Genomic DNA, 72,089 nt, shown 5'->3' with positions numbered 1-72,089 from the left:
TATTAATGCAAAATGTTCGATCAAATCCTTAAAAGAACCATGGAAGGGGCATTTTGCATTGTTAGCCTTCGCTAACAATTCAAAACGCTCGATCAAATTGTACAAAGAATTAAACTACGGGCATTTTGTGTAAATACCCGCCAAGAAAGGTGACCATTTACATACAATACACTTTATTTCAAAACAAGACAACAGCACAATACCATGAGACCCAAAACCATGGGAATATATGTACACTAGGGGCATTTTGTGTAGATACCCACCTAGAACGTCGACCCTTACCACTTGCCACACAGGTTCCACGCTGCCGTCACATCACTAGGCCATGAGACCCAAAACCTCCATCTAGAAAAGGGAATCTACCACTCCATTTCAAAGGCAATGCGCAACTGCCCATTCTTACCCAGGTGCGCACACCTGACACCCCTCTCGGATACCCGAGAGCCACTCCTTAGTGTTCAGATCTCATTATGTTACCTCGTCTGACTTGAGTACCAAACGGTTTCCCTGGAGTTCCGACTTTGAGCATTCATGAAGTTTGTCAATGAGAATATATCACAATTGGAAGATTGAGCTGAATGTATTTAACACAGTTTCTCCTAGTTTTACTCAGACATCTGAACCTATGAGAAATGTATACAAGTTAAAGAAAACAAACCTCTTTTTCAACACTGTTATCGGATATTTGAATTCAGATAAAAACAGCACTAAATACCTTTCTTATCTCTCCTAATAAGGTGATTGTGATCCAAAACATGGACTGATTCTTGGTCTCTTGGTAAATGAAAACAGTATTCATAGAGAACAATTTTCAGAACAGAGAAAATATTCATATTGAACAGAAGTAAGCAAGGTAGTCATGGCTGGAGGCAACTGATAGATGGAGAGACGTGTTATTGCAGCGAAAGGCAAACATAATATGTTAACAACTTAATATTAGTGCAAACAAGATTAATATCTGTATTGAACTTGAGAAGTTTGATCAACGTCAAGGTTGGTTGTTCAGCCAAGTAGAAGAAAACACAATCTTGTAGAAACTGTAGATTTGGATAAAAAAATTGTAAGCGGGCTTGGTTCAAAAACTGTAGATCATAAGAATTTCGATCTTTATAAAGAAATGAAAAAAGATAAGAAAAAGAGATGGAGTTAGCCCTGTCATAACCCATGACAGCCCAACACTGTATGCAGAATCTTTGTAAGGATAGGAAATGCATGGGAGAATGAAGAAAGTAGCATGAAAATTAGGAGTTGCACAAGCTACGGATATGCAGAAGCCATAATCAGAACCCAATAAAAATTTATACTAGCAACAAAAATATATTAAAAATAAAATAAGATCCGAAAGAAATCAACATTCCTTAACCCATCAAGTGAAAAAGGAAAAACCCAACATCAAAATTCATCCAAATACTTCCACAAACAGGCAACACCAGATCACGATAAAGAATAAAAAATCCAACACGGACCAAGAAAGCCAAACTACACCAATAATCCCAAACTTTTTAATGACACCTCACAATCAGTATAACAACACCTCCTGTCATCAGCTGTCATTCTCTCTCTCTCCTCTGTACAAATTCTGTTAGATCAAAGCTGTTAGGATTTATTCTTTCTGTTCAGATTCTTCTGTAACAGAGGCACATCTCTATCTGTAGCCGTATCTTCTACCAATATATATTCAATACAGTGATCTGTGAGAATACAGAGAAAACACCTTTTACAATTCCTTTGTTATGGTATCAGAGCCTTCTCGATCCTCAAAATTTTAAATACTTTCAAAACCTTCAAAACCTTCAAAACAGCTCAAAAATGGCGAATCTGTCTTCCCCATTCCCAATTACAAACCTCTCAAATCTAGTTGCATTGAAACTTGATGGCAATAATTACCTATTGTGGAAGGAGCAATTGGAATCAATTTTCATCAGCTCAGATCTAATAGATCATGTTGATGGCACCTCTCAAGCTCCTCCCACCACCATTATCGAGTCTTCAACCTCGGTTCTACCAACCATGACTATCGAAATACCCAACCCAGAATTTCTCAAATGGAGGAAAACCGATCATTTTGTTCGTGCTTGCATCAATGCCACCTTGCACGAATCACTCTCCTCCTACATACTGGGTCTCAAAACCGCCAGAGAGGTTTGGGATGCTCTTGCTTCCCAGTTTCAACAACAATCAACAGCCAGACGCTCCTATCTTAGGAATGAGCTGCACAACACTATCAAAGGGGATCTTTCTATCAGTGACTTTGTCCAGAAATTGAAATTTATTGCAGACTCTCTTGCTGCCATTGATGACAAGGTCAATGATTCAGATCTTGTAAACCATGTCCTGAATGGTCTTGGATCTGAATATGGCCCTTTCATCACCACTATTGAGAATGTTTCCCCTCCCATTTCCTTTGCTGATTTGCGTGCCAAACTCCTCACCCACGAACAGCGCCTTCATCGGGGTTATGGTGGCAATCAGGCCATCTCTTCTCTTCAGTCACAAACAGCCTTGCTGACCCTGGATTCCAACAATCGCAGGCCTCAGTTCAACAACAATCGTGGCAGAGGAAATGATCACTACAGGCAGCATCAACCATACAACAACCCCAAACAGTTCAGCCAACAATCTTCTCCATACAAATCTGCAAAATGCCAGATCTGTGCAAAGATTGGCCACACTGCAAACAAATGTTTCTTCCGCTACTCTGACAGCAGGAACAACTCATCCTCATCCTCCCCTACCTTTGCTGGTCTTCACACCAATACCTCTCCTCAAAATCAATCTCAGCCTCCCAACACTGACAATCAGTGGGTTGCTGATTCAGGAACAACTGCTCATATCACTTTTGATCCTTCTGTGCTTCAACAGTCCAACTCTTACACTGGACCAGATCAAGTCTTTGTAGGCGATGGTAAGAGTCTCTCAATCTCTAAAATTGGTTCGTCTACTCTGCCCACTACCAAATTAGATCTAAATCTTAGAAATGTGTTAGTTGTTCCACATATTGCTCGAAACTTATTATCTATTTCCAAGTTAACCCGTGATAATAACTGTTTTGTGTCATTTTTTCCATGGGGTTTCACCATTAAGGATCTGCAAACAGGGGTGACTCTGCTCACAGGACCCCTTCAAAATGATCTATACACTCTTCCTGTCTTCAAAGCCTCGCTCCAGCCTGCATTCACAGCATTTTTAGGTGTAAAAGCTTCTGCTGAAGTATGGCATAACCGATTGGGCCATCCATCTTTGAAGACCCTTCAACTTCTCAACTCCAGGGGTTATCTAGACCTTTCCAGTTTTCTTAAAATTTAGCAATTATGTGAATCATGCCAATTAGGCAAACATCACAAATTTCCATTTCCTGTTTCATCTAGTCAATCCAATGTACCTTTGACAATAATACATTGTGATTTGTGGGGTCCTGTACTTGTCTCATCTATTTGTGGATTTCATTCCTACATACTGTTTGTTGATGACTTTAGCAGATTTTCATGGCTTTATCCAATACGTCAAAAATCAGAGGCACTCCAGTGTTTCAAGCATTTCAAATTAAAGGCAGAAAACATTTTTTCTCAAACCATCAAATTTTTTCAAAGTGATGTTGCTCTTGAGCTCACCAAAGGGAATTTTAAAACCTTTCTAGATGACTGTGGCATTGTATCTAGAATTTCCTGCCCCCATACACCTGAACAAAATGGAATAGCCGAAAGAAAACATAGACACATATCTGATATGGGCTTATCTCTTCTTTTTCATGCCAAAATGCCAAAACAATATTGGCTTGAAGCCTTCAATGCTGCCATATATCTCATTAACAGGTTGCCCACACCAGTTTTGAACAATTTTTCACCCCATGAGCTTCTCTTTAACACCAAACCAGATTACTCAACTCTTAGAGTTTTTGGATGCCAATGTTTCCCCTGTCTCAGGCCATACCGAATTGATAAACTGTCACCAAAATCAAAGGCATGTGTGTTTCTTGGTTACAGTCAATATCATAAAGGTTACAGGTGTCTTGATCAAACAACTGGCCGAATATATATTTCAAGACATGTTTCATTTAGTGAAAATGTCTTCCCATTTGCTCATATACAACCATCTCAGCTACATACAAATACATGCCCCTCCACAATTTCCTTACCTCTCCCACTTCTCATTCCTGCACCACCTCCCCCTACTGCAGTCACAACACCACAAAACCATCAACCTCACTCTCCTACCATCTCATCCAACTCTGCCACACCACCACCACCACCACCACCACCTCCACCTCCACCTCCACCCCTACCTTCTCTCCATCACATGGTTACTAGACTTCGAGTTGGAACAAGAAAACCAAGAGTCCCACTCTCCCTGCTCACAACAAGGCACCCTATTCCTACTGCCCTATTGGCCTCCATCCACTCTCCCCCACCAGAGCCGCAAACATACAAACAGGCCATCAAAGATCCCAAGTGGATAACAGCGATGCAGGAAGAATTCTTAGCTCTCTTATCAAATAAGACCTGGTCTTTGGTTCCTACCATTAATGACATGAATATTGTGGGCTGCAAATGGGTCTATAGGATCAAAACAAGGAGTGATGGTACCATTCAAAGATACAAAGCAAGGCTGGTTGCTAAGGGCTTTCACCAACAGCCTGGCATTGACTTCAATGAAACCTTTAGCCCTGTTGTAAAGCCTGCAACAATCCGACTTGTCTTGACAGTAGCCATCTCACAACATTCGAGCATCAAGCAACTTGATGTCAAAAATGCCTTTCTACATGGCTCACTATAAGAAGAAGTTTACATGCAACAACCAGTTGGCTTCACTGATGCAGCTCTTCCAAATTATGTTTGCAAGCTTCACAAGGCCATTTATGGTCTCAAACAGGCACCAAGGGCCTGGTTTTACAGATTCAGCAATTTTCTTCTCAAAAATGGGTTCTCTCAAAGCTTGGCAGAGAGCTCTTTGTTCACCAGATTCACCAACCAAGGCACCATCTTTCTACTTCTCTATGTGGATGATATCATCCTCACTGGTAACAATGATGCTCTCCTCACTTTGTTTATACAACATCTTGGCACTGAATTTGCAATGACAGACCTTGGGATGCTTCATTATTTCTTGGGAATTGAAGTCTCTCACACTTCCACTGGTTTGAAACTTACTCAATCCAAATATGCTCTTGATCTCATTCAAAAGACTGGGATGGCTGGCTGCAAACCGTGTATAACTCCTGCTGCCTCTGGTTCAAAGCTTTGTTCATCCAGTGGTACATTCCTCACTGATCCCCATGAATATAGACAAATTGTTGGAGCATTACAATACCTAACTATCACCAGACCAGATCTTTCCTACTCTGTTAATCAAGTTTGTCAATTCATGCAATCACCCACCACAGAGCATCTTCAGGCAGTCAAACACATCCTAAGATACCTCAAGACTACTCTCACTGCTGGTATTGAACTCAAACCAGGTCCCCTCTCTCTTGTTGTTGCCTATACAGATGCTGATTGGGCTGGCTGTCCTGACACAAGGAGATCAACCACTGGTTTTTGCACATTCCTTGGACATTCTCTTCTTTCGTGGGGATCAAAGAAGCAACCAACAGTCTCAAGATCCAGCTCTGAAGCTGAATATAAAGCTCTAGCAATCACTGCCTCTGAGATGCTTTGGCTGTCATACCTACTCAAGGACCTTCATATTGCAATAAATCTTCCACTGCTTCTCAAATGTGACAACATCTCAGCAACACATATGGCTTCAAATCCTGTCCTCCATGCGCGTACAAAACACATAGAGGTGGATTATCACTTTGTCAGAGACTTGGTCATCAACAACAAACTCTTGGTCAAATTTGTCAGCTCATCTCAGCAAGTTGCAGACATCTTCACTAAGGCTCTCCCATCGCCTCTCTTCTTGGCTCACCGTTCCAAACTTCTGGTTGTTCCACCCATCGGTTTGAAGGGGGATAATGACACCTCACAATCAGTATAACAACACCTTCTGTCATCAGCTGTCATTCTCTCTCTCTCTCCTCTGTACAAATTCTGTTAGATCAAAGCTGTTAGGATTTATTCTTTCTGTTCAGATTCTTCTGTAACAGAGGCACATCTCTATCTGTAACCGTATCTTCTACCAATATATATTCAATACAGTGATCTGTGAGAATACAGAGAAAACACCTTTTACAATTCCTCTGTTACTTTTACATGAACAACCTCACGCTACTATTTTAGAGAAAAATAACCAGAAAATATGAATTGTAATAGTAACCCTAGCTAAGTTATTGGAGATGAAGTTTCAAAGAAAAACCCTAAAATGCTCTATCTCCATTGCATTCTCATGGGGGATCTTCAATCAAAAATTAAAACACAAAAATGATAAAATACATACATGTAGGAGGCATTCGCATGGAGTGCTCTTCAATAGATAAATAAATATAAATAGGTAGAAGGCATTGTGTGAGAGGAGGGTGGGGAATTTGTTGGTTATCTCCTATCAGGTGATAGAGCTTTCTTGCAAATAAAATGGTGCGGTGATTCGTTTCCTCAAGTGTTTGAAAAGTTATATGCAAAAAACCCCACTTCAAGCCAAGTAACCAATCCAACGGCTAAGATAAATGGAGAGAATAGTAATGAGAGAGATGAGAGAGAATCGCGTCATACATGGCCACACTAGTCATTCCACTTCCCCACCTGGGAAATGATATTTACGCCCCTTTATCACCAGGGACACCCATTTGCAAGTGCACTTCGCAATCAAAGCCACTGGATTTTTCTGCCATAAAGTACATTAGCTCACTTTTTGCCATTGATACATTGACGCTGGGAGTCCGATATTTACGCCCCTTTATCACCACAGACACCCATTTGCAACTGTACTTCGCAATCAAAGCCACTGGATTTTTCTGACATAAAGTACATTAGCTCACTTTTTGCCATTGATACATTGACGCTGGGAGTCCCTGGTGATCAAAGGAGGCGTAAATATCACTTCTCCACCTAAAACCCGAGATCTCCTTGGTGTTCATAGATGAAGAGAGGTGGTCCGTCCATTGACATTGATGGATGGATGGAGAAAAACTCATTTGATTCAAATGAAAATTGGAAAAGAAAGGGTTTTTGTTATGTTATAGATCGTGTACATACAACAAACATGAAGGATATTTTCGAACTTTGGAAATATCAATTTGGAACTTGAAGACTTTTTTGGACTATTTCACTTTTGTCATGATTCTATTCATTTTGGGGAGACCCCAACTCAACCCAAAACGCTGCCAAAAGGTGTAATATCTGGAGGTATAACTTTTACTGCAGGATTTATTATTTGCCAGTAAAGATTAGATTTTACCTACAGTCAAAACAACCACTATATATAATTAAAACTGCCGCTGTATCAATTTTTAATTTTTTTTAAAAGAAAGGTCTATACCTGTTGAGAAAATCCGCCGGGCAATCCGATCCGATCGTGCACAAATTAAACGAAAGATAAAATAAACACAAGAAAGCCACAAGATGAACACCAAGATTTACGTGGTTCGGCCAAGCCTACTCCACGGGCGAGAAACACAATCTTCCACTATGAGAAAAAACAATATACAAGGATTACAATGGATTTAAACCAAAATCCGCAATCCTTTCCTTGCTTCTCAAACCCAAGACCGTACATCGAGAGAAACCCGAGAAAGAACCCAAGAGAAAACCCCGAGAAGAAAAACCTCTTCTCCCTTTCTCTTCCTCCCTTTCTCTCTCTTTTTCTCACTCTCCCTCTCTTTTTTTCTTTCTCACTTCCATGATGCAGCCGACACACCCCTAAGAAAAAATCCACTTAGGTTTTCCAAAACCCAAAATAGAAAGACTTTCTATTTTTCCTTTTGCCTTTCCCACCACACCACACAACGGTGGTGGGAAATAAGGCAACTTTTCCAACAATCCCCACCTTCGCTTATTTCCCAGCCACCTGAAGATTTTCCGTTGACGTCGTCACCGGCCCACTGTCGTTGTGAACCACCATTGGCCTTCTGAAGTACCAGCTACACACTCTCGAATCATCCTGGTTCTGACTCGTTTTGATTCGATCAACACGGTCAATGCACATGTGTAGCTGCCAACCCGTTGACTCACCTAGTCAACCTTGGAGAGGAACCTCGATCCATCCTCCCCAACACAGGTACTGTCACCTTCTCACCATCGTCTGTAACCTGAAAACTCGTCTCTGCACAAACTGCAAAAGAGACGTTACGTGTGTGCACATCATTACCCTGTTTCCATCTAGCCATCGAGATCTTAGGAACACTAGTTACCTTGTCCCTAACCAGATGATACAATCCGCCACACTTCTCACCTTTCATCAGAACCATACAACCGCGTGTGACTTTCATGGCTCCACCTGCAGCTGAAAAACTGCAACCCCTGGAGTCCAACCGGCTAAGAGATATTAGATTCTTCCGTATCTTTGGGACATACGCAACACCACCCAAAGTACGAACACTCCATCAAACATTTTGATCTTCACCGTCTCAACTCCTGTGACGTCACAAGTAGACCGGTCACCCAAGGACACTACACTTGCCCTTGTATCCTGGAACGTATCAAAATATTCTCTCCTGGAGCATACACGAACAGAGCACCCTGAATCTAAAATCCACTCATCATAAGGAGAAGTGTGATTACCTGTGGAGACTGTGAGAACGTCTCCAAACTCTTCGTTCTATTCATCCGTTACCGCCACAACAGTATTCGTAGCACCATTGTCCACCTGGTCAGCTCGTTTTGGACAATCATGCTTGATGTACCCATATTCCTTGCAACGGTAACATTGCACACCCTTTCCGCCGACCCTGGATCTTGACCTACCTTTTCCTGATCCCATCTCAGATGACATTCCTCATTGATTCTCACCACGAACAACCAACCCTTGTTCTTCACTTACACCAAAAACAGGTTTCTTCCGCATTTCATTCGATAAGAGCGATGTCGTGACTTCCTCCAACTTTATCGTATCCTTGCCATACAGTAAAGTCATTACCAGGTTGTCATACGAATCAGGAAGTGAAGCAAGAAGTAGTAAGGCCTTGTCTTCTTCCTTCAACTTTTCATCAACCATGTGGAGCTGATCCACAAGCCCGTTGAACACCGTGATGGGTTCCAGAAGATCACCGTCTTCCTGCATCTTCAGCCCATACAATTGCCTCTTCAGATACAACCGGTTGGCCAAGCTTTTTGACATATAAAGCTTTTCCAACTTCTCCCATAATTTAGGCGCATCTTCTTCTTCCACAACGTTGAACATAACGCTATCTGCCAGACATAGTAGAATCGTGCTGACCGCCTTCGACTGTATGTCTTCCCACTCGGCACCCGTCATCTTCCCCGGCTTCCATTCCTTTCCCTTCAACGCCTTAGCCAAGCCCTATTGAACTAGGATGTCCTTCACCCTCATCTGCCATAGGGTAAAACTGTATTTTCCGTCACATCTGTCGATGTTGAATTGGGTAGAACTCGATTTAACTGCCATCTCAGATTACTTCGCACTTCTCGGTGTATCGCTCCACATTGAACAAGAATTTTCTTTGGCAATCTTTCTACTGAAAAAAAAATCGCTCTAACCGCGATCCTACCACAGCACCCACGATCACTCCACCAGGCCTCGACGATTGCTCCACCTGAGCTCTAATACCACTTGTTGAGAAAATCCGTCAGGCAATCAGATCCGATCGTGCACAAATTAAACGAAAGGTAAAATTAACACAAGCAAGCCACAAGATCAACACTAAGATTTACGTGGTTCGGCCAAGCCTACTCCACGGGCGAGAGACACGATCTTCCACTATAAGAAAAAACAATATACAAGAATTGTTGAAGTTCCACGCAAAAGCAAATAGTCCCACATCGGTAAAGTGGATTGGATGGGGATGGGTTATAAGGGAATGGGCACCTCCCTCTAACAGCTAGCTTTTAGGTGTGAGATCTACCCGGTTGAATTCCCTACAATACCGACAGTCATGGCCGCCGGAAAAGACCTTTTTTGAAAACAAAAGGAATAGGGTTTTAGCCATTTAAAGAACATTTGGCTACCATGAATTTTTTTCAAGATAAATCGGTGTCTCCAAGTGTAGATGAGGGTGATGTCGCTAAAAATCAAGAAATAAAATCCAAGAAGCTAGTGTCTTCGGAGAAGATATGTGGCTAAAAATCATGAAACAAAAAACTCTACCCAAAATTGGCTCGACATTTTCCCGATTTTTAGCCACATCTCATCACCGGAGTCACTAGTTTCTTGGAGTTTGTTTCGTGATTTTTAGCGACTTCACCGTCATCTCCACTTGGAGATACCGATTTATCACGAAAAACATTCCTGGCAGCAGCCAGACATGGCCTTAGATTTGGATCCTTTAGATCCAGCAATTGTCGTCCAAATCCGTTGACAACCTTAATAGTAGAGATCTCTAAAGAATATAAAAAATACTAAACATACCAGGGGGTATTATGGTATTCGTAATAGCCATTTTTGAGCAGCACATGTCACAAGTCGACTTTAAGAACAAGAGAAAGCCTACATCCATTGTAAAGGGAAAAAGAAAATCCGCTATAAGAACAAGAGATTACAAGAGAATATCAGTATTTGAGCCCTCAACCCTCTTCAAAGACAAGAATGCAAAAGCAAGCCCTAAAACCCCTTTATATATGAAGCGGGCCAAACTAATCCAAATCGGGTCGAAATCAGTTAAAAATGGGCCAGGCCACATCTGGGTCGCGCACAATATTTCATATCCCAACCGGTTTGAACCAACTCAAGATATTTTTTTCAAGAAAATAGAACCAGGGATTGATTTAGTTCATCTTTCGATTGTGATATCCTTCTACAAGAGACCAAGACCATCCCACTGGCCTTGAGATGGTTTATTATATAAACTCTGTCGCTTTGACCTGTATGTCCCCATATGAGACCCAAAATTATGGGTAAGATGGGATTCAACCTACGACCTCAAGGTTAACATACAAAGTCTCAACCAATTGAGCTACAGGCACAATCCTTTGTTGGGCTCTTTCATAATGGCCACTTTGTTGGCGTCCCCATGTGATTGGATCATGAGGCCACTTTGATTGGATTATCCTTGCCTCTTAAACCATGAAGCCCATTGAGAGTTCTATCCAGTAAATCTAAATCTTGATTTTTATACTCCTATGGATGGGATGCTGGATAACCGTTGATCTTGTAGACCATCATAAATGGGATGTACATTTGGCATTAGACCATGACTATGTAATAAATAAACTCACATAACCTATGATTTCAAATTCCAAATTTCCAATTTCCCTATTTCATGAAACTTCATAACGGTTCTGTTTCTAGTATTGGAAATTTGAAATTTGAAATCATAGGTTATGTGAGTTTATTTTTTACTTAACTATTTCAAAAGATGTGTTATGTGATTTTCCTCATAATAGTCTACAAGATCAACGGACTTGGTTTCACAAGCCATTGACTAGGAAGACGACAGCCCATCCAGTCGTACTCTTTGGAAATATATTTTTGTTTTTTTTACAATCAATGGCTGATCAACGGTGGATTACCTGATCAATGGCTTCGATATGATCTACCTGGACGTTGGCCCCATAAAATATACAATATTTAATAAATAATTACTAAGTTTGGAAACTATCGATTAATATGGAAACTATATTGAAGAGCAGATCTCTTGAAGATTATATATCCCATATATGGAAATTATATTAAAGAGAAAATCTCCCCTGACATGGAAAATATCTAAAAGACAGCAATGGTGCATTGTATCAAAGCTTTTGGTTTTTTAATAAATAGGTAATCCATTATGGTACCATTTCTCAACCCAAAACAATGGCAGCCATCTTTCGTTCCTTGCTTGTTTTTCCTCTCCTCCTAGCCCTCTTCTTCCATCAAATCTCGGCTTCTTATGTAACAGAGACGGGAACTGATTTGATAAGCACGACGTGCAACCAAACGTATTTTTACGACCTTTGTGTATCTTGTCTGGAATCAGATCCTCGGAGCTCCACCGGAAATCTCAATGTCTTTGCTGAGATCATTACCGAGCTTGCTTTATCCAACATGACCGACATTACAGCTTACATCTCCGAATTATACAACAAGACTACAGAGCCCGTAATGAAAGAGCGCCTTCACATATGTTTGGACCTGTATCAAGATGGAGTTCCCACCCTCAAAAAGGGGCTTACTAGTCTGAAGGATAAGAATTATAAGGATGCACTTGGTGCTGTTGCGTCAGGGGAAGGTGATGCCTATGATTGTGGAAATCAATTCAGCGATCCGAGGAATGAAAAATTGGATCAACTATGTCGCATTGCAATCACGATGATACAGAATCTCGGCCATATTGAGAAGTTTACAATTACATCTAGCCCCTAGTTATTTTCTCCCAATGAATCTCCTTATCATTGAAACACCGCTAAGGATATGTAGCTGATAATAAAAAAAGGGCGCTGACGTTAGGATTTAACTTATATGTCACTTCCCCACCATTTGACCGGTCTCCCCCCCCCTCCCCTTCTCTCTCTCTCTCTCTCTCTCTCTCTCTCTCCACACACCGCCCATACCACACCATAGGATAATCCAAACCGTCCATTTGATGGGCCATAAACGTAAATAGGTTGCGTCCCAAAATTTCATTTCCATAGGCTGATCCTAGCCCTCGGATCTAAATGGAAACTACATCTTATGCGACCTCTATAGACTGTAAGGTTGTGATCATCCTATGGAAATGATTTTTGGGGCACAACCTATTCACATTATGGCCCATCAAATGAATGGTTTAATTTGGATCATTCTATGGAGTTGGTCGTAAAGTAACATTACGTCCCGTCCACAACATAGGACAATCCAAGCCGTCCATGGTTTGGATAATCCTATGGAGTTGGTCGTACAGTAACATTAAGGCCCAATCGTAGGCCCCACCGATATTTTTTCAAATTGAAGCGTACCGTCCATAACATAGGATGACCCAACCCGTCCATGGTTTGGATCATCCTATGGTGTGGTTCGTACAGTAACATTAAGGCCCAATTTAGGCCCCACCCATATTTTTGAAAATGAAGTGTACCCATTTGATGGGCCACAATGTAAATAGGTTGAGCCCCAAAAATCATTTCCGTAGGATGATCACAACCCTACAATCTATAGAGGTTGCATAAGATGTAGTTTCTATTTAGATCGGAGGGCCAGGATCAGCCTATGAAAATAATATTTTGGGAGGCAACCTATTTACGTTTATGGCCCATCAAATGGACGGTTTGGATTATCCTATGTTGTGGTATGGGCGGGGCCTACGTTGTTCAAAGATGGGCCCACCATTCCACCAACGGTTTCTGTTGGGCCCACCAACTGTTCCTGTTGTGTGTGTGTGGAGAGAGAGAGAGACCGGTCAAATGGTGGGAAAACGTTAGCCAGTTTTTCTTTCACATATTCAAATTATATTATATATATATATATATATAATACTGACTGCTTTGGTAGACATCAAATTGTTATAAGTGCAATCAACCAGTTCTTAATTACTGACTGTTTCTGTTGTGTGTGTGTGGAGAGAGAGAGAGACCGGTCGTAAAGTTAATTTCATAAATGGCGAACAAAGTTGATGAAGTCAAGGAACTTTAATTACTTGAATTACAGTCAAATAAGATTACACTCAACTTAATTTTGTAATCAACCATTTTGTAATGACCCAAATCTACCTCGAAGCAATTGTTGGTACCTCGGATTTGGGTTGGTTGTGTAGCGGGTCTCTATAAGTGTGTGGCCCACACGGGTGCCCATTGGAATCCAAGGTCAAACAGAATCAACATACATTTATTGACTGCCATAAAGATTGGGTTTCACCAACATGTATTTTTACTGTTATTTACTTATTTTTACCTGCAGCTTAGACCGTCACAAACATTTTATACCGGCGGTTGGTGAAGACCTAGACTATGCCACTGGCCTTGAGATGGTTTATTATGATCTGTATGTCCCCATATGAGACCCAAAATTGCAGGCAAGATGGGATGAACCTACGACCTCAAGGTTAAGATACAAAGCCTCAACCAATTGAGCTACAGGCACAATCCTTCGTTGGGCTCTTTCATAATGGCCACTTTGTTGGCGTCCCATGTGATTGGATCATTAGGCCACTTTGATTGGATTGTCCTTGCCTCTTAATCCATGAAGCCCATTCAGAGTTCTACCCAGTAATTCTAAATTTTGATTTTTATACTCCTATGGATGGGATGCTGGATGACCGTTGATCTTGTAGACGATCATAAATGGGATGTACATTTGGCATTAGACGATGACTATGCTGATAGCCTCATAATAGTCTACAAGATCGACTGACTTGGTTTCACAAATTGATAGAAGCCATTTGACTAGGAAGACGACAGCCCATCCAATCGTACTCTTTGGAAATATATTGTTGTTTTCTTACAATCAATGGCTTCGATATGATCTACCTGGACGTTGGCCCCATAAAATATACACTATTTAATAAATAATTACCAAGTTTGGAAACTATCGATTAATATGGAAACTATATTGAAGAGCAAATCTCTTGAAGATTACACATCCCATATATGGAAATTATATTAAAGAGAAAATCTCCCCTGACATGGAAAATATCTAAAAGACAGCAATGGTGCATTGTATCAAGGCTTTTGTTTTTTTAATAAATAGGTAATCCATTATGGTCCCATTTCTCAACCCAAAACAATGGCAGCCATCTTTCGTTCCTTGCTTGTTTTACCTCTCCTACTCGCTCTCTTCTTCCATCAAATCTCGGCTTCTTATGTAACAGAGACGGGAACTGATTTGATACGCACGACGTGCAACCAAACGTATTTTTACGACCTTTGTGTATCTTGTCTGGAATCAGATCCTCGGAGCTCCACCGGAAATATCAATGTCTTTGCTGAGATCATTACCGAGCTTGCTTTATCCAACATGACCGATATTACAACTTACATCTCCGAATTATGGCTGATGTGGAATAATATGATTGATATAAATATAATATCTTCGTCTCAGCAAGCTCTATCAGTGAAAGCCCGCCATCGGGATTCGGCAAAGTCTATTTTCATGACATTAGTATACGCAAGTTGCTCAGTAGTCGAAAGAAGACTTCTTTGGAGCTACCTGTTTGACTGCAGTCAATACTTTACTGATGCGTGGATGGTGGGTGGGGATTTCAATGCCGTATTAAGTGCGGAAGAAAAACTGGGATTACATCCTCCTAACTGCCGATCTACATCTGACTTCCAAGATGCAGTAGAAGGAGCAGGATTGATTGATGTGGGATACTCGGGAAATAGGTTCACAAGATGTAATAATCAGATGAATGAAGGGTGCGTATGGGCTAGATTGGATAGGGTTCTTGTTAATGCATTGTGGATGACAGAATTCTTAGCATTAAAAGTTACTCACCTATCTCGAACCAATTCAGACCATTGTCCACTACTTGTGAGCTTCAGGTCCAATGCCAATCCTCCTGTGGGGTCGTTCAAATTCCAAAGAATGTGGTGCAGGCATGAGAACTTTCAGGAGGTGGTCAGAGGAGCTTGGAGTGTGCCGGTAGATGGGAACGCCCTTGAGATCTTGTCCATAAAGCTAAAGAACACAAAAAGAAACCTAAGAGCTTGGAACTCGCAGCATTTTGGTAATGTTTATCAGAATGTTAAAGATGCGGAAGACTCTGTAATAAAAGCGGAAAGTATTCATCTGGAACTTCCAAACCAAGTAAACACTGCAAGCCTTGATGGGGCTAGGGCAAAGATGAACGAGGCCATTCTCCAGGAAGAAATCTTCCTAAGACAGAAATGCAAAGATAAGTGGCTTAAAGAGGGGGATCGAAACACAAAATTCTTCCATGCCTCAATTCAAATGCAAAGGAAATACTGTGGAATGAGGAGGATTATGGAAGATAACTCTTGGGAGGAGGACCCTCAGAAAATACGTGAGTTGGCTGCTAAATTCTTCCTCAAAGTCTTTCAAGATGAGGGAGTTTCAGAAGATGAAGAAATGCTCGAAGCTATTCCTTGTCTTGTATCTGAAGAGGACAATGTCTCGCTGATTCAAGCTCCCTCAGAAGAAGAAGTCAAGGAAGCCGTGTTTGGCTGCCCAGAGGAGAGTGCTCCTGGCCCAGATGGTCTTAATGGGACTTTCTTCACAGCTTGCTGGGAGGTAATTAAAGATGAAGTGGTGGAAGCAGCAAAAGCCTTCTTTGCCGGAGGTAAGTTATCGAGACACTATACCTCCACTCTAATTTCGTTAATTCCGAAAGTGGAAGAACCAAAGGACTTTTCTGAATATAGACCAATCAGTTTGTGTAACTTCTGTTATAAAATCTTTGCCAAGATTATTGTAACAAGACTTGCCAAAGTTTTGCCTAACCTGATTTCTCCAGAACAGGGAGCATTTGTTAAAGGAAGATGCATTTCAGACAATATATCAATTGCCCAGGAAATGATGGTGGGAGTAGGTAGGAAAGTACGAGGAGGTAATGTAATGCTCAAAATTGATATGGCCAAGGCGTATGATAGATTAAATTGGGATTTCATGCAAAAAGTGTTGGCGCGATTTGGATTCTCGGAGTCCTGGCGAAAGCTCATCGAAGAAGCAACCCAGAAGTGCTGGTTCTCAGTGGTTTTGAACGGGGAACCAAATGGATTTTTTAAATCATCGAGGGGTCTCAGACAAGGCGATCCTTTGTCTCCTTGTCTCTTTATTATTGCCGAAGAAGTCCTAAGCAGAGGAATATCTAAACTGTTCCGTGAGGGTAAGGCTAAGTATTTCTTGAGAAGTAAAGATAGCACCCCAATATCTCATTGTTTGTTTGCAGATGACACCGTGATTTTTTCAAATGGAGGGAAAGCAAGCTTGAACCAGATTATGAGATTCCTAAAGCGGTATGAAGCTATGTCAGGCCAGCTAGTTAACGCTAACAAAAGCAGCTTTACCACATCAGACAAGATGACGCTCAGTAGGCAAAGAGCTATTGGCAAAAGTACAGGGTACATGCAAAAGAAGTCCCCTATAATGTATCTAGGAGCTCCCCTATTCACGGGTCGTCTTAAAGCGTGTTTCTTTGATGGGCTAATAGATAAATTTCGGAAAAAGATTGAAGGATGGAAAGGGAAAATGTTATCCTCTAGAGGAAAACTTATATTAATCAACCATGTTCTATCAAGCCTTCCCATCTTCATCCTGTCAACATTAACCCCTCCAAAAAAGGTTCTCCGGCGCATTGACAGTATAATGGCCAACTTTTGGTGGGGGATTTCAGACTTTGGGGCTAGAAACCATTGGGTTGCTTGGAAGAAAATTTGCAAGCCAACAGACGAAGGGGGATTAGGCATAAAAGCTATGGAGGACCTATGTATTGCATTTCGAATGAAGGCTCTTCATAGGCTTCACCAATCCCATGGGCTATGGGCCTCATTCTTGAAATCTACCTACAGCAGGGGTAAACACTTAAATTTAGTGGAGCCAAATGCAGTCTCATCAAAACACTGGAAAAATATTATTGCTACAAAACCCTTGTGGCAAGAAAATGCGAGGTGGACTGTTGGAAAAGGAGAGGTGTTTTTCTGGACAGATATTTGGATAGGGAATAAGCCATTGGTGGAATATACAACAGGATTCCAAGGAATCGATCTTAAGGGAAAAATCAAAGACATGATCAATGAGAATGGAGAGTGGAAGAAGAGTCAGATATTGCCTTTTCTTCCTGGTGGTTGGGATGCAATTATGGACAAGGTTAAGATCGTCATCAACCGATCGCCTGACAAGCTCATTTGGGAAAAAACATCGTCAGGTAATTTCAGCTCTAAATCGGCTTGGGAAGTATGTAGAAGGAGTGTCCCTAAAGTGAGTTGGGCGCAAGGTATTTGGGATTCCATCCCACCTAAGATGGGTTGTTTCTCTTGGAAACTTTTCCTCAATGCCATTCCAGTGGACAGCAGAATCAAAGATCTCAAAATCCAGATGGCATCCAAATGTGAATGTTGTAAGCTCAGTAAAGAAGAATCAGTTGATCATCTGTTAGGTAACAGTGGCCTAGCAAGGGGAATCTGGGAGTTCTTCGCAGACCTCTGGGCCATGAAACTTCTTCCATTGCAACCAGTAAGGAGCAGGATGCTTGCTTGGATATCATATGGCAGGAAAAGGAGCACCCAAGCTGGATTTCTCCTTGGCATGTCAGCTTTGATTATCCCTTGGGAAATCTGGAAGGAACGTTGTAATAGAAGAATGGAAAGTAAAGAGAGAAGTACAAATTGGGTGATTCAGCAAATATTGAATAAGTTAAAAACTGTGAGCTCTAGCCAAAAATTCACCAAAGAAAACAATATGGTGGAGTGTTTAGCTTTGGAGCAAATCCAGATTGAACCGCAGAGGCAAAAGATCAGCAGGGATAATTGGATTTGGTGGGAACGTCCGATGATTGGTTCGCTCAAATTGAACATTGATGGAGCAGCCAAGGGAAACCCAGGAGAGTCGGGAGGCGGTGGAGTTATGCGAGATGCCAAAGCAAAAGTTATATTTGCTTTTGCGTTCTTCTACGGGACATCTACCAACATGGTGGCTGAAGCGAGAGCTCTATTGGACGGCCTTAGGCTATGGAAAGCCTTTGGGTTCAAGAATTTCGTAGTAGAGTCAGACAGCAAAGTTCTCATGGATTTCATCTCTAAGAAAGGAAGCCACCCCTGGTCCATCTCTTTCTTCTGGCCCGAAATCATAGACCTCATGGACTTCACGGGCCCTCATCATCAGCACCAGTTTAGAGAAGGTAACCAAGTGGCAGATGCTCTTGCAAATGAAGCTTGCAAATCTAGATCTCATCAAATTTTCCATGGATGGTCAGAAATGCCTCGCATAGCCCGGGGGGCTGCAAGATGCGACGCTAATGGTTTTCCAAATATTCGCCCAAGCAAATGATCAAAGCAGGTGGTGTTGTGTAGGGTCTTTGGTACCCCTTTGTTTGTCGCGGTCTAGAGGGCTGGTTGTTTGCCCTCCTCTTGTATTGTGCCTTCAATAAATAATATGCAGAGGCCCGCCCCGTGGTCGCATTCCTTTCCGGGTTAAAAAAAAAAAAAAAAAAACTGACATCTCCGAATTATACAACAAGACTACAGAGCCCGTAATGAAAGAGCACCTTCACTTCTGTTTGGACCTGTATCAAGATGGAGTTCCCCAACTCAAAAGGGGGCTTAGCAGTCTGAAGGATAAGAGTTATAAGCTTGCCGATGATGCCGTTTCGTCAGCAGAGAGAGATGCCTATAATTGTGCAAATGAATTCAGCGATCCAAAATCACTGCTCAAGCAGAGGAATGATTTATTGGAACATATATGTCGCATTGCTCTCGTGATGATTGAGAATCTAGGCCATATTGAGAAGTTTACAATTACACCTAGCCCCTAATTATTTTCTCCCAATCATTATCGTTGAAGCTCATTATCATTGAAACATATTCAAATTATATTATATTATATAATACTGGCTTCTTTGGTAGACATCAAATGGTTATAAGTGCAATCACCCAGTTCTTAAAGTTAATTTCATCAATGGCGAACAAAGTTGATCAATTCAAGGAACTTTACTTGAATTACAATCAAATAAGATTACACTCCAACTTAATTTTGCAATCAACCATATTGTAATGACCCCAAATATTCCTTGAAGCAATTGTTGGGTACCCCGGATTTGGGTTGGGTGCGTAGTGGGTCACTATAAGTGTGTGGCCCGCACGGATGCCCATTGGATAATCCAGAATGGCAATTTCCAGTTATTTTGCCGCACCATAACAAAAATTGGGTTTAATCAACATACATTTATTGACTGCCAGAAAGATTGGGTTTTATCAACATGTATTTTTACTGTTACAGCTTAGACCGTCACGAACATTTTATACTGGCGGTTGCTGAAGACCATCTGTAAAATTTCCAAGTATAAAAAAAATTATACATGGTGGAAACTTTTTTCCCAATTTCGCTCGCAAGAAGAAATAGTAAGCGTCGAAAGAACAATTTTAAGGAAACCCATATGAAAACTGTCTGGAAAAAATGGTAGAAAGATCATGATGAAGATGTCCTTGCCTTATTTCTCTTCTTCCCTCTATTGCATCGGAAGTCACAAGAAACCCATAACGGAAATGGTAAGAAGATGATTAAGGGTGATTTTCTACCCATTTTCTCTCTATTGCATTAAAACCTAGACATAATTTGTAAGGAAAATTGTACAAAGATGCATTGGGTTGCTAGAAACCTGTATTTCTCCTCACTCCACAACAGACGGTGATGGGGACCGACTTCCTCTCTCTTTCTGCCGTGGATTGCAAAGAGAAGGATGTAGAAATTGTTGTGTGCAAGTAGGGACCGGATGAGAGAATAAATAGACATTTATGGGAAGAAACACAACTCCTCATCACGCTGGTTCCCTCCCCAAAAGTCTCTTACATTTACACCCCTTCTTTTATGGCTTTTCACTTAATGCCTTTTCACAAAACCAACTAAAAAAATGATCTAGGCCGTTGATCTTGCACATGCCACATCCACCGTTAAGATAATTTCCTAACATTCTCCCACTTGGCCAGCAAGATCTTTGAGCCAAACATAAGGATCATATCTTTAACTTAGTTAGATAATAAACACAATATTCCGTTCAGCAAAAACTACTAACAATAAACCATGTAACCATTGGGTCACCAACTCTACCCAATAGCCTACCACACGATTATATCATTAGTAATACTTACTAACATGAATGTAAACGCATACATGCATAAGATGTAAATATGGTCCAAAATAGTCTACAGACATTCTACCTCTTACTCACAATCCATTTACGTAATGTGCACAAAATGGAGCGGTAGAAAATAATATATATCAGAATCATAAAATAAAATGTGATCACAACAGTGTATCTCAATACCTAATACAGACTCCCACTGTCATAGGCTATCAAAAGTGTCAACCAACCTTATGCGCGCTACATGCTCTCTGACGAGCTTTAGTGACAAGCTCTCAGTCAAAGGATCCGTCATTTTCTCGCCGGAACCGTGGCTCTGATACCACATGTAAGTGTTCATCATAAAAGGAACACGGGCAACTGATCTTTGGCAGTCCAACTTTGAGAAAATCACAATTAACCATATGGATTGAAATTGAAACAGTAAAGGGAACATACCGAAAGCCGAATATCGTTTTGCTATCACTGGAAGGATTCCATTCCGGTATTTCTCCTCACTCCACAACAGACGGTGATGGGGACCGACTTCCTCTCTCTTTTTACCGTGGATTGCAAAGAGAATGATGTAGAAATTGTTGTGTGCAAGTAGGGACCGGATGAGAGAATAAATAGACATTTATCGGAAGAAACACAACTCCTCATCACGCTGGTTCCATCCCCAAAAGTCTCTTACATTTACACCCCTTCTTTTATGGCTTTTCACTTAATGCCTTTTCACAAAACCAACTAAAAAAATGATCTAGGCCGTTGATCTTGCACATGCCACATCCACCGTTAGGATAATTTCCTAACACAAATTGCTTAAGTAAGCCCATCACATACATAGAGTGAAGGTCCTCATGACCACAGAGACCTTTATGGAGTGATGAGGCACCCAGTAAATGTCATCCAAGAAGCAGAACACTACCAAGAAGCCTATCAAGGCAATTAAACTGGAAGCATCAGAACCACCAGGCTGACATTTACCATAGCAGAGATATCATGTTGATTCGCCCTGATCTGAGCCATCAAATGAAGTTGTCAACCTTATTGCAACTAATGCTAGCCATCAGTATAGATATCTCTGTTATTTCATTATATGATTACTTTCATCTTAAATCATATCCTTTTAATGGTTAGATCCAACTTCGATTAGCCCCTAAATAAATGTTCAACAGCATTGTGTTCTAACTACCGAAAGATTGCTACCTCACATCTTCACCCCTCACCCAACAAAAATCCCAGATCATACATAAATACCCCTCAGCCTTCTTCATTCTAATGGTCCATTCCCAACATTCTCTAGTACACCATTATTGATGAGAATCTCTTAAAATCCCTAAGAAGTCCTAAGCTCTAGAAATGATCTCCATCCCTAATTGATTGGGCCAAAGAGGTAGGGCCAACCTTTTGCAAGCATCAAATGTATGAAGACTATAGAATGAAAATCTCATAGAAATCCCTACAAATTCCTAAGCTCTACAAATGCTTTCCATCCATAATTGATGGAGCCAAAGGGGTAGGACCATCCTTTTGCAAGTATGGAGACTAGAGAACCACCCTTTAATGTTGGGATTTTTTGGAAACTTCTCAAGATATTTGCAAGGAATCATTAGCAAGCATGGGGCTCTAACGAGTGTATTAGAACGAAAGAATAGAAAATTATTATAGATGGAAATAGGATTTGGAGGGTAGAGTTGGATCCATATGATGAGATAAGAGAAACCCTAGGCTAATCCAAGCCCCTGGGTCAAATCCATCAAAGCCTAGTATTTGTGTTGGAAACAATCATGTGGTGAGAAGTTGTTGCAAGGCACATCTTGTTCCCAAATAGATCAAACCACCACCACCACCACCACCACCACCCTCCTCTGTGTCCTCTCCTGAATCTCTAGAGTTGAATACTGATGGGTTGATTGGGTCCAACGCGAGTTGGTGGCCTACTAAGTGACTGAGAGTGACACGACAAAGGGCTTTTTTGTTGCTATAGGTATGAAAGACCCCAAGAGACGGAGGTTCAGGCACTGTTTAGCAAGATTCTTATTGTTGACATATCTATATTGGATGTGGTGATTGTTGAGGGTGGTTCGCTTAACGTGTTTCGGTGGGTTAGAGATGGGTCCAGCTACCCTTTGAAATTCATTGATGCCATTTTGGAGTTTCTAAGGATATGTTTCAGAGTTAGGTTAGTTCTTAGATCAAGGGTTGAGATTTAATTAGGGTTTTCAGGTAGTTATGGAGGTACATATATGTTCTTGACTTCTTGTTAATATTTTTTAAGATTTTCTTTTGCTGGAATTTAGTTGGTTTTTTACTAGAATTTTCATGGTTTTGGTGATTTAGATTTTAAAGTGCTAATGCAAAATATTATAATTCTAATCATATTCTACACTGATCGCGATCTATTTTATATTACTTTCTGTCACTTTCTATCAGTTTTCCTAGTGATCTTGTGGTTTTCTACATCATCTATTCTAATATAGCTGGGTGGGGGTTTCACAGTTCACGCTAATGTGGACAGCCCCATCCAGCGTTCAATCCTAAGTGGCAGCATAAATATAACACAAATATCTTTTGTACCCCAAAATGGAAATTCCCTAAAAATCTAGGATGGTGGTTTCACTGTTCACGCTGACATGGACAGCCCCCATCCCGCGTTCAATCCTACGTGGCAGCATAAATAAATCGTAAATATCTTTTGTACCCCAAAACGGAAATTCCCTAAAAATCTGCTTAAAATCACATATTCCATAATTTCCCTAAAAACCTGTTTAAAATCGCAGACTTTCCCAAAACACATACAACTTCGTTCCCAAATATATACGACTTTCTAACCTTGGCACGCAGATCTTTAATATCCTGTCTATCTATCTCTGTAGATCTCTCTTTTCCTGATTCAGGGTCAGTTCTAATCTCTTCCAAGGTAAATATGTTTTTTAGATATATATGTTTTCATTCTCAATTTGATTGCTTAGTTTTCAGAGATTTATTGTTTCTCTTTTCTTTAAATTCTTAAATTCTTGAAACCTTAAATCTTTCCCTTTTCCTAATATTTCTCTTCTTCACATTCACAAACACCCAAACCCTTAATAAGTTTGGTTGTCTACAGATGTTTTGGAATTTCATGGGCATGAAGATAGGCTTCTCATCTTTTTGGGTCAGATTTGGTGCTAATGTTATCACAGGGTCAAATTCTCTGGATTTATTACCATCAAAATAATGATTTCTTTTGTATTGAATTGATTGTTTGCTATACTTGCATATGAACTGCTGTGTGTGATCTACTGTACCATAATCTCTAACAACTCTATGGACTGTTTGCTTTGCCTGGAATGTGAGTAGAAGTGTCACTATTTTCTCTTGATTAACTCCTACGTTTTGTATTATGAAGATGTGATTAAATTCTGTTACTATTTCCCTGTATTTGCATTGCCCAATTAATGATGGCTTTATTTTTTTGTTAAAATTCATTTTTCATTCAATCTTTCTTCCAAATTCATAATTTACCTATTTCCCTGTTAGAGAGATGAGAGAGAGAAGAGTTTTAAATGGGAAAAGAGGGTGCCACGTCTGCCAAACGCACTCCCCACGGCATATTAATCCAAACTCTCATTTCACACTTGAAAAGGTTAAAAACTATGATTGTGGTATCGAGAGATAACATGATTACTTCCCCTGTTATTCGACTTTTTGCGTGGCATCGAGAGATACCATGATTGTGGCAAAAAAGCACGGCACAAAATACATACTGATGTATCCGTTAGGATTGTCCCATCTTTATGATTTCCTCCATATGATATGATGGCCTAATCCTCAGTGGGGCCCAACTGTTGGGCGTAAAATCGGTGCCTACGGTTGCTGGGCGACATGTTAGTAGGGGAAAGATTTCCTCCGATCTTCCTCTGTCCCTTAGAATTAGCATCGTCTCCAAAAGAGAAACCGTCCCCAAGCAAGAAACCCTGGGAGAGATGGAGACCTTCTGTGTTGGGCTGATCTCCTTTAAGGAAACCGACTTATTAAGGAAAATTAATATAATACCTATCGAGCAAAGATAGAAACTTATCTCCGGGGAAAGTTGACCAATTGAGTTAGACTCCCAAAACAGTACGTCTCCTATAACGTTCTGGACTCCTCTCTATAAAAAAGGGACCCGCGCTCATAACAGGCACATTCACATTCACATTCATTGGTAAGGCATCTTAGCCTCATCTCTTTTCTTTCACCTTAACTGTGTTTCCGATCTCTGACTTGAATATCGAAGTAGCCGCCCGGAGCCACAACTCCAGGCTTGGTGAAACTTTTTCTGTAAGTGCAGTATCCCCGCAGGGACATCTTTACCACTGCTAGATCGTGTGAGCAGATTTTGATATCATCACCAACCAAACGAATGACTTGAATAGAGTGACAGGACTTTGCAGGCATTGTTCTCTCTTTAGATAATTTGCTTGACGAGGAAGGAGACAAAAGTTTCAGCGAAAAAAATTTCGGTGTGGTCAAATTCTGCAACGAACTAAAATAAAAGTTCCTTAAGGGGTGCACATCTTTTTTAGGAGCTAGCAAGATAACAAATGGGGCCTAATCGTTCAATGATCCCAACCATTTATCTATTAGGCATTCCGTGGATGGACAATGCATCGAAATCCACTCCCATCTGATAATCCTGACCCTTCAATTTCTAGCTAGACCTTCCATTTGTAGGCAATTGAGACCATTAATCTTAGAAGACACCACGAGATGACCGAAATAGTCTTGATCCCTTCTCGAACAGACATCCCGTGCATGAGATAACGGACTACAAAAATCAACGGTTTTAGCTTTTCCCAAAGGAACCTAAATAAGGAATTGATCAAGGGCTGAGGATGTTCTCAGGGTGGTCTGTAGAGTGTATCTGAAAAATACGAGATTATAAGGGCTTACACAGTATAAAATTGAAATCATTTTGGTTATTACGGTCACCCGTGGGTCCACCTAGCCCGGCCCAGTTTTGACTAGACCTGGCAAAAGCTACCCGTGCCCGCGGGTCGACCCGACCCACCCGCAAATTTGCGGGCACGGGTCTAAGTTTTAGTGACCCTTGAAAATCTAACCCGCGGGTGACCCAACCCGCAAAAACATGGGTCAGGTCGGGTCAACCCGCGGGCACCCGCATTTTTAATCCTTTTTTTTAGAATCTCATCATCACTCAGCAGCAATGTTTTTTAGAGGGAACTCTCACTTTATAAAAAGTACGGTATGGAAGTACGGTATGGCCCGCAACATAGGATTATCCAAACCGTCCATTATATGGCCCATAGCCTAAATAGGTTATGCCCCAAAATTATTTCCATTGGTTGATTCTAACCCTCCGATCTATAGAGGGTTAGGATCAACCCTCTAACATTCATATTGGAGGGTTAGGATCATACTATGGAAATGATTTTTGGAGCATAACCTATTTAGGCTATGGCCCATCTAATGGACGGTTTGGATCATCCTATGGTGTGGGCCATACCATACTTTTAATAAAGTGAGAGTGCGGTCATAAGAAAACAGAGTGTTGATAACATTTCCTTATGTTTTTTATTTTATAACAATTTGCTACCAAACTTCTCCTCCGGCAACTTCTAGGCATGTGGCGTCATCGGGGTGCAAAGATGCGCACATGGCAATTGTTGCTACCAAACAAAAAAAACAAAAAAAAAGTAATCATTAAAATTATAAAGTTTTAGATGAAAAATTACGTACAAATGGTTATAAGGTTATAAAATTACGAAAAAAATACTAATAAAACATAGAAAGTTATGACAATTACCTGAAAAGCAGAGATGCGGTCAAAAAGATAATTATTACAATCCCATATTTGCGGGTGACCCGCGGGTTGACCCGGCCCACCCGCGGGTTGACCCGGCCCACCCGCGGGCTGCATGGGTCACCTAAATTCTGACCCGCAAAAATGCGGGTCATTTCCTCACCCGACCCGTGGACCCGCACCCGCATCACCCGCGGGTTGACCCGGCCCGACCCACCCGTTTGCCAGGTCTAGTTTTGACGTGACCCGTACGGGCCAGGATAAATTTCAAATGGGTCCACCTAGCCCGGACCACTTTTTGCCAGGTTTAATTCGGATCAACAAAAAATTTGGGGCCTATGATGTAATCGTGGCTTGCGGCAAGTGTTGCCCTCATTGATGGGCCCCACTCAAATCAATCTTTTCGTGACCAGATATTGAAAGGACCGCGGACTCATTCCGTCATTCGGCCGCCTTTCTAATACCCCTATGCTTTTAAGTACAAACTACAAACTAATAAATAAAGGGCAAAAATTGTTTGGCCCCCCTGGACGATAATGCGCCACCCTTGTAGCGCCATTTTGACGTCAGAAGCGTTATAGTCTGCCCACGATTCAGAATTCACGTCAGAAGTTTTGTTACAGTGCCACAAGATTTCCTTCATAAAATCATTTTTTGTTTTTTTTCCCATGAGAACCCTGTTATGCGACCTTGGTCGAATCTTCATGACTGCCCCATTGATGATCCAATTTGTTCCTCCGCTGCATCCCATCACAGACTGGCTACAGTACAAACTAATCTGGTCAGGCAATGTTAACCATCTGAATGGAGGACTTTTGCCCGTAGAATGTTGTCTAGTGCCCTTGGCAGAGATTTCTGGCAAGGTTTAGTATTTCTTCATAAAGTTTGAATTTTTCAAGTAACAAAAATAAAAGCACAATCGGCATAGTATAAAAGATAAAACTGAATGTTCTATGACATCGACTTTCCCATCAAATATCAAGATTTTGAAAAAACAACAAGAATTTTACTGCTGAGGAATTTTGTCAATACCATTTTTGTGTCCACATGCTTATCACTTATTTGCTTTAGGTCTTGAGTGACCCTCAGAAAAGGGCAGTCTACAATCATTATGGAGAAGAAGGTTTGAAAGGGGTACCCCCTCCTGGTTCTAGAAGCAACTTCTCAAATGGCAATTCGAGTGCCCAAAGTGATTTCCATTTCAATCCACGAAATGCTGAGGACATCTTTGCCGAATTTTTTGGGAGTAGCCCTTTTGGGATTGGCTCGATGCGCCGCGGTAGGTCCATGAGGTTCCAGCCAGACAGTGGCATCTCTGGGGGATTTGTTGGGCCTGAGAATGGATTCTGATCTTACAGTGAAGGCGTGGGGGCTAGCGGAGGAGTGTCGCGAAAACCGGGCCCAATGGAGAGCAAGTTAGCATGCAGCCTCGAGGAGCTCTACACCGGGTCTACAAGGAAGATGAAAATCTCGAGGAACATCGTCAATGCTAGTGGGTAAGCATTTCCTTCCCTCTTCTGCGCACCTATGAATCTCTTTACGTGACTAAAATGCTCCTAGATTGATACTGGATACATTTTTTCATTTGAAAACTTCAAGGCAATCTCTTTCAGATTGTTAAGTCGTATTTGCCATAACAAACAGTTGGAGATATGTGACAAAACTGTTCATTGGTTAGCAATGACTTGCAAATGAATATCTTCATTTTTATACATGCCTAAATCAAGACTATCACTTAGATAATTTTTTTTTTGAATGGTGATATCACTTAGATAATTACACGTCTTTCTTATAATTCTGACCTCTAATTACAGCTTTCAAGACTGAAAGCAAGATACTAGCCAGAGATCAGATCACTTGTTTTTATTTCCTTCTTTCATGAGTTGAAGGTGTTTTGTCATATTGTTTGGTCTGTTTTTATTTTTCCTTTTTGTCTCGTGTTGTTTTTGGAGATCTCGTCAGTCTCCTCCTGAGACTTCGGGCCGTTATTGGACTTGTTATCATTCAAAAAAAAAAAAAGGTTTGAAAGCAGTGTCTAGAAAACTCAACCAAATGCTCGAACACAACTCACTAGAAAAATAAAAGAAAAAAAAACTTATACTGGAAAACTCAGAAATTACACGGTGCAGCTTTTAAAGCTCAATCAAATAAATGACATGGGGACTCTATGTCTGATTCAGATTTCAAGTTTTTGCACCTTGTATGCAGCATTGTGTCAAACACTATTTTGGTACAAATCAAATGACTCTTTTCACTGTCTTGGTTTTGCTGTTTCCCTAGCAAATGCAAGAACAAAATCGATCTTACATGTACCGCCAAACGTTAAACAACAACCCAGAGGGGATAAAATAAAGAAAACAACCTTCAATTTAAATTATTGCATTTTGGGACCATACGAGGAGTCTCATAATCACATGCCTCATATGTACATTTACAGCTTAGTCTCTTTCACCTGTCAAAGATTCAATTTATTAACAAAACCAAATGCCTCCATTGAGTATTATAACATTTGCACATACAGAAAATGATGAGTATCTTATCTTACTAATCGTTTTCTCTTTCTCTGTATCAAAAAATTATAATTTAAAAGCAGTCGACTAATCTCAGAAACAGAGATCTTAACAATCAACGTGAAACCCGGCTGGAAAAAAGGAACAAAGATCACCTTCCCTGACAAGGGGAATGAGCAAGTGAACCAGTTCCCGGCCTACCTTGTATTTGTGATTGACGAGAAGCCACACAACATTTATAAGCGAGATGGTAGTGACCTAATTGTGAACCAGAAGGTTTCTTTGGCTGAGGCACTTTCAGGGACTACTGTGAATCTGATTGCACTTGACGGGCGTAAACTGAACATCCCTGTGAATGACATTGTCAGCCCTGGATTTGAGATTGTGATTGAAAAGGAAGGGATGCCAATTGTAAAGGAGCGGGGGAAGAAGGAGAATTTGCGGGTTAAGTTTGAAGTTGAGTTTCCAGCGAGATTGACCGTGGATTAGCGGGCAGGTATCAAGCGCATATTGGGAGGTTGACAATGATGATCTGGTGTTCTTAATAGGTAATTTATACACTGATTATATAGCAATCAAATGATTTGTTGTAATTCTTTTCTTCTTTCCACGGGGCGTTGTTTTATACGCTCTCATTGTTTTGCTTTTGAATTTTGTTTATAATAGATAGGTTTAACACAATGTAAAATGGTTCTTTGAAGCAATGCCATTTTTAGACCAATGTGTCACAGTTTTTGTTGTTTGCTCTTGTTGAGGGAAAGATGTTCCAATTCTTCCAGCAGGACGAAACGTGAAGCTCTCAGTCTTTACGAACTATAGAATGCTAAGGGAAAAGGTGGAGCCCAAAGGGTGGTGCTTGATTTTTTGGGCTCCAGGAAGGATGAATCCAGCCACAATAACTAAAGGAAAGTGATATATTCGCATCCTTTTCTTCCCCAGGCCACCCTCTCTGGGGTATCTTGGACTAGTCTTTTCACACTACAATGGGTTGTCCCTAGCAAATCCCACGTAATTAAGGTTGTGTTAATTAGAGTAGCTTCCAAAGATTCTCATTAATTCGTTTCCGCGCGTTTACTTGGGCAAGAGGAAACCTTGCCTACACACCCAAAAATTCTATGAAACCTATAAAAAAATATCATTAAATTAGGAGTGGGAGTTTGAAGAGTGGAGGAAAGAAGTAGAAATGGGACGAGAGAGATAAGTCTCTCTTCCTCAAATTTCTTCAACAAAACAGTTCTATTAAAAATAAAAAGTAATTTAATGAATTAATGAAAAAAATGAAAAAGTAATTTAATGAATTTCGCCAACTAGTTTGGGGCAAAGGCTTAGCTGAGTTGAGTTGAGTTTAATGAAAAAAAAATGGAAATTCGACATAGATGTTAATGGGAAAGAATTGAAAGAAAGTCAAAAAAAAAAAGAAAAAAAGAAATTACATGAAGCAAAAAAATTATGGAGAACTAATATTTTTTTCCATATCATATTAAACATAAAATTTAAAAAAATGAAGTTTTATTGGAGATCCTCTAACTAGTCTCATTTTTTTTTCAATTTTTAATAAAAATGGTTTACCTTTTTCTGCAAAGCAAAGCCATTAAAATTACGAAAAAAAACGAAAAAAGACAATGGAACTGAAAGAAATGGTGAGGAGAAAAGGTCTAATTTGGTAAAGTTGGGGTCCATTGCATAATTGATCTGAACAATCATCTGCTAAGCTTTACCATTGGTGGGCTATACACGAAAAATTCCATGCACGGCACAATTCTTTGACTCCACAATGGTGTAAAAGAACTTACAAACTAGTAACCGTACAGAGATCAATGCAGAGCGGCTATCTCAACGAGCTCTGCATATTTTTCATCAACGAAAGATTTCACCTTGAGCACAGGTTCTTTACTACTTCGAGATGAGCGCCTCACTCTAATTACTGTTGGTAAGCCTGGAATAAGAAGCAGAAAAAAACATCAATTGTTTTTCTTTGCTGATCCCAAATAGTGTAGCATTAAGAAAGAGGTTATTGTTTTGGCCGTCCGGAGTTCTGATTATTTGTAGGATATGTTAAAAATAGCATTAATTTACAAGCACGGATCTAGCACCAGAACCATCATTAGATAAGATGGTTATCAAATATTATATAATATTCCTATACGGTAATGTTCCCTCTTATCAGTAACAGAAAATCACTACATATAGGTGAAATATTTTGTAGGATATGATGCAAAACCGAATGTAAAACATGCATATTAGAGGGAGGAAAAATCAATTGATCAATTTTGTAGGGTCAGATGCAAAACCAGAATGTCAAACATGCACATTAGGTGGAGGAAGAATTAAAATTGCTATGGGCATTTGGAAGAAGATATACACTATGGTAAAGCATGCATATTAGAGGAAGAGCAATTTGATCGATTTTGTAGGATCAGATGCAAAACCAGAATGTAAAACATGCACATTAGGTGGAGTAAGAGTTAAAATTATGATGGCCATTTGGAAGAAAATATACACTATGGTAAAATATGCATATTAGAGGAAGGACAATTTGATTCATTTTGTAGGATCAGATGCAAAACCAGAATGTAAAATACATAGAAGAAGAATTAAGATTGCTGTAAGCATTTGGAAGAAAATATACTCTATGTAAAGAGGGGAAGTAGTTCTTTTACGTGTTAAAGACAATTGCCAGCCATCCAAGTGAATTTTGCCCAGGCAGCTTATGCCAAGATATACTAGACCCCCACGCAAACGCTTGGGACCAGTGCTTAAAAACTCATTCACTCGTCTCGGAACTCGACTGAGTCGACCCACTTTTACCTTGGCCGCGTTTCACGTTGCACTGCATCCGCATTCCGTATTTTGACCTACGGAGTCAATAAAAAACTCCTTTGACTCTCCTGAGTTATGACCGGGTCAACACTGTCAACTGCGTTCTTGGCCGCGTCCCCGCCGAGTCGACAAGGATTTTTCTTGGCCACGTTCCGCGTCACATCCTCATTTTAAACACTACTTGGGCGCGCATTTTTTTTTCGAGCACAATGATGATAAAAAAGAACGCTACTGATTGCAACAATGGCAGCAACAACAATGACAACAAAGCAAGCAGGGACAAATGAGGTGATAGTTATAACTATATAGGTTACTTAGTGAATATCCCATTGTTTTTCCAGTCTAACATGATTCTTTCTTCGTTAGCTAAGAAATTGGAGAGATAACAAAGAATTCCCTCTGGAAAGACGGGAATGATACTGTTGTTAAGAGTGTGAATTTGTCTTAAATTTGAAATTTGTCGGGAGAAAAACAGAGTCCTCGGAATTTATTTCTGCCAGACTTCAGAACTCCTGCTTGCAATAATGTAGTGGAGATTCAGTTTTAAGTCAGAGACACTAGGGGCCAAGATTGTTGTAACTTAGGTTGCGTTCTTCCAGCCTTTTTCCGCTCCATTGATGGAGAAAAACAATAGAATCCCATTCTTTCCTCCTTTTTTTTTTTTTTTGAATGGCAAAGGAATATATTAATAGAGAAAAGCGGAAAAACCACAATTGAGCTGGAAACAAACGGCAGAGTTGATGAAAAGCTGACTGAGTCTAACATTAACTCGCCCGAGTGGACACCCTTTTAACGTGGATGATCTCTCCTCCGAAACTGAATTTTGAAACAATGGTAAGGAGGACCTATCAACCATGACAATCTCAGAGGAATCCAGTTAAGGACCAAGAGAAGAGAGTTTACCTACCCTGATCATATCAGAAATGGTGTTTGTCACTCGTAGAGAGAGGGAGAGATCTCCCATATGAGTATGATGAGTGAGACTTGTGTGAAAATAATCTATTGATAATTACCAGTAAAGCAATGAATGCAATCGATTGCATTGTGGTTCATGTGGCCGTAGATTTGGCAACTAAAAGCACCTTAGTGTGGCAGAACCCAGAGCACGATGGTAAAAGGGGTCTAAGTTGAATACCCAGAAGTGGGTGGAGTTGATAGCAACCCACAATGACGACCACTCTGCTAAAGACAAGCAACATATTGTGCAGATTGAGGGCCATGACTATAGAAAATCTATCGATTACATTGTGGAACTTAATGTAATTATGTCTATTTAATTATTTTATTCATTGACTCTTTATATTGTTTGCTTCCATAATTTGTAATAGTATGCTAACTGCCAGACAAACTTACAATTTCAATCACACTGTCATGCTGTCTCAAACAGATACAATCATAATATGATACAAACACATGGTATACATCACTAGGAGAATTTATATGATGGGTGGCCGTGAAAACACGTGAAGTCTCAAAAAGTAGGTACGGCCCACTTTTTTTAATGATCCAAACCGTTCATCTGTTTGGGCACAACGTAAATAGGTTGTGCCCAAAAATCATTTCCATTGGATAATCCTAACCCTCCGATCTGAACTGATCTGAATATGGAGATTTCCAAAAACCATTTATGGAATCTTCTACAGATCGGAGGGTTAGGATCATCCTATGGAAATGATTTTTGGGGCACAACCTATCTACCTTGTGCCCAAACAGATGAACGGTTTGGATCATAAAAAAAAAGTGGGCCGTACCTGTTTTCCAAGACTTCACGTGTTTTCACAACCACCCATCATATAAATTCTCACATCACTAGTACTAGTTGCTAACAAATAGTGAACGACTTTCAAAATGTGGATGTAGGCGAAAGAAAATCCTAGCCAACTCGGAATGATGTGATCGAGTACGTAGTTGTACTCAGTTGATGTGATCGTAAGTCATAACTAGGGAGGGTCGGAGGAGTTCTGGTCAACTTTGTAGTGCAAAACATGGTCTTGGACAAGAACAAGGCCAGCGTAAAAGGAATCGACATGACATTAACCTCGATCAAAGGAGTTCTGATCAACTTTGTAGGACAAAACGTGGACTTGGGGAAGAATGAAGCCAACGTAAAAGCGAGTCAACGATGAAGCAAGGGAGTTTTGAAAGTATGGTAAACGTATAGTACAAAACTTAAAACATTCAAGCAGGTATCATCCGTCAGGTATTAGTTATTGACAACTAGTACTGTATTTCTCCATGATCAATACCACTAGAAAATATGAGGCTTAGATATAGGATCGCTTTAAAATTGAAAGTTAGAGCTTACATAGATTTTTATTCTTCCATAAAAGTTAGGAACAGCCTGCCTGTAATCAACCACCTGGTTCATCCGGGTACTCATGAACTGGTGTGGGTTTGTCATATTTTCAGAAGATTAGTGCATTTTGTTTGAGCAGCACTGAAGTACATATCATTTTGGTGCAACCTGGTCAGACTGTTTGGCCAAGTTTTGTTTCCAAAACATTGCCGTCAAACTCAATAAAATTCAAGGTAAATAGGAAAGGCCAAAATTGAGTTTCATATCTCAATATTTTATAGCTAACACATAGACCAAAAAAGGGCAAAGGAGCAAACAGTACAGTGATGACTGATGACAATACAAAAAAGAAGAAATTTCTCATCATGTTTGGGCAGAAAAATCAAAACATAAATGCTCGGTTTTAGGAATCTTCGTGATCATCAGCCTTAGACATTCTTGGTCTCTGTTCTTCTTTAATGAAATCTTCTTACCATTCAAAAAAAAAAAAAAATCAGCCTTAGACAGACAGAAGGAAACACTCAGAAAGAAAGATGATAATTTATCACTGATTGATCACAATTTTAGTATGAGAAGTGACAACCAAATGAGCTTAAGCAGATTTTTTATTATACATAATATAAATTAGAATAACTCCGCCTGTGTTTCACAGCCTATCCCAAGCCAGGATAAAGGAGGAGGGTTGGCGTCAGGTTGACAGCCGGCTGTAAACTTTGCCACTCTTCTATGAAATGAATCCTATACATTCGTAAAAAGGTGGGGGTGGCACCAATTGAGGAGAAGATGAGAGAGCACTGCTTAAGATTGTTTGGACATGCCTGTGGATGCTCCAATGAGAAGAGGCGACTCGTGCCAAGTTGATTGGGGTATTTTCCATTAAATCCAAAAAAATATCACAAAGGAGTAGAAGTTTCTTGTATTATTATTTTGTAAGGGCGAGAAGAAGTTTCTTTCTTACAGGAGAACAATATCACAGAGGAGTAGATGTTTCTTGTGGTATAATTTTGCAAGGACTAGAAGGAGTTTCTTTATTAAATTTTGCAACCATTGGTTGGTTGGTTGGAAGGTGAAGCTGGAAGGGATCGATTCATTGGCCCCCTGTCTTCATTTTCACCGCTGAACCAATGCCCACAACTCTTGAATAGGCCGCCTTGCTGGAGAGAAAGAGCACTAACAGAACCAACAACGGCAATGGAAGCAATAACAGCATGCTACGAGATTACTTGACCTTGAGATTCTTAGAAGGGGACTGACCCTTGGCTACTCCAAGCTTTAGAAAAGAGCCCAAACCCCAAGTGATTATTGTCAATGAGATCAATAGTGCCAGTAATGTCACAAGAACCTCTCAACATGCACTAAGTGGTGCTACTGTGGAGTTTGTGCTCTCAGCAGTTGTGATATTGTCACCAACACGACGCTATGCTAGCTTGTCGTGTTGTGTGCCGCAATTATCTTGGTCACTTTAAATGTAAACGAGATTAAATAATGTAAAATAAGAAAATAGTCAGGAAAATTAGCTCCCAAGACTTACATAAATTATAGATATGAGCTTATCAATTGCATGTAATTTAATTCAGAAAGGACTTATTTTAGGCATAAATATTATTTTAAGTAGGGCTATGTTGGTTTTTTACTTTTTCTAGATTAAGGATAGTTTAGGTTTTACAAAATTGTTTCTTATGTTCTGCGATTACATACATGACATGCATGTGATTTGCATGACATGCAAAACCGATCTACTTTCTAATTTTGCATGGCACCCTATATTTTTACAAAAAAAAAACACTTCATTTGAGTCACTATTGCATGGCACCCTACTTTCTCAATGCTAGTTCTTACTGCTACAACTATGATTCTGCCTAAGAGATGTGCAAACATCTTCATTACAACCCCTTCTCGATTGCAGCTGCTTCGACTTTGATGCCAGCTTTTAGATTCACCTACGATCTGTTGGTGTTAATCAAGGAAATCATAATCAGCACGTTTTCGAATATTCCCATAGAAAGTATTCCTTAATCCGATCTATATTGATGTAAATTCTACAATTATGGCGATTCATTTTGTAATGAATCAGTGAAAACATTCCAGTTGATGCTGCATCTTCTAAGTATTTTCATCTCATCTTTTTGGAGACCCATTTTCTCCTACCTTCTTCTTCTTCTTTTCATTACACCATGAGTCTCATATCTTTTTTCACATTGCTTCTCTCTGCTCTATAATCTGCAAAAGGCCCTTCCTTTGACACATAATATTGTGGTAGCCGTAGGCGGCACAAGAGACTATCGTACGGTGTCTAAAGCCGCCATCGTTGCACCAAGCTCCGACATCATCAACATCAAAGTTGGCGTGTACCGTGAAAATGTGTTGATCATTAAGGACAAGATCAATATCACCTTCATAGGTAGTGGAATTGACAAAATGATAATCACCTCCAACAGAAGCAACGGTACAAGATTCAAGACGTTGGATTCCACCACTGTTGGTAGGTTTCATTTTTTCCAAGTTAATGTGTTAAATCACGGTGGCAAAGCTTATTATAGTTCCCAAAAGGCCCTAAGACTCCTCTTGTTTTGATCTTATCCTAAAGTAGTTAGAGCTGCAAATTTCAAGGTTATATTTTCATCTTCATATGATAGAGAATGAAGTTGGATTTTAAAAATAATATCTTTTTAATATTAATTATATATAATTTTTTTCTTTCTTTCAAAGCTTAGCATATGCATTTTCATCTACAATTAATTTTTCGTTATGGATGTTGTCACTATAGGATTCATTTCATAAAAGAGTGGCAAAGTTTTTCGGCTGACTGCCAACCTGACGCCAACCCTCCTCCTTTATCCTGGCTTGGGACGGGCTGTGAAAAACACAGGCGGAGTTCTGGAGAACTAAAGCAAGAGTAAATGCTAAATTAGAGTTATGGAGAACTACTTTGGAATCCAAAGGTTTTAGACTGAGTAGGACTAAGACAAAATATATAGAATGCAACTTTAGTAATGTAAGGAGGTGAGACGAAAATGTAGTAAATATGACTGGATAAGAAGTACCTAAGAGGGATATCTTTCGCTATCTTGGTTCAATTCTACATAAGGAATGAGAGATCGAAGAGGATGTTAACCATAGAATAAGAGCAGGTTGGTTGAAGTGGAAGCTTGCCTTAGGAGTTCTGTGTGACCGTAAAATCCCTACAAAGTTGAAGGGAATGTTTTATAAGACAGCTATGAGGCCAGCCATGCTGTACGGCTCAGAATGTTGGGCCACCAAGAAGCAGCATGTGTATAAGATGAGTGTAGCGGAGATGCGAATGCTTAGATGGATGTGCAGCCACACAAGGTTAGATTGAATTAAAAATGAAGACATTCGTAAAAAGGTGGCAGTGGCACCAATTGAGGAGAAGATGGGAGAGCACCGCTTAAGATGATTTGGACATATCCAACGTAGGCCTTTGGATGCTCCAGTGAGAAGAGGTGACTCGTGCCAAATTGATGGAGTAAAAAGAGGTAGGGGCAGACCGAAAACAATTTGTGTAGAAACAGAGAGGAAAGACTTGATAGCTAGGAACATAACATAGAACATGACCATGGATAGGATAGAATGGAAGAAAATGATCAATGTAGAAGAACCCAACTAGAACCAGGATTAGAGCCTGATAGATTCCTTTTACCTTCTTTATGAATTTGTTTCTAAAGGATTCATTTAGCCGACCCCAACTAGTTTGGGACAAAGACTTTGTTGAGTTGAGTTGATGTTGTCACTGACCTGTTTTGATAATTGTACTATCTCACTATGTCTTCTCCTTTTAATTTTTTCGTTGCTTATATTGTCACTACCGTTGCAGGATTCATTTTTTTCTCCTCATAGCCTATGGATGTTTGAGAGACAAATTTTTTTTTTTTGTGGCTTTGATCAGTCACTGAAGAACGCAAAGAAGGGGATGAGGGAGGGGTGAGCGGAAATGGAGGAATGATTTTTTGACTTGAAGTTTCATATGCTCTTTCCGCACTTATCATACCCTCGACTTATAAAAAATGCAAAGGAGGATATCATTTTTGCTTTGGAAACCATGGATACTTGGTTTCGATCAGCCATTGAAAAAAGCAGAGAATTCTAAGAAGATGAAAAACACAGATGTGAGATGAGGGAGCAACGCATAAATGGAAAGCATACCCATTTTTTCACGGTGAGTTCATAATTTTCTCGTTAAATAAGGGAAAGAGGGGATGCTTTTTTAACCGATTTTTCAACCTACTGAATCTCTATTAGGTCCATAGAAATAATTGGATGGCCTCAAGGTGGCAAATGGGCAGTGCCGGCCCGCGGCCCGGCAAGGCACGCCACGACAAGGGCCGTGCTGGCACGGCCCGATTAGCTACAGTGACACGGGTCTTGCCGGCACGGCATGAAGTCGCGGGCCGTGCTGGGCTGTTTGGCGGCCTGTCGGGCCGGCACTGCACGACCCATTTGCCAAGGTACGACCCACCGGCTCGGATGACCCCTTTAAAAAATGTGTTTTTTTTCTTGAAAAACCCAAGAATACCCCCCCAAAAGGTGTTTCAAACGGCTAGTTTGGGGGGTATTCTCATCCAAAACTTATATATTTCATAAAATCCTGAAAATACCCCCTCCAACAACTCTTTTTTTGGATATTTAAGTCATTTGATTGAAAAATGTGATTGAATGGGCCGGGCCGGCTCGGCACAGCGGGCTGCGGGCCGTGTCGTGCCTCGCCTAGGAGGAAATCGGCCCGTCACGGCACGGCCTATGAACCCTTCCGTGCAGTGTCGTGCCCGGCCCTCGGGCCCTTCCGGGCCTAAACTTTCCGTGTAGTGCCGGCCCGGCATGGCCCGTTTGCCACCTTGAGGATGGCCTACATAGCTTCCAGCGTTTGGCAATCATTATAGAATTTGTTTCCCCCAATTTTTGATGGATGAGAATGAAAGAAAATAAGGAAATCCCAAAAATCTTGTTCGGCTCACCGACCCACCACAAGCCCATTTCTAAAACATTTCACTTTTGCACGTTTCACACCCTAAAAAGACCTTGCTTGGTGGCTTAAATGTACTAAATCATGTGAGAGACCCTCTACCATGAATTTATGTACTCCAAATCATAAAAACCTTAATCCAAACATATAGATCATTAATCAGGGTAAAATTAGCCGGGTTGCTTCAACGTCCGAGCTCTGATTCCTTTTCGAGATCTGATTTTTTTAAAATCATCAAATCAAGGGCTAAGATTAATTTGGGTGTTCTTATTTATAATTTAGGTTCATTTGATCAGAATTAAACCAATTAGAGCCAAGTCTAACCAGGATTAAAGATTGGAACACTCAATTAAAAGAAATACAATGAAAATCCACAAAATAGCACCGGACTAATGAGCCGTTGAATTTATCAAAACCAATAAGTCACATCAGATTTATGAATCCTTTAATTGGTCACAAATACTTAATTTAATGGTTGGGATCATCAATCAAAAATTAATTAAATTGGTCAGTTCAATGGGATCCTTGATTTTTGGGAAAATTGGATGCCGTTAAAAATCAACGGCTCTCATTAATTTTAGTAAATAAATTTAGTATTTTTTATAGGACCATTAGTGTTAGAATATCAATTTAAAAATCAGGAAATAAATTGAAAATTGAAAAATCAAAACTAGCACAAAAATCTTGGAAAACATGGGAAAACATGTCCCGCCTATTTTCCTCCCTTTTTTAGGTTTTTGGGGATATTTTCAAAGATTAGATTTGAATTCAAGAAGAGAAAGGTAAAAAAGACAAACTGTGGACCCCGATCCGAGAGAGGTGCGGGGACGAGCCCCACACGGATAGTCTCAGGATCATCCACGTGAATGGAGAGCTCTACCAAGGAACTCTCGAAAGATTGTGCCTCTCACAGCATGAGTGACGATACAAAGGGAGATACCTCTCGATTCGGGGACTAGCCCAGATTCGAGGCGTACCTTAAACAAAAAAGAGTCGCCATCCAAGGAAGTGGGCCAAGGATCACATACTATGCTCTGTTGCAACGGATAACCAGAGATATAAAAAGAAGGTTCATGCCTGGTTACGAATTTGGAAGGTCCGAAGAGCACCTCGTCCGCCCAAATGTAAGCACCTAGTCTCTTATGCCATTTATTATTGATTTTGAAGAGTTTTGAGCGAAACTCATAGGAAATGGGAACGAATATCTCTGAAAAGGCGTCTATCTAATCATGCATGTCTCGGAGATGAAAAGTAAGCACACACAAAATAAATGAAAGAAGTGTTACCTAGGAATAGCTAGGTTATGAATGTCATACCTAATTGGTGTCTAAGTTCTGGTGTGCAAACACATGCATGCTACAGCTAAAGGTATAAGATCTGTACATGAAAGTAAGAAAACACAGCAAAACACACAACACAAATCAATTCTATACATGACTGGACAAGACAAATCCTAAAACTCTAATGCAGGACTTGACTCGGATCAAGATGGCCGTCCATCCCAGCTGCTCTACGTATCCCGGCCTCGGGAAGAATCGGAGTCAACGTAGTTCGATGACCTATTCTAAACTACGATGCCTAACCATCTAGAACCGCTATCCTAGACTCGATCCACTAGACTCGACAGATTTTTAAAGCTTTTTGCACAATTGTTTAAGTTCATGTGAATTGTAATTTTTAGGACTCTCTATATGTCCTAACTAATGCAAGTTGATTAGCCTTAGCTAATGCAGGTGGGCTCTATATCCTATGTGTATCTAGGCTGTGCATCCTAAAGAAAACCATGGGCTAACTATATGCTTCCTAGTCTAGCCATCGGTTCGACTAAATGTCTAACCGACCAACTCGAGGCCTCCTAACTCTAGGAACACTCACACGACAGGACACACCATATCAATACAAATCAGGATAGACTCCTAACTCTAAAACATCCCAAACAGCTAAGACAGACTCCTAACTCTATGGGAAGATTTTTTTGAAAAGGTTTTGAAAAAGCTTTGTATTTTTTTGAAGGTTTGAAATATTTATTTTTAAAGGTTTGGCTGGAATTGGGATAAAGATCCCAAGCTGCACTACGTACCATGTGAAAAGGGATCAAGCTAACGTAGTTCGAAAATGATTTTCCTAACTACTCCTAAATGACTCAAGATTTTTGAGATTTTTAGTTTTTAGATGTTTTTGAATTTTCAAGTGTTTTTGAAATGTTTTTGATGTTTTTTGACACAAGAGGACAGAATCCTATCATCATAAGAGGAGGAGAGACTCCTGATATCCCGCAAAGGTTGGACATCATCCTATGCTTTGTGGGGGAAAAGAACAGAATCACAGCTCTGCAAGGGTTGGACAGCATCCTATACCTTGCAAAGAACTGGATAAAATGACATGACTTGACGAAAGGTTGGACAAAACCCTAACCCCTATGATGATAGGACTGACTCTTGAAAGAATTACTGACTCTCTAGCTAAGGACTGATTCCCATGCTAAGGACTGACTCTGAAATTAGAAATTCTAAAAAAGGAGGTGCTAATGAGACAAAGCCTGTCTCCGAATGATTTGACTTTTTATCGAGACATAGCTTGTCTCTTTAAAAATGGGTGGGCTCTAGATGACTCTTTCATTGCCCGTGCAATGATAAGGCTCCTAATGTTTCAAAAGTATCAAGGCTCTTATCTAAAAGACTGGACTAGTCTTATAACAAAAGAGGGGAACACTATACAGACTATGCAAGTCCCCTAAGGATGGGCTTGGGTTAACGCCTTCATCGCCCTGGCGATGAATGGAAGGATCTAATGACTTGAGGCTATCTTTTTAAAAAGACAAAAGGAAGAGGGATACTACATGGACCAAGTAGGTCTCCCTAAAAAATGGCCTTGGGATAACTCCTTCATCGTCCTCGCAATGAATACGGAAACCTATGTTTGAGGATACCTAAAAGGCTAAGAAATCCCTACTTAAGGAAGGGGAAGGAAGAGAGAGGGTACCACCATGATCAAGTAAGTCCCTCTAAAGATGGGCTTGGGCTAACGCCTTCATCGTCCTTGTAAGGCTCCTAAAGATTTTGGGTCAAATACCTCCATAATCCGTCTTAAAAAAAATGAATTGAACCAAACAACTAAATTGATATAATTCAAAGAATCTACTTAAACAGATATCCATATCTATCAGGTAACAAATCAGTTCAATTATACAATATGATGCTAGAATGATCTCATAGATATAATCTCATTAGAAATACTGATCATACAAAAGTAAGCAAAACAGCTCCTCCCTGACAATACTCCTTTTTGAAAGATGAAAACAGTGTATTACAAAGACAACAACCCCAACATTATAGTTGCACTGGTATCTAAATAATGCTCACAAGATACGTTCATATTTTTATAGGTGCTCAGTTAGGGGAACAAACATTTTAAAAAATGCTGCATATAAAACATGGACTTGACTGCATCGACCCGAACTCCTTTCAGGGAGCACTACTGGAACCAAAGATACTACAAGGGTTGTAGAATTGGCCTTGTGGATTTGAGGATAAACACAATATTCCACAGACCTCAAGACTTGATAATTCAGTGATAAAGCATATGTATAATGACCCTAGCACTGTTGGCCGCATCACTAGTGGTTTCAATGTTGAGTTCATTTTATCACACCTATGAGGTAGAAGAGAAGGAATTTAAGGGGGTTTGAAATGGATCCAAATCACATTGATATACGGGCTGGATAGGCACTGAACTGGTTAGAAACTGGACAGGTTCTGTACTGGTTATGGGCACTTTAGAACAACCAATCAAAATTGCTATGGGTATCTAAAAATGGATGACTGAATATTGGTTAAAACAAAGCAACTGTTCTATATTACGACACTATTGAAATCAATTAATGACAAAAACTGGAACCGAAAAGAGAGCACTGATATGAACATTACTATTATTAAGAAGTTATATTACCCTATATGATACCAAAATCAGAAAATGAAAGAAAGCATTGACATAGACATCACTATAGTTAAGAAGTTATATTGCTCTGTATGATACCAGAATTAGAACATGAAAGAAAGTATTGACATGAATATCACCATAGTTAAGAAATTATATTGTCCTGTATGATACCAAAATTGGAACATGAAAGAAAGCATTAACATTTACTCAAAAAGCATGAAAGAGAAAGCCCCTAACTATTTTACAAACAAGGCTCCATTCAAGAAATGATGGCATATTCATGTCATCAGGGCATGCACGCCAAAATTTAAAAGGGAATTCCAATTAGAATAGCAATTGAAGAATGGAATTCACTATAAACCCTCGCACGAAAAATTGAAAGAACCTGCTTGATGTGCTCAAATTCGTGCTTCCCTGATTCTTCTTCAAATCTTCTTCAACCTTAGAGCTTTTTCTCTCAAATCTCTCAGATCTCCTTTCTCAGATCTCTCTGGCCTCCCTCTCTCCAGCTCTCTAATCTCTCTCTTTCTCCTCTCAACTTCAAATCTTCAAATCTGAGATTCATAGAAAACTCAAAGGAACTTGCCAATACCAACAGAGAAGAAGATCGGAGAAAAGGTGAAAGACTAAGGTTTCAGAAGTTAAAATGGAGGCTAGCAGGGGAGGTGCCGGATTTCATGAGATTCACAGGAAATTGCATCGGAGGAGACGATCGGAGTTAGGGTTTGGATTTTGAGAAGAGGTTTTCTCTCTCTCCTCTAATTTTTCTCAGATCTGGAAATCAGCTCCTCTATCTATTCCAACTCATGAAACCCGGATCTTCAACAGAAATGATCGAAGAAAACGATCGGAACACGGCCGAAGCTTGACCGGAGGTCAGCCGGAGAAGGAAAGGTACGGTTAGGGTTTGAGGTGGTAGATCTAGAGTTTAGGGTAGAACTAGCACAAAAAGGATGAAGAAACAAGATGAATATACTAAGAATAAACACAATTGAGAATAGAGAGTGTCGGACGGAGCTCCGATGAGCTCACCGGAGAGGACAACCGGAGCTCTCTCTCTCTCTCTCTCTCTCTCTCTAGCGAATTTTTCTTTTCTTCTCTCTGAAGCTTATATCCCTGATCGGAGCTTTGCCGGAGAATGGAGATCGGAGAAGATGAAGAAACATTTAGGGTTTCCGCGAATTTGGGGATTTCTCTCCTCTCTCTGTGTTATTTTTTTTTAAAAGAAGATTTAGCTACTATTTATATGCAAAAAGGGGAATTGATATTGGCACTCCAATCTGATAAGCGTGCGGTTGACGCAAATTTTGATAAGGCGCGCGGTTTTGCGAGTCCTATTCTAACATGGCTCAGCCCTCTCTAGGATAAATTCACCCCCCTTTTACGCACTTACATCACGACACCATCTCGATTCGTTCGCTAGGCAAACGCGCTCGGATTTCGACGAGATTTCGCAGGAACCTACACGGGACCCTAAGCTAGCCTAGGGTGAAATTTGAGACCTTAGTTCATTCATTTGATGGGGTTTTGCATAAAATTGAAGAGTTTAGGGCACGGTCAAAATGGGGTGTCTACACAAACTAGCTTCAAAATTGCCAAAATTTATAAAGGAATATATTTTCAATCCAAAGACCATCAAACTTACCTAATTTCCAGCCATTCACGCCCACTTTGGATGTTTCTTTTATTCCCAAAGAAGATTCCAAACTAAAAAGTAACATTCTAGCTCCTTTGATGTCCATCGTGTAGTTGATTTAATTCTTTTCATGCATGTTTAGTTGCTTCAATTTATGCATGTTTAGAGAATTAGATAATTTGAACTCTATGGAATTCAAAAAGTCTCAAAGTTGAAAGAACCTTAGAACTTACACCTAAATCATCAAAATTAGAAGAATTTCAAATCAAATCTCAAATTCCAACACTTAAACTAAATTCTAAATTCTAAAACTTATAAAAATCTAGAAATTGCACTCTAGGATCCCAAAATAGAATCCTTAGATTCCAAATTTTATAGAATCTTTAAAAATGCAACTTAGGTCCCCTGCATTAGACTTAGGTTCGTATAGCATAGGTCACTTCACTCAAATCAATCTAATCAATTTAAACATTAAAGTCATCAATTCCATAAGTTGTTAAAACACTCGCATAGGCACATAAGCATGTAGCTAGGCATTTAGGATCAATTCATTGCCAGCATGAGTATAAACTATGAACAACCAAATACTTAATTGCATTTAGGTTAGTCCAATAAAACAAACACATTTACGCCTCTCAGTTAACACTTAAACAGATAAAGCTCTCAAATGGTAACAACCAGCTTTTTGCCGGGCAAGAATGGTGCCTAACAGCTTCCATTCTTGTAACCAATTAACTTATCTTACTCGGAATCGTAGACCATACCTACAGAGTTATCTATAGGTCCTAAGGCCTAACCTAGGTGGCGACTCTGGTCATTGCTTCTTTCGTGAAGTTTGGATTTTCATCCCAACTCACGGAAAAGGCAAGCTCTTCGAATTCAATTAACAACACATATACAAGAGCACATGCCGAAACACACCGTCATGGGTGCGAAGGGACAACCTCCCGACAGGCTCCACACATATGAAGATGACAATATAACCTTGATTTTTGTAGCTCTAACTACTTTAGGATAAGATCAAAACAAGAGGAGTCCTAAGGCCTTTTGGGAACTGTAATAAGCTTTGTTGCAATGATTTAACACGTTAACTCAATGATTTAACACGTTAACTTGGAAAAATTGAAACTTACCGTTGTGGAATCCAACGTCTTGAATCTTGTATTGTTGCTTCTGTTGGAGGCGATTGTCGTTTTGCCAATTCCACTACCCATGAAGGTGATGTTGATCTTATCCTTGCTGACTAACACATTTTCGTGGTACACGCCAGCTTTGATGTTGATGACTTTGAAGCTTGCTGCAACGATGACAACTTCAGAATCCGTACGATAATCTTCCGTGCAGTTTGCGGCTACCACTATATTATGTGTCAAAGGAAGGGCCTTTTGCAGGTTACAGAGCAAAGAGAAGAAATGTGAAAAAAGATACAAGAGTAATGGTGTAATGAAAATTAGAAGAAGGTAAGAGAAAATGGGTCTCCAAAAAGATGAGATGAAACTACTTAGAGGATGTAGCATCAACTGGAATGTTTCCACGGATTCATTACAAACTGAATTGCCATAATTGCTTAGAGGATGTAGATCTGATTTAGGAATACTTTCTATGGGAATATTAAAAAAAACATGTTGATTACGATTCCTTTGTTTAGTTATGATATTTTCCATTGTGAATCTTACTTTCCTCGCACCGTGCATTGCACGGGTCTGCAACAAGTTTTTAATGTATACTACAATGAACTTACTCTTAATATCCTTCCTAAAAGAGACTTATGATGCATCATCATACCTAGTAAACCTAGGTTTCTTCAAATCAATCATAGGTGGGGCCCACCACCCTTAATGGGTGTCCGTGTCATGAAAGTAATTTGGGTGGTATGTTTTAGGGTTTGGAATATTTGTTTTGGGGAGGGGGAGGAGGTGAGATGAAGCCTCCATGCATCCAGCTTTATCACATAAATCATATCGAATCTGTTTTTGGAAATTGGTAATAAGATGATTATGGTGATGTTATTGCGCTTTTGTTGTCTCTGTTGCATTGAGAGAAATGCTAAAAAAGACGGTGGTTTCTTTTGAAAAATTTATGTCCACGATCATCTGCATGAATTCTAACAATCACTGTCACCTGCAGGTACTTCTTCGGAAAATACTAAAAAGAATACTGGCATTGGAAACTAAGATAAAATTAAAGGATCCTGAAATTGGAAACTACGTAAAAATTAGGAGAAAATCTTTTCACCATATATACGAAAACTAAAAGGTATGGTGATTTTATTGCTCTTTTGTTGTCTCTATTGCATTGAGAGAAATGCTAAAATAGACGGTGGTTTCTTTTGAAAAATTAATGGCCACGATCGTCTGCATGAATTCTGACAATCAGTGTCACCTGCAGGTACTTCTTTGGAAAATACTAAAAAGGATCCTGGCATTGGAAACTAAGATAAAATTAAAGGATCCTGGCATTGGAGACTATGTAAAAATTAGGAGAGAATCTTTTCACCATATATAGGAGAACTAAAAGACAAGATATGTCAAATGGATAATTGAGATCATTCAAAGGTGGGGCCCACTATGTTCCACTACGCACGATTGGTTCATGCCTGGGTCGGTCAATTGACCGAGTCTTTTCACCAAACGAGAATAAAAAAGCAATATATATCAAATGGATGGCTAAAATCATTCAAAGGTGGGGTCCACTATGTTGTATAAACCAAGGTTTAAAATTTCGGTTTCGGTACCGGTTTCGGAGTTTGAAATTTCAAAATTTAGACCGAAGTTTTGAAATTTCGATCGAAATCTGGTACAAAATAGGGGTGGACATGGTTCGGTTCGGTTCGGTTTTGGGCTAAACCCAGAACCGAACCATATATAATCGGTTCCCTGAAATTGGAACTAGAACCGAACCATATATGTATGGAACCGAACCGAACCAGAACCATATATAATCGGTTCGGTTGGTTCGGTTCTGGGTTTACCCAACCTTCACCAATGGCCCTGTTTATTAGGCCATGTCCATCCCTACTGTTTATAACTTTATATAGATAGTTAGATACCATTGCTCGCAGCCTCGCACCAATTGGGAATGTGCGAGCTATATAAATTAGGCTGTGTTTGGATTACAGGAATTTTCTGGAAATGTTTGGAAAAGAAGCTTTTATAGAATTTCCGAGTCTTCCATTTGTTTGATTACACATGAAAAGAAGTAACTTGAACCAGAGCAATTCAAGTTTTATCTAGACTGACATTCAATTTATGAGGATATCCCTGTAAATTGTGAAAAGGAAACTTTTCTCTCTGACTGTTTCTTTCGAGTAAAATAAATTTTTTGCTCGTGTAAAATGGGCGTAAAATTTGTTTTTTCGCCCATTTTACGTCGAAAGAAACATCGCCTACAAAAAAATTCCACAGGAAATGTTTTTCCTGCAATCCAAGCAGGTCTTAGGGAAGTCAGGCAGACTAATGAAGTTGTCATCAGTGAGAGAAGGCAACTGAGAATGTGAGGGCATATAACGCTTCAAGAAACTGCAAAAAATTCGTACTCTGCCTCTCATCCAGCAACTGCAGAGGCAAATGAACAGATTATGGTGATCAGAAAGGACTCATCTTACCTTTCATATTTTAAAAATGCCAAAACATGCAAATTTACTGAGGAAAAAAGAACCAGAGCACTAACACGTCTGCACGCCTGCACAATATCCGACTCGGGAACTTGTGCACTACCCCGTACTTCCTGCCAAGTAGTTAAAATCCACGAGTCAATAATCCTAAAATCTGTGACCCAATTCACTTGGAATCCATGATGAAGGAGAAAGAAACCAATAGACACACCTTACTGAAGTACCGCTGAAGCAAGCATTCCTTCAACACGCCACACATCCCATAAAAATATAGCAAATTTGACATCACCTGAACATGATTCAGTGTCTAATTTTATAAGATTAGGTTTTTTAGAAGTGAGAGAATGTAATCAAATAAATAATTAAAAGGGATCAAGAAAAGGAACCTTATTATACAACCACTCTGTCCAAGAGGGTGCTTGGCATAAAGGGGAGACAAGTATCAAACCAAGAACACGCTTCCTATATTTAGGATGTAAGCACCCGCTGTCACCCCAAAGCACATCACTGCACCAAGTCTGAAAAGGGAAAAACCATAGCCATTATAAATAGAACAAGGGATAGATAATGCAAAGTGTGGAAAAATTATAGGTAGAAGATATCCAAAAAACTTTTTGATATTATCAACTCTAGGTTAAATTTCGGTGGAAATTTTGTATAAATTGAAAAACAAAAACATTTATCACATATTACCCAAAGTAGTCAAGAACATCTGCCACCTGATCTGCTAAGTCATCGACAAAAGGCACGGGGATATTTGAAGAAATTGCAGCAGCTCCTAACTGCAAGAACTCTTGAGGAAACTGCCAAACAAAATAACGTGAGTATAGTGTTGGATAGAAATGGTCCGTGCACAAACACAAGCCAACCAAAAAATGAGCACGGAAAGATCAACAACACTAAAAACTATAATCAAGTCTACCAAATTACCGACCTCGTATCCAGGTGGACTTATGTGATAAATGCAGAAATTGTGAAGCAGCAAAGAAGCGGCTTCTGGGCAAAAGAATAATCCTTGGAAACATGACATATTTGATAAAATTCATAGATGTGTAAGAATCCAGTAAATAGACACAAAACAATACAAGTTTTCAAGGCTGGGTTTATTTATGATCCTTAATGCACCCAACACAAAAGGGTGAAAAGGAACAAAGAAACCAAAATGCTAGATCCTCAAAACCAATAAAGCATTTCATCCATTTTACAGTACCTCAATTGGATAATTGAAAGAACTAACTAGTTCATTTCATACATTTTATAGTATTAAACTTCATTAAGGGAAACATTACAAAAAAAAAGCAACACAATTCCAAAGTCAAGTTGCATATAAAAGTCAAGTTCCTCAACCTGCATATAAAAGTCAAGTTCCACAAGAACCTAATTTTAAGGGAAATAATCAGGCACAAATTTGGGATAGAGTTAACTTATAGCAAAAGCATAGCCTTTGGCCCTTGGGTCGGTCCCAAGCTGTAGAGTTCAAAACTTCAAATAATAGTTCAAACCACAAAAGGATGTAACATAACATAACATCCAAGCATCCCAAGCCATAAAACATCCAAATAGAAAGGAAAAGTAAATAAAAAGGAATGCCATCAAATGATTCAAATCCTCCATTCCAATGTCCAAGTTCACGTTTCTTTGCATCATCCTCTTCAACGTGAGTGAAGTGACAATTGGACTTTCAAGGTCAACAACTGCAAAAGTATACAACAATTAATGTGGGCATCCAAGTAACAATAATTAATTATAACAAAAGAATTAAGACAACAATAAAAAAACAAATAAAATGTTACCTGATTCAAATTCTTCAAGTTCATCTAGCTTTTCTTCTACTTCAATAGGGAGTGGCGAAGCCCGTAACCAATCTTGTCCACAAATCAAGCACTCTACTAATTTAGGGGTTAGAGAACTACGAAACTGATCAAGAATACTACCCCCGGTGCTAAAAGCTGACTCTGAGGCAACAGTAGAGACGGGAATAGCTAGAACATCTCTTGCTATTTTGGAAAGAATTTTGTATCTAGAACTATTCACTTTCCACCAATACAATATTTCAAATTTTGGGTCTTGCTTTTCACATCCTTCTTCTAAGTACTTATCCACCTCAGACTTAGTATCCACGCTCTCCTCTTCTTCTAAAAATGCAACAAAGTCTGAATCAACAAGATCTATAGTTTGCTTACAAGCATCTAGGTTTTGCTTGTCAACCTCCATCTCATCTAAGTTTTGAACTTTATTGGGAGGCGATGTGGAAAGAGATTGGTAATGCACAAAAAGACGATGGAATACTCCATATACTCTATTAGTGAGTGCACTAACCTTTTCCGAAGCATAGAGTTTAGAGTAACAAAATTTAATATACTTCAACTTAAAGCGAGGATCCAACACCACGGCAAGTAATAACATCATATTAATTTTATCGATGTTCCTCCAATACTTGTCAAATTTTCCCTTCATTTTCAACGCCATAATGCTCAAATAAGCATCTCCACTTTTTGACGACTCATCCAAAAGACGTTCAATCTTGAAAACTTCATGAAAATACGAGTTAGAGGTAACATATAAAGATCCGGATAACCGTAGAGTAGCCTCATAGAAAGATTTCAAAAATTGAGTCAATACTCGAGCATTATCCCAATCATCATCATTAGGGAACCCATCTTTCAACTCTGCCATAAAAAGTACATCTTCCTCTCCAAACTGTTCAAAAGCTTTTCGAAATTTCAATGCAATTTCCAACATAAGATAAGTAGAGTTCCATCGAGTTGGAACATCTAGGCAAAGTAAACTCTTACATGTAATTCTCTCTTTCTCCACACAAAACTTAAATCTTTGTGCTCTTGATGGAGAACTCCTAATGTATCATCATTAGGGAACCCATCTTTCAACTCTGCCATAAAAAGTACATCTTCCTCTCCAAACTGTTCAAAAGCTTTTCGAAATTTCAATGCAATTTCCAACATAAGATAAGTAGAGTTCCATCGAGTTGGAACATCTAGGCAAAGTAAACTCTTACATGTAATTCTCTCTTTCTCCACACAAAACTTAAATCTTTGTGCTCTTGATGGAGAACTCCTAATGTACCTCACAGCCCCACAAATTCGAGAAATCAAATCGATGACTTCACTTATCCCGTCTTTGACAATCAACTTTAATATATGCGCACAACACCTCATATGAAAAAACTCCCCATCTAAAATGAAACCGTTCCTATTAGAAATTTTTTTCTTCAAGTATCCAACAGCAATATCGTTTGAACTTGCATTATCTACTGTAATTGTGCACACCTTTTCTATACCCCATTCTATCATGCTTGACTCGACGGCTTGTCCAATTGCCTCACCCTTATGACTAGAAATCACACAAAAGTTTATTATTCTTTTATGTAATTTCCAATCATGATCAATAAAGTGAGCTGTAAGGCACATATAAGAAAGGTTTTGTAAAGATGTCCATGCATCTGTTGTTAGGAAAATTCTTTGGTCTGTTTTATGCAACAAATCCTTTAATTATTTTTCTCAATTGCATACATTGCCAAACAATCCCTAACCACTGTACGCCGCCCAATCAACTTAAATCTAGGTTGCATGACACTACAAAAATGTCGAAAACCCTCTCGTTTTACAAACTTGAAAGGCAATTCATCGATGATAATCATCCTATTAAGCGCTTCCGTACACAGCTCTTGGTCAAATTTCCATGCCACAAGACTACTATCCCCTTCTTGTGACAATGATTGATATGAAGAAAGGAGTGTTTGCCTCGTGTCTTGAAAATTGGGATACTTAGTGCAATTTTTAATATGCTTCCATAACGTACTAGTACCATAAGAACTGCTATAAGTATAAGAATTTTGGCAATAATTGCATGTTGCCTTTTCAACTTTCCCCCCTTCCGGATCTTTAAGTCTAGCAAAATGCTCTCACACTCCAGATGTAAAAGACCTTTTCTTAGTTTGGCATACCTTTGCTTTACTTTGAGACGTGCCTTCCTCAATAGGACTTAAACCTCCAACAGGTACATCATTAGGAATGTTGGTGTCTCTCGTGCTCGACATCTAACAAGATAAACAAGATATGGAATATGGATGGTTAGATGCCTAGATGATGTGACAAGAAATTCTAAGACAAGCTGCATCAATAAAATGAATTGAACTCAGACAATAATATGAATATGAATATGAATTGAACTCAAATTCTAATAGTAATAAATCTTGAGAGATGCATCCAAGCAGCATGTATGAATATGATTTGAACTCAGACAAGCTGCCAACAAGAATATCTAAATGCCTCAAGAAAACGTGCAATGTGGTTTCAGAAGAAAATACCCTAATTAATTTAAATGCCTCGATGTACTGGACCCAAAACTTCTGCCCATTGATGATTTCATGTACAAAGGCCAACCCGGGTAGTAACAGATACCCTTCTTTCTAAAACCAATTTGCAAAACAGAAACCCCCCAAAAAAATTCCTAAAATCTATAAATCTGTACAAAAAAAAGAAATCAAGGTCATGAGAAATAAAAACCCAACAATGAGAGAGAGAGAGAGAGGAATGGAGGGAAAATGAAACCCGAAATAGGGTTTTCCCCAAAAAACATAAATAAAAAAAACATGAAATGGGGTTTTAGGAATACTTTCTATGGGAATATTAAAAAAAACATGTTGATTATGATTCCTTTGTTTAGTTATGATATTTTCCATTGTGAATCTTACTTTCCTCGCACCGTGCATCGCACGGGTCTGCAACAAGTTTTTAATGTATACTACAATGAACTTACTCTTAATATCCTTCCTAAAAGAGACTTATGATGCATCATCATACCTAGTAAACCTAGGTTTCTTCAAATCAATCATAGGTGGGGCCCACCACCCTTAATGGGTGTCCATGTCATGAAAGTAATTTGGGTGGTATGTTTTAGGGTTTGGAATATTTGTTTTGGAGAGGGGGAGGGGGAGGGGGAGGAGGTGAGATGAAGCCCTCCATGCATCCAGCTTTATCACATAAATCATATCAAATCTGTTTTTGGAAATTGGTAATAAGATGATTATGGTGATTTTATTGCGCTTTTGTTGTCTCTGTTGCATTGAGAGAAATGCTAATAAAACGGTGGTTTCTTTTGAAAAATTTATGTCCACGATCGTCTGCATGAATTCTAACAATCACTGTCACCTGCAGGTACTTCTTCGGAAAATTCTAAAAAGAATACTGGCATTGGAAACTAAGATAAAATTAAAGGATCCTGAAATTGGAAACTACGTAAAAATTAGGAGAAAATCTTTTCACCATATATACGAAAACTAAAAGGTATGGTGATTTTATTGCTCTTTTGTTGTCTCTATTGCATTGAGAGAAATGCTAAAATAGACGGTGGTTTCTTTTGAAAAATTAATGGCCACGATCGTCTGCATGAATTCTGACAATCAGTGTCACCTGCAGGTACTTCTTTGGAAAATACTAAAAAGGATCCTGGCATTGGAAACTAAGATAAAATTAAAGGATCCTGGCATTGGAGACTATGTAAAAATTAGGAGAGAATCTTTTCACCATATATAGGAGAACTAAAAGACAAGATATGTCAAATGGATAATTGAGATCATTCAAAGGTGGGGCCCACTATGTTCCACTACGCACGATTGGTTCATGCCTGGGTCGGTCAATTGACCGAGTCTTTTCACCAAACGAGAATAAAAAAGCAATATATATCAAATGGATGGCTAAAATCATTCAAAGGTGGGGTCCGCTATGTTGTATAAACCAAGGTTTAAAATTTCAGTTTCGGTACCGGTTTCGGAGTTTGAAATTTCAAAATTTAGACCGAAGTTTTGAAATTTCGATCGAAATCTGGTACAAAATAGGGGTGGACATGGTTCGGTTCGGTTCGGTTTTGGGCTAAACCCAGAACCGAACCATATATAATCGGTTCCCTGAAATTGGAACTAGAACCGAACCATATATGTATGGAACCGAACCGAACCAGAACCATATATAATCGGTTCGGTTGGTTCGGTTCTGGGTTTACCCAACCTTCACCAATGGCCCTGTTTATTAGGCCATGTCCATCCCTACTGTTTATAACTTTATATAGATAGTTAGATACCATTGCTCGCAGCCTCGCACCAATTGGGAATGTGCGAGCTATATAAATTAGGCTGTGTTTGGATTACAGGAATTTGCTGGAAATGTTTGGAAAAGAAGCTTTTATAGAATTTCCGAGTCTTCCATTTGTTTGATTACACATGAAAAGAAGTAACTTGAACCAGAGCAATTCAAGTTTTATCTAGACTGACATTCAATTTATGAGGATATCCCTGTAAATTGTGAAAAGGAAACTTTTCTCTCTGACTGTTTCTTTCGAGTAAAATAAATTTTTTGCTCGTGTAAAATGGGCGTAAAATTTGTTTTTTCGCCCATTTTACGTCGAAAGAAACATCGCCTACAAAAAAATTCCACAGGAAATGTTTTTCCTGCAATCCAAGCAGGTCTTAGGGAAGTCAGGCAGACTAATGAAGTTGTCATCAGTGAGAGAAGGCAACTGAGAATGTGAGGGCATATAACGCTTCAAGAAACTGCAAAAAATTCGTACTCTGCCTCTCATCCAGCAACTGCAGAGGCAAATGAACAGATTATGGTGATCAGAAAGGACTCATCTTACCTTTCATATTTTAAAAATGCCAAAACATGCAAATTTACTGAGGAAAAAAGAACCAGAGCACTAACACGTCTGCACGCCTGCACAATATCCGACTCGGGAACTTGTGCACTACCCCGTACTTCCTGCCAAGTAGTTAAAATCCACGAGTCAATAATCCTAAAATCTGTGACCCAATTCACTTGGAATCCATGATGAAGGAGAAAGAAACCAATAGACACACCTTACTGAAGTACCGCTGAAGCAAGCATTCCTTCAACACGCCACACATCCCATAAAAATATAGCAAATTTGACATCACCTGAACATGATTCAGTGTCTAATTTTATAAGATTAGGTTTTTTAGAAGTGAGAGAATGTAATCAAATAAATAATTAAAAGGGATCAAGAAAAGGAACCTTATTATACAACCACTCTGTCCAAGAGGGTGCTTGGCATAAAGGGGAGACAAGTATCAAACCAAGAACACGCTTCCTATATTTAGGATGTAAGCACCCGCTGTCACCCCAAAGCACATCACTGCACCAAGTCTGAAAAGGGAAAAACCATAGCCATTATAAATAGAACAAGGGATAGATAATGCAAAGTGTGGAAAAATTATAGGTAGAAGATATCCAAAAAACTTTTTGATATTATCAACTCTAGGTTAAATTTCGGTGGAAATTTTGTATAAATTGAAAAACAAAAACATTTATCACATATTACCCAAAGTAGTCAAGAACATCTGCCACCTGATCTGCTAAGTCATCGACAAAAGGCACGGGGATATTTGAAGAAATTGCAGCAGCTCCTAACTGCAAGAACTCTTGAGGAAACTGCCAAACAAAATAACGTGAGTATAGTGTTGGATAGAAATGGTCCGTGCACAAACACAAGCCAACCAAAAAATGAGCATGGAAAGATCAACAACACTAAAAACTATAATCAAGTCTACCAAATTACCGACCTCGTGTCCAGGTGGACTTATGTGATAAATGCAGAAATTGTGAAGCACCAAAGAAGCGGCTTCTGGGCAAAAGAATAATCCTTGGAAACATGACATATCTGATAAAATTCATAGATGTGTAAGAATCCAGTAAATAGACACAAAACAATACAAGTTTTCAAGGCTGGGTTTATTTATGATCCTTAATGCACCCAACACAAAAGGGTGAAAAGGAACAAAGAAACCAAAATGCTAGATCCTCAAAACCAATAAAGCATTTCATCCATTTTACAGTACCTCAATTGGATAATTGAAAGAACTAACTAGTTCATTTCATACATTTTATAGTATTAAACTTCATTAAGGGAAACATTACAAAAAAAAAGCAACACAATTCCAAAGTCAAGTTGCATATAAAAGTCAAGTTCCTAAACCTGCATATAAAAGTCAAGTTCCACAAGAACCTATTTTTAAGGGAAATAATCAGGCACAAATTTGGGATAGAGTTAACTTATAGCAAAAGCATACCCTTTGGCCCTTGGGTCAGTCCCAAGCTGTAGAGTTCACAACTTCAAATAATAGTTCAAACCACAAAAGGATGTAACATAACATAACATCCAAGCATCCCAAGCCATAAAACATCCAAATAGAAAGGGAAAGTAAATAAAAAGGAATGCCATCAAATGATTCAAATCCTCCATTCCAATGTCCAAGTTCACGTTTCTTTGCATCATCCTCTTCAACGTGAGTGAAGTGACAGTTGGACTTTCAAGGTCAACAACTGCAAAAGTATACAACAATTAATGTGGGCATCCAAGTAACAATAATTAATTATAACAAAAGAATTAAGACAACAATAAAAAAACAAATAAAATGTTACCTGATTCAAATTCTTCAAGTTCATCTAGCTTTTCTTCTACTTCAATAGGGAGTGGCGAAGCCCGTAACCAATCTTGTCCACAAATCAAGCACTCTACTAATTTAGGGGTTAGAGAACTACGAAACTGATCAAGAATACTACCCCTGGTGCTAAAAGCTGACTCTGAGGCAACAGTAGAGACGGGAATAGCTAGAACATCTCTTGCTATTTTGGAAAGAATTTTGTATCTAGAACTATTCACTTTCCACCAATACAATATTTCAAATTTTGGGTCTTGCTTTTCACATCCTTCTTCTAAGTACTTATCCACCTCAGACTTAGTATCCACGCTCTCCTCTTCTTCTAAAAATGCAACAAAGTCCGAATCAACAAGATCTATAGTTTGCTTACAAGCATCTAGGTTTTGCTTGTCAACCTCCATCTCATCTAAGTTTTGAACTTTATTGGGAGGCGATGTGGAAAGAGATTGGTAATGCACAAAAAGACGATGGAATACTCCATATACTCTATTAGTGAGTGCACTAACCTTTTCCGAAGCATAGAGTTAGAGTAACAAAATTTAATATACTTCAACTTAAAGCGAGGATCCAACACCACGGCAAGTAATAACATCATATTAATTTTATCGATGTTCCCCCAATACTTGTCAAATTTTCCCTTCATTTTCAACGCCATAATGCTCAAATAAGCATCATCCTTTTAAGCGCTTCCGTTCACAGCTCTTGGTGAAATGTCCATGCCACAAGACTACTATCCCCTTCTTGTGACAATGATTGATATGAAGAAAGGAGTGTTTGCCTCGTGTCTTGAAAATTGGGATACTTAGTGCAATTTTTAATATGCTTCCATAACGTACTAGTACCATAAGAACTGCTACAAGTATAAGAATTTTGGCAATAATTGCATGTTGCCTTTTCAACTTTCCCCCCTTCCGGATCTTTAAGTCTAGCAAAATGCTCTCACACTCCAGATGTAAAAGACCTTTTCTTAGTTTGGCATACCTTTGCTTTACTTTGAGACGTGCCTTCCTCAATAGGACTTAAACCTCCAACAGGTACATCATTAGGAATGTTGGTGTCTCCCGTGCTCGACATCTAATAAGATAAACAAGATATGGAATATGGATGGTTAGATGCCTAGATGGTGTGACAAGAAATTCTAAGACAAGCTGCATCAATAAAATGAATTGAACTCAGACAATAGTATGAATATGAATTGAACTCAAATTCTCATAGTAATAAATCTTGAGAGATGCATCCAAGCAGCATGTATGAATATGATTTGAACTCAGACAAGCTGCCAACAAGAATATCTAAATGCCTCAAGAAAACGTGCAATGTGGTTTCAGAAGAAAATACCCTAATTAATCTAAATGCCTCGATGTACTGGACCCAAAACTTCTGCCCATTGATGATTTCATGTACAAAGGCCAACCCGGGTAGTAACAGATACCCTTCTTTCTAAACCCAATTTGCAAAACAGAAACCCCCCCAAAAAAATTCCTAAAATCTATAAATCTGTACAAAAAAAAAAAGAAATCAAGGCCATGAGAAATCAAAACCCAACAATGAGAGAGAGAGAGAGAGAGAGAGAGAGGAATGGAGGGAAAATGAAACCCGAAATAGGGTTTTCCCCAAAAAACATAAATAAAAAAAACATGAAATGGGGTTTTAGGAATACTTTCTATGGGAATATTAAAAAAAACATGTTGATTATGATTCCTTTGTTTAGTTATGATATTTTCCATTGTGAATCTTACTTTCCTCGCACCGTGCATCGCACGGGTCTGCAACAAGTTTTTAATGTATACTACAATGAACTTACTCTTAATATCCTTCCTAAAAGAGACTTATGATGCATCATCATACCTAGTAAACCTAGGTTTCTTCAAATCAATCATAGGTGGGGCCCACCACCCTTAATGGGTGTCCATGTCATGAAAGTAATTTGGGTGGTATGTTTTAGGGTTTGGAATATTTGTTTTGGAGAGGGGGAGGGGGAGGAGGTGAGATGAAGCCTCCATGCATCCAGCTTTATCACATAAATCATATCAAATCTGTTTTTGGAAATTGGTAATAAGATGATTATGGTGATTTTATTGCGCTTTTGTTGTCTCTGTTGCATTGAGAGAAATGCTAATAAAACGGTGGTTTCTTTTGAAAAATTTATGTCCACGATCGTCTGCATGAATTCTAACAATCACTGTCACCTGCAGGTACTTCTTCGGAAAATTCTAAAAAGAATACTGGCATTGGAAACTAAGATAAAATTAAAGGATCCTGAAATTGGAAACTATGTAAAAATTAGGAGACAATCTTTTCACCATATATACGAAAACTAAAAGGTATGGTGATTTTATTGCTCTTTTGTTGTCTCTATTGCATTGAGAGAAATGCTAAAATAGACGGTGGTTTCTTTTGAAAAATTAATGGCCACGATCGTCTGCATGAATTCTGACAATCAGTGTCACCTGCAGGTACTTCTTCGGAAAATACTAAAAAGGATCCTGGCATTGGAAACTAAGATAAAATTAAAGGATCCTGGCATTGGAGACTATGTAAAATTAGGAGAGAATCTTTTCACCATATATACGAGAACTAAAAGACAAGACATGTCAAATGGATAATTGAGATCATTCAAAGGTGGGGCCCACTATGTTCCACTACGCACGATTGGTTCATGCCTGGGTGGGGTCCGCTATGTTGTATAAAACGAGAATAAAAAAGCAATATATATCAAATGGATGGCTAAAATCATTCAAAGGTGGGGTCCGCTATGTTGTATAAACCAAGGTTTAAAATTTCGGTTTCGGTACCAATTTCGGAGTAAAATTTCATTTAATTTTGATTCCAGTAATCAGTTTTGGAGTCCAATAAAAAATTTGATCCAAAAATGGGGTTTCGATGCTGTAGATTACTACGGCTCTGATACCTCTTGATCGAATGTTTTAGTTCTAATGTAAGGGTTGTCATTCATGGTAAAGCTTTTGATACACAGCTGCATTATTAAGGTTATTTTTTTTATAGACAGCTTTTGAGCGAGCTATTCTGCATATAAAAAGTATAAATTTTAGAAATATGTGTCCTTTCCAAACTTCTCCAATCTAAACATGTTTGTACTATGATGAGTCCACCCATTCTACGGATGAGGAGTAAAAAAACAACCGTAGAGAGTTTTTCAATAAAAAAATTTCGTGGAAAGAGAAGTAATGGCAAAGGAAAGAAACACGTTCAGTATATGGGTGCTGATAAATTCACCCCCTCACGATGTACATTCGCCCCATTTTGACCTTCTTACTCATGTTCACAAGTCACAATGGTCTCTCTCTCTCTCTCTCAAAACGAAGGGCTCAGCAATTAAATGTTTTAGACGAGAAAGACAAGGTGAGTTAGTGCAATTATCAAAAGCCAATATCAGTAGCCTACACAAAATTTTAGTAAACATTTCTTCTAATAAAAATTTTACATGGAAAGAAAATGAATGACAGGAAAGAAACGTGTTTAATGTATACTATAATGAACTTACTCTTAATATCCTTCCTAAACGAGACTTATCAGGCATCATCATACGCAGCAACCCTAGGCTTCTTGAAATGAAACTTTTTTACAATAACCATATCGAATCTGTTTTAGGAAATTGAGAAAAATGCTAAAAAAGACGGTAGTTCTTTGGAAAAATTAATGTCCACATGCGAGATGCAAAAAATGTTCATCTTCATGAATTCTTACAAAATCACTGTCACATGCTACTTGTTCAGAAAATGCTAAAACAGACGGTAGCTGTTGGGAGATTACTTTTTTGCCTCTTAATTCCTCTTATATAGAGTTTTGCAAAGAAATTAAGTCTGAAAAGTCTTTTTAATTTAGAAAATTCTTTAAAATGTTGAATGTGGATTCAAAATCTATATTTAATTTAGAAAATTATCATTTAGCTCATAAATTAGCTTTTGTTAGTTGAAACATAGCAAGATTGCCTATGATTCATCTAAGAAAACAATTTAAATTAGGTTTAAATATATTTAATTATTTGCAAAAGCATATCTTGTTGCTTATCTTGTTTTTTTTTTTTTAAAGTCATTGAAACCCAAAAACAAGACGTACATTTCACTACTACATTACTGAATTTAAATTTGTAAATATTCTTTTTATCATCGTCTTTCATAATTATTACACAACTTTATCTCTATACAAGTATCAACTTCATCTATATATTATTATTTCTCCCTCCCTCCCTCTCTTTCTCTCTCTCTTAAAACATGATCATGAAGATGATTGATGTGTTTTGAATTCAAAACTCAAATTCGAATCAAAATACAAATGCATGAGGATCCAAACAGGCCCTTAGTTGAAAGATCTAAAAGACCTGTAACATTCAGTTGGTGGGCTTCACAACCGGATATCAGGTAAATGGGGGCGAATTATCACCGCCCAACATTGTTTGTGTGTATGTGATATTGTCACTGATGCTGGTGCATCTAGCACGATGACAAAGAACAACGATCAAGATCGTCGACCTTTAATCAGATCGCTCGAGGCCTTCAGATTGGGTGAGTTTGGACGGCATCTAGATCAACGGCTCACATTGATTACTACACTTTAAGAAATTAAAGAGTTTTACTTTTAATAGGATTTTTTTTTTTGAGAATTTTAGGGAACGTAGAATGGAGGAATTTTGCAATCTTTTATAGATTTAGTTTAGAGAAAAATTTTGAGTTTTCTTTTGGTAGGATTTTCTTTGAGTAAAATTAGGAAGTAGTAGAGAAACTTTAGGATTAAAATTTGAATTTCATTGTTCAACGTCCAAGTAGAGGAGATATTCTAAGGATTTGTTTTATTTCTTAATTATAGTTGGATTAGGTTAGAAGTTAGCATTTATTTAGGAATCTTCTTTATTTTGGCCATAGAAAATCTATTAAAGGCCATCCATTGTAAACGTTTGACAAGCTTTTGATTAATAAAAATTTATTGAGTCCCTCAGATTTGTCCCGTTGCTATTGCGGGAATTCTTGTCAGATAAACAAGCCATCTGCTGCTTGTGTACCATCGTCGCACCGCGTATTTGCTATAGCCATCTGTTGCTATTGCAAATAAGCCACCTGAAAAAAACCCATTCTAAAATCAGCCCATTGATTTCGCTATCCTCCCTTGCTTTATTTGGTATCAGAGCATCCGTTGCGTCGCCTTCCGTTATTTGGTATTAGAGCTTAGGGAATAGGTGATTCTATCTCTCTCGTAATCCTAAACAAGAAAATATGCCAAGAAAAGCCCGATATAATTACAGCTCCGGATCCCACATAGCCAAGATGAAAATGATTGCCTTGATTGGATTGACGCCATCGATAAGTACATTGAAGAAGATATGAATCATGAAGAGATAATGGATTGCATCGAAGACACTGTCAGAGGTCGTGCCGAAATTTGGTGGGAATGTATGGAACACTCTCAAGAACTCCTTGGCAAAGCACCTTGGAAAAAATTAGTGATCAATTTTTAAAAGTTTTCCAAAGGCTCCAGGCTAAACAACTACGTAAAGAGAAAGGTCATAGTCTCTAGTTCCGCCACGACGAGCCCCGGAAACGGATCAAAGCTCCAAATCACTAATTCTGACGGTGTTGTTGAAGCTCAAGAGCCAACAGGAGACAACTAATGTACAAGCTCCAGTTGTCATCATTAAGGATACACAAGGCCAAGAGTTGATCTCATTGAGAATTTGCTTGAAGAAGAAGAGAAAATTGATGAAGATGTCGATAACGTGTCAATTAGAAGTGCTCTGGCACCAAGAGATCTTGCCAAAGAGATGAAAGAAGATCTGTCCCGCCTCGATGAATACGAAGCTCTTGATCCCGATCGAAGTAAAAGCTACTTTCTGCCTTCGCCACCAAAATTCAAAGACTACATCGAGGGCCTACTTTCTGATCGAATCAAATCCCACCGCCAGTAGAAGCATGCTGGAGTAATTGTCCTGTGAAAGTATCTAATTCGTTGGAAAGGCCTACAATTCAAAGTCGGAGTGCGAACCACATCCGATATCGTTGACCTTGATCTAAACTCGTGGACGAGTTCTTTTCAAGAAAGGGGGTCTGATGCAGGTGCATCTCGTACGATGACGAAGATCAATAGTCAAGATTGCTCAAGGCCTTCAGATTGGGTGATTCTGGATGGCATCTAGATCAACGGCTCACGTTGATTACTACACTTTAAGAAATTAAAGAGTTTTACTTTTAATAGGATTGTTTTTTGAGAATTTTAGGGAACGTAGAATGGAGGAATTTTGCAATCTTTTATGGATTTAGTTTATAGAAAAATTTGGAGTTTTACTTTTGGTAGGATTTTCTTTGAATAAAATTAGAAAGTAGTAGAAAAACTTTAGGATTTTAAAATTTGGCTTTCATTATTCACCGTCCAATTAGAGGAGATATTCTAGGGATTTGTTTTATTTCTTAATTATAGTTGGATTAGGATAGAAGTTGGAGTTTATTTAGGATTCTTCTTTATTTTGGCCATAGAAAATCTATATAAGCCCATCCATTGTGAACGTTTGACAAGCTTTTGATTAATAAAAATTTATTGAGTCCCTCGGATTTGTCACGCTGCTATTGCAGGAATTGTTGCCGGATAAACAAGCCATCTGCTGCTTGTGTGCCATCGCCGCACCGCATATTTGCTATAGCCACCTGCTGCTATTGCAAATAAGCTGCCTAAAAATCCCATTCTAAAATCAGCACATTGATTTCGCTATCCGCCTTGCGTTATTTGGTATCAAAGCATCAATCCATTGGGTCGCCCTGTGTTAGTCACCCACTTGTTTCATCATCTCAATTAAGAAAGTTAGATTGGAACGTACAGCTCATAAAAGTCAAAATATTGGAACGAGTGCTAAGAAGACACTAGTGCCAAGGAGAGCCCTAAGGGGAGATAAAATCGAGGGAAGCAAGCACGTACTTAGGATGAACGTCAGGTGCTTCGGACGATTTGTTCGACTGCTTAGAAGCACCGGCGAACTTCAAGATACAATACATTGCAACATTGACGAGCAGGTTGCAATGTTCTTACATATTGTATCTCACAATCAACGGAATCGGTCAATTAGAGCCTTCACACAACGATCAGGTTCCACGGTTTCTCGTTATTTCAACAAGGTCTTGAAAACTATTCTAAGCTTGAAATCCGAGTTTATAAAACCTCTGACGAGTGAGATACCAGAAGTCATTCGCACTAATCCAAGATTCTGGCCTTATTTCAAGGCAACCTCAAATACTAAGATTCTGGCCTTATTTCAAGATACTGACTAATATATTTTAACCTTTCTATGCTAGGATTGCATTGGTGCAATAGACGGAACTCATATTCCTGCTAAAGTGAGAGCCGAATATAAGTCTCGGTTTATTAATCGAAAAGGTTATCCTTCTCAAAATGTGTTGGCAGTTTGTGACTTCGATTTAAAGTTCAATTACATTTTGGCTGGGTGGAAAGGATCGGCATCCGACTCAAGGATATTAGGAAATACAACATCACGACCTAATGGGCTTCCTTACCTTCCAGGTATCCTTTACCTTTCCTTCTACTTATTATGTCGGTTATGAATAGACAATGGCGATACTGAGACAATACTTTCTTCGTTGTAAGGAAGTTTTATCTCGGCGATGGTGGCTATCCTTTACTTCGTAGTTTTATAACACCGCACCGAGGCATAGCGTATCATTTAAATGAAATCAGGGGTCGAAGACCACGAACGCCAGAGGAACTCTTTAATCACAGACATTCATCGCTCCGGAATGTAGTGGAACGTGCATTCATCGTCCTCAAGAAGCGCTTTAGAATTTAAAGGAGGAACCGATGTACCCATACGAAAAACAAATTGATATTGTTCTAGCTTGTTGTTGTGTCCACAATTTCATTAGGAGGGAGATGGCAGATGATGATCTTCTTGATGACGTAGATCTAGAGTTACGAGCAGTGATCCCGCCTGAGGAAGAAGAGCCTGTCCCATATGTTCCACTTAGTAGGGCCGATGATGCACGAGAGGGGACTAGGATTAGAAATGAATTGACCACGAATATGTAGAATGACTTTCAACGTTGATTTATGTATCGCCTTTTTTTTTAATGTTTATTGCTTATTTGTAGCTTGTTTTTAAAAAAACAATAAACTCGTATTGTATGGTCTCATAAGTTTTATGTATAGTCTCATGAGTTTCTCGTTATTGTATGGTCTCATGAGTTTCTCGTTATTGTTTCAATTCATATAGGATGGCTGCAAGTCGCGTGGGTAGAAACCATTACTGGAATACTGAGATGGATAAGGTGTTGGTGGATGCGTTATTGGAACAAGTATCGGAAGGGCACAAGATACCCAATGGCTTTAAAGATGTCGCATACACGGTGTCAAGCAGAGCAATGAATAGTCGATATGGGAAAGATATGACGAAAGAGCATATCAAAAATCGAGTCAAGACCCTAAAAAAGAAATTCGTGGCCGTCAACACTATAATAAACACAAGCGGATTTGGCTGGGATGACGTCAATAAGAGGATCAAAGTGACGGAAGATGTCTACAATGCTTGGGTCGCTGTGAGTACAAAGTGACATCTTTGTTTCATTTGTTAATTACTCTGGCTCGTAATATTTATAACTATTTTTCCGAATTTCTTGTAGGTTCACCCTGAACATGAGAAATATTTTACAGAGAAACATGTGTTGATAGATGATTTTCGTCACATTTTTGGCGAAGACTATGCCACGGGTGGGTGGAGTAGGGATGACGTTGCCCCTAGTCAGGAGGTGCAAAGTTCAGCTCCGCATATAGATGACTTGGGGATTGACGATACCCCTGAGACTGAAACAATTCCAGAATCTCCTATGGTGGGTGAGAGCAGTAGGGAACCTGAGCCTAGAACTCATCTCCGGTTAGAGATTTTGCAAGAAGCGATGAAGGTCAGAGGGGGACGAAGCGTAGTGCAGCAAAATACATGAATTTGATGGAAGGGTTTACTTCAACTTTGGAGAAGGTTGCAGATGCAATCAAAGATCTATCGAAGGAACCTTTTGACAATGATGAGCTTCATGATGCCGTGTTTGGGTTACAAGGATTCAAGGAGGAAATCTTGGAGAGGGCTTATGAGTACCTCAACCGTAATCGTACGGAGGTTCTTGCTTTTATGAAGTACACCGTAGAAAGGAGGGAGCGCTACATGTGGAGGAAGATGGAAAACCTTGAATTATGAGTGATTGTGGATGTGAATGTGGACGTACATAAACATGTGGTTGTTAGATGGTTCTGGATGTGGACTTCATTTGGACATGATCTTTTTTTTGGTTAGCTTGTCTGTTCTTTTTGGTGAACATGTTTATGTACTATTTTTGTTAGTTGGCTTGGACTTATAGATGTAAGGACTTGGCTTGGTCTTTTTGTTATGCGACATTAAGGTCTGCTTCTTATGTGGTATTGTTTTTTATTATACGTTGCAAGCCTCATTCCATGTCGTGTTTGGGGCTTCTTTTTATTTATTACATACTATTATTGCTTTTGGGCTCATTAAGTAGGATCTATTGGCATACATATGTAGTTTTTATGTCAAGTCTATGTTTGTTGCTTGATTTATATCTAGGCAATTCTATCTTAGTAACTCTATATTTGTGACAATCTGATTGGCATTGTTATTGTTCAACTCTATCTTGGCAACTCTATATTTGTGACAATTTTATGTCAAGTCTATGTTGGTTGCCTGATTTATATCTTTGCAACTCTATATTTGTGACAATTTGATTGGCATTGTTATTGTTCAACTTCTGTTTGTCATGGTTTTTTTATTTTGATTGACTTCAGAGGGTTGGACCCACTTATTTTAGACTAGATTCTATGTAGGCATCATTTTGCATATCAGTTTGTCACAATTTCTATTTAACAGGTTTTTATTGAGTTTCCCTGCAACGAAACGCATATTTCTGTAGTTTCTGTCAGGTTTCTGTGCAATGAAACGCTCATCTGACAGGTTTCTTTTCCTTCACTTTCCTTTCTGCCACATCAGTTTACTTCCCTTCACTTCCCTTTCCCGATGAGAGAACAGAGCATTTAGCTTCTAGCATAATGAAACGATATCGATTCTTATTGAGATTTCATGACGATCTCTTTCTTAGGCGCTGTTTGTTTGAGATTATATATAATCGATTGTATAAAATAATCTATTATTAAATCGATTACTCTTAAAAGAGTCTTCGGTTGACTAATATAATAATCGCTTATAGACTACAATCTGATTATCCGATTGTAATCAAATACACATACAGCTATAATCACCAATTTTGGTGATTATAAACCGATTGGCGCCTATGCGAGGTGGAGATTTCACAAATTCCGAATCGTTTTCCATTATTACCTCTATCTAACGATCAATTTCACGAAATCATTTCTCCCCTAGCAGGACGTTGTTGAACCCTAACTCTCCCCTACCTGAGAAACCCTAACTCCAGAGAGAGAGAGAGAGAGAGAGAGAGAGAGAGAGAGGAACTTTGGAAACCCTAACCAGAGAGAGAGAGAGAGAGAGAGAACGAGAAAGGTATTGATCTCTCTTGTTTCTTTGTTTTTTGTCTTGTACTTTGGATAAATTGATTGATTTTAGTGTTTCTTTTTTTTTTTTTGAAAAGGGATTTTAGTGTTTCTTATTAACTTTGTTTCTGTAATTTGTGTTTGATTATGAGGTTTTGGTAGTTTTTTCGAAGTTGCCTTTTTCTTTTTGGTCCTTAATGTTGATTGGCTGATGGAATTTCCTCTAGTTTTTTGCATCAATTGTTTTTATTGATCAATTTTTTAGGGTTTTCAGTTTTTTCCTGCAGAAGAAAGTGATCCATTAGTTTTGGGAGATTAGGGTGTGTGTGTTTTCGAGGGTTGAGATGTTACTTTTCTATCAGTATAACTGCAGTATTTCTTAGAAGGAGTTTCTTTTGCAGATCGTAAATGGGCGAAGTGAAATTATCACTCTAGAGAAGGGTACAAGCTTTGCTGTGTTGTTTATCGGTTTTGTAATTTGAGACTTGATTGCATTCTTGGTGCTATGTTGTTATATTTTTAGAAATCGATCCTAGCATCGTGGTGTACAGGTGTAGAGGTGTTTGTTTTAAACATGAGTTAGACATACATTTTCTTGTTTTTCTTGGAATATCTGTTGATTGCAGTGTTTTTCTCGATATCAAGTTTTTAGAAATAGATCCTAGCATCATGCCCTATCTGAAATTTTCAATGCCTAATAACTATGTCGTTGTTGGTTTTCTGTTGCATGCTTTGGTTTTCAAAGGCTTAGGGTATATGACGGTTCTTCAACAGTAAAAGTGATTGTGTTCATGTGATCAAATCCATGCAAACAGAAGTTATATAATAACATGCTATCAATTAATATGAGTGTTTATATGTCATATATTTAATATCCATGTCCATATTTTCATGTTTGACCATAAGCAACTAGGGTTCTTCACTGAACATATCTTATGTCCTAGATGCAATGGCATATATATGATATTCTCATTGAGTAGCATATTTAAAAATTTTCATGTGATCTGTAGTTGCATATAAACTTGATTTGACTACTCTTGCTATAGCTTTCATAATTTTTTATTTTTTATTTTTTTTATTTTTTTTTTAGAAGGTAACGAATATTATTGAAAAAGGCAAAAGAGGTACACAGGGACGAGGCATCCCCAAGAGAACAAGAGAATAGCCATAGGCAAGGGCAACAAAAGCCAAAAGAAAAAAAAAAGATTACAAAACCGGAATGTCGACAACCGTGGAGCTTCGATCCACCCCGGCTTTGGCTAACTCATCCACAAGGGCATTAGATGTTCTTCGCTTATGAGTTACCACCGGGTGTATGGAGGAGACCAAGTCCCGAATCTTGTCAATCATAGGCGCAAGTCGCCAAGGCCCCCCAGATTTCGCCGTAGCCCAAGCAACAGTGTTGGAGGAGTTGCCCTCGACGATGAGAGGCCCAAGGCCGTGATCAGCGTACCACCTTAAACCAAAGAGAAGGGCCGAAACCTCTGCCTCGTTTGCCTCGCAGATTCCCGCAGGCCCAGAGAAGGGCATTCGGCTATGTTGCATGGATTCGGATTCGGGTGTCGGAATCCGACACGGATTCGAGGTGTCGGATTCGGTTAACCTAAAAATCAAGGATTCGGATTCGGCATTTTTATTAAATTAATTAAAAAATAAAAATAAATATTTAAAAATGAAGAATATGAAAAAAGTACCAGATTTTGGTAATTCCACCGGAGTATGAAGCATATGAAAAACTACCTCTCTCCCATGGAGGAATTACCAAAATCCTACCCACTAGTAAATGAGAATATTCTGTGGAATTTGTGGCCGTAAAGCCTATGTCTGTCAAGAAGTACAGTGGGCCCACTGAATAGGATGATCCAAATTGCTAATTTATTTGGCTACAACGTAACTAGGTTATGTCTCTCAAAAAAGAACAGTGGGTCTGCTTAATAGGATGATCCAAACTGCTCCTTTGTTGATAACTCCGATCTATGGAGGTTTCCACAATGTATCGATCCTCTCCAGACCGGAGGTATAGGATCATCACATGAAAATGATTTTCAGGCTACAACCTCTTTATGTAGTGGCCCAACAAATGAACCGTTTGGATCATCTTATGAAGTGGGCCTCAATTCTTTTTGATAAATACTGGACTTTACAGCCACACACCATATAAATTGTATTTGTCCCTTTTTTTGTTACTTCGGACAGCCCCCTCTTGTGTATTTAAGACTAGTCTTTTATACTATTGTGGGCTGTCCAAGGTTAAAAAAAAACAGGATGAATATATCATTTTCCCATATAGAATGCATTAAAAGCACCATACAATCTCAGCACGTTGCCCTCTCTATGGAATAGTCAAAGAGCTGGAAGACGTGTCGTGGGTTGAAGGTGCCAGATCTGTCTTGAGAAAAAAAGAATAGTCAAAGATATAAAATATTGTGGGTCTGTCTGCCAGCGCTGTCTGATTTGCATTTAATATCTAGAGATTTTCCCCCCGAGAATCCTTTTTGGTGTATATCTTGGGGGAAAATTCGCAAAACTTATAATATCTAGGGATTCGTAGTCATAAACGTTGGTAGACGTGTCGGATTTGCATTAAATTCAAAGTTGACTGTGGAGAGACGTTTCGACACGTATCCGAGTCCGAATCCGTGTCGAGACGTGTCGACACGCGATTCGGCATAGTAAGGGGAAGAATCCGTGCAACACAGGCATTCAGATAGTGCTATCGTGGTCTCGAATCACGCTGCCAATACCCGCCATGCCCGGATTCCCCCTTGAACTTCAATCGAAATTAAATTTGAACCAACCCTCCGGTGGTGGGCTCCAAGAAGGAGAAGGTCTATTTAAAGATTTTTTTTCCGATACCACAGCAAGCCAGTTACGGAGGAAGTTTCCAGCGGAATAAGGGATACCACCCTTGGCACTACTCCATTTGATGATAGTTAGCTTTATATCTAAAAGAATCTTGAGCCAAGCCTTTTCCTTTGCCCTGAATATTCGTTGGTTTGGCTCGTTCCAAATGTGCCAAACAACCACGTATGGGATGGCTTACCACAAGGACTCCCCAAGACACCCAAAGTAAGCTCCACGCCAATCAATAATGATGCTGGAGATATTCCTCTGTAACACCCTAGAGTACCGGAAGTGTTTTATAATTCCTAGCCAGATCTGGAAAGAGAAAGGACAGAGTAAAAATAAGTGGTCACGATTCTCGTCCGCATTCTTGCATAGAACACACCAACTAGCCATATGAATTCCCTGAGCCTGTAACCTGTCACAGGTATTTACACTTTTGTGCAGCAGCGACCACAGGAATATGCAGCGACCCGGGCGGGGCGATACTCTTCCAAATTTTCGCCAGTGAGGTAGGAGGATCGCTATCGTCATGAAGTTTCTTGAAGAAGGATTTAACTGAGAAGTGACCCTGAGAATCAGGTGTCCACACCCACCGATCATCAAGGGATGATGATAAGTACACGCCAGATAACTTTTCCATCAGAGAGCTGAAGTTAGCTATTTCAGACTCTTTGAGGTTTCACCGTAGACGGATGTCCCATACCTGAGTTCTGCTACCCACAGTTCGTATCAGATTTTGAGCAATGGACGAGGATGGGTCCTCAGACAGTCTAAATAAGTCCGGATACGCTTCGGCTAAGGAGCAACCGCCAGTCCACACATCCAATCCGAATCAGACTGAATTACCGATTCCAGGTTTAAATCTTACCAATGGAAGGAAGGCATCCCTAGCAGATGAAATAGATTTCCATACCCCAGAGCCTCTACGGTTTGAGGCACCGTTGCATATCCAATCTCCCCTTCCGCTACCATATTTTTCACTGATAACGCTATGCCATAGAGCCTGCTTCTCCGTACCTAACCTCCAAAACCACTTACCTAGAAGTGCCTTATTTCGGAGCCTAATTTGCCGATACCCAAACCCCCCCGTTTCTCTTGGATCGACAGACCTTCTTCCAGTTGACGAGGTGTTTAAATCTCTTCCCATACTCCCTCCCTTCCCAGAGAAAGTCCCTCTGCATTTTTTTGATTCTCAAAGCGACGGAGACAGGGATTTTAAAGACAGACATGAAATATACCAGCATGTTCGCCAAAGAAGCTTTGACAAGTGTAATGCGACCCCCAAGAGATAAGTAGCTTTTCTTCCATGATGCTAATTTCCTTTCTATTTTCTCAATTACTGGGTCCCACTGTGCCGCCTTAGGAATACCAAAGCCCAACGGTAGACCGAGGTATTTGATGGGTAACGTAGCAACCTGACAACGAAGGATTTGGGAATAGCTATGTAATGCTTCAGGTTCCACATTAATGCCAGCAACTGCACTCTTGGAGAAATTAGTTTTCAGACCAGAGAATATTTCAAACCATCAGAATATGCAGTCCACATGGTCATATGCCGACATCCAGCCCCGCCACTTCAGGCCGAAACCCATTCATGACATTATATAGTCCAAAACCCCCCAGTCCACATGGTCATATGCCTTCTCAAAATCCACTCGAATCAAGACACCCCTCAGCTTCTTCAGCTTCATGGTATCAAGAAGTTCATTGGCGATAAGAATGCCGTCCAGAATCTGCCTATTGCTGTCGAAAGCACCTTGATATTTGAAATGACATCCTTCATAACCGTACATAACCTTTTGACAATAATTTGTAGATACCATGAACAAGGCTAATCGGTCGATAGTCTTGGATTGTGGCAGTACCCTCTTTCTTCGGAATAAGTGTGATAAATGTGGAATTCATCTCCTTGCTAATAATCCCGT

The 72,089-nt window shown here is 39.3% G+C and overlaps 2 protein-coding genes and 3 pseudogenes across 2 annotated transcripts; 3 read left to right on the top strand and 2 right to left on the bottom strand.

Moving 5' to 3' along the window:
* The first annotated feature begins 11,841 nt into the window (after nt 1–11,841).
* On the top strand, nt 11,842–12,390 carry LOC143852309 (pectinesterase inhibitor-like). Its single transcript, XM_077361705.1, has one exon. It carries the CDS (start codon nt 11,842–11,844, stop codon nt 12,388–12,390), a length of 549 nt encoding a protein of 182 aa, XP_077217820.1.
* Nucleotides 12,391–19,150: 6,760 nt separating this feature from the next.
* Nucleotides 19,151–29,554, top strand: LOC143852308 (uncharacterized; annotated as a pseudogene).
* A 1,292-nt stretch (nt 29,555–30,846) lies between these two features.
* Nucleotides 30,847–49,371, bottom strand: LOC143852307 (protein NDL1-like; annotated as a pseudogene).
* Nucleotides 49,372–54,834: 5,463 nt separating this feature from the next.
* On the bottom strand, nt 54,835–56,010 carry LOC143852306 (protein NDL1-like; annotated as a pseudogene).
* A 9,011-nt stretch (nt 56,011–65,021) lies between these two features.
* Nucleotides 65,022–65,995, top strand: LOC143852305 (uncharacterized protein At2g29880-like). Its single transcript, XM_077361703.1, has 3 exons — nt 65,022–65,342; nt 65,427–65,705; nt 65,780–65,995. Exons 1-3 carry the CDS (start codon nt 65,022–65,024, stop codon nt 65,993–65,995), a joined length of 816 nt encoding a protein of 271 aa, XP_077217818.1.
* The last annotated feature ends 6,094 nt before the right edge of the window (nt 65,996–72,089 follow it).

The sequence above is a fragment of the Tasmannia lanceolata genome, unplaced genomic scaffold, assembly GCF_043159265.1.
Source record: "Tasmannia lanceolata isolate RefF3 unplaced genomic scaffold, GAP_Taslan_0.1 ptg000019l, whole genome shotgun sequence".
Lineage (NCBI taxonomy): Eukaryota > Viridiplantae > Streptophyta > Magnoliopsida > Canellales > Winteraceae > Tasmannia > Tasmannia lanceolata.
The sequence above is the reverse complement of the archived record's forward strand: the minus strand, read 5'-3'. Positions and strand labels throughout refer to the sequence as shown.

Excerpts from the sequence above, each read along its gene's own strand:
- LOC143852305 (XM_077361703.1), top strand. The coding sequence starts at position 65,022 with ATGGCTGCAAGTCGCGTGGGTAGAAACCATTACTGGAATACTGAGATG. Across the intron at positions 65,343-65,426 it reads TCTACAATGCTTGGGTCGCT|GTTCACCCTGAACATGAGAA; the intron begins GTGAGTACAAAG and ends AATTTCTTGTAG. Across the intron at positions 65,706-65,779 it reads TTTTGCAAGAAGCGATGAAG|GTTGCAGATGCAATCAAAGA; the intron begins GTCAGAGGGGGA and ends ACTTTGGAGAAG.
- LOC143852309 (XM_077361705.1), top strand. The coding sequence starts at position 11,842 with ATGGCAGCCATCTTTCGTTCCTTGCTTGTTTTTCCTCTCCTCCTAGCC.